Raw genomic sequence first — 60,634 nt, forward strand, 5'->3', positions numbered from 1 at the left:
TTTGTGCCTATCTCCTCTTCTTGCTTTCTCCTGTGGGAGCGGAAACCTTTTCTGTTGAGGAATGGGCCTTTAAGGACAGCCCTTATAGATGCTGTCTGAAGAAGGGTTTCTCGTCAAAACCCCATCTGTCCATTTCCCTCCACAGATGCTGCCTGACCTGCTGAGTTCATCCAGCAGTTTGTTTTTTTGCGAGAGGCCAGGCAATGGCTGCCCACACTTGCAGGAAGTCTGCAGTGCTGAAGCCTTTCCTGCAATATTTCACATATCTCAACCATCCATAGTCCAAGTATATGTCTCATTATCTGGCTAGAATGTGGTGTCTCTGAAGACTCATGGTCGATGCTTCAGAGATAGCCACATCTCTGCCTCCTTCTCCAAAGTCCTCAAACTGTCCTGAGTCATTGCCATGCTGACGTGACCAGAATTGCCAGTGGGGTCACCTCTGAGCGAGTATCAATACTCAGCCATTGAATGAGTCTATCTGCTGCTGAATGCTGCAAAACCTGTTCCCTATTCATCTGACAAAACTCTGTGAACTTTGGAAGGTGTTTCAGCGGCCTGCAGTAGGGTTTAAAACAGTCCTGTTTAGTGACTCAATGTTAGGAGATGTACAGTAAATGCTGAAAATACAGAGGTTACGTTTTAAAGCCCCAGTTTATGCTAACATTTGAGAGTGGGCTGGGCCTACCTAACAATGACATCAAGTCAACGATAGACACAAAAAGCTGGAATAACTCAGCAGGGTCAGTCAGCATCTCTGGAGAAAAGGAACAGGTGATGTTTTGGGTCTTCAGACTTCCTACACACAATGTCATCAAGTACCTGGTTTAAACCTGACAAGAGCATTTGAGATTCCCAGCCAGAGTTGATGCTCCTGGTTAGTACCCCATTGACATTAGTGCAAAGACAGCCGATATGAACAAGACCCGGCTCATCAGTTAACATTCACTGCTTTTCCTACATGTGAAGAACAGCAACTTCAAACAAGGGCAACCAGTTGCAGAAGACCTGTAGAGGAGTTGGAAGTTAAAAGTCTACCAGTTCAATGGGACTGAGAAGAGCAGTAACATTATGTTAAATCACAATCAATGAGTTTGGGTGTCCAGGTAAGAATGAGCAGCACACCAGAATACACTACATGAATAAATTTTATTTCTTTGTTTGTTGCTATTTCTAAATACTAAAAGAAGAATATGTACACTGAGTGACAGGAGAGATTATACATTTAACATCCGCTTCCATGGAACTCACTCTGGATCCTGCGCTGTGAAGCATGATAGTAAATGTAGCTCATGCTGCCTTCAAGCCACCATGGCAAGTTTATAAACTAGAAACAGCAGATAAGACACTTTCTGCAAATATATAATCTCAGTTGAGTCATATATATACACATTGTGCAATAAATAATTATAAAAACATAGGCTTTAAGAATATAAAATCAAAGGGTCAAACATCTAATTTGTACAAAACTTTGGATATAGCAACTTGCAATACAGGTTCAACTTGGAGCTAGTAATTCCAGGCTACAAGGTAGAAAAATGCTACGATAAATGCTGCAGACTGTTGGTTATTTTTAGAGCATAGGATGTCAATGCCCATTTGCTTGAAGTAACTACTCGCTCATTCAGGAAAGCTATCCATGGGGCTCAACAATGAATTCCCACCTTGCTTCTTTATCTTATCCAACATTGTTTGTTTCTTTCACAGAAAGAAGGCACATTTGTATGTAAGTAGAATTGCTCTTCAGTGGGTGGTGGATGCAAGGTCCCTTTAAGGGGAAGGCATGTCTGCATCAGCCGAACCATAAATCCACTCAAATCTCAACTTTCAATCATATGATAAAGGTGCAACTGATAGGTGAGAAATACAGGCAGTATTAATACTTAAGTCGATGTGTAGAACGTGATATAGTCACCATCCTAAAGAACTAGGCATTTTTGTAACCAGGATCTTGTCTGATATCCTTTGACTTGGGGATATAATAAATGTACAGCTGAAATATTACGCTGGTGTTACAATATTAATACCACAGCTTGTATCTTGAGCCCTGTGGGATTTTGCATTGTGCAATGCATTCTGGAGGTTGTAGTCATTCCTGCCAAGGTGACAGTATTTAAATTCAGAAACATAAAAACTGGGCCTGAACAAAACTAGAATGGAACTGCTTTAAAGACGCCCTCGATGGCACCAGCTTTCCTTTCTGGGGAACTTTATTTCAGATTAGATTAATGTTTTATCAAATATTCAAAAATAATTTCATATACAAAGCTCCTCAAAGCCGGCATTCTCGGGGACATTTTAAAATATGTATTTGTTGAAGAATTTCTATTGTAAATCCTTCGACCTGGAACATCAGAGGCTGAGGAGAGAACTGATAGAACTATATAAAGTTATGAGAGGCACAGATAGGATAGACAATCAGAATTTTTTTCACTGGGTGGAAATGTCAAACACTAGATAAGAGGGTCAAAGGAGATATAAAGCCAAGTTTTTACGTGGAAATTGGTGGGTGCCTGGAATGTGCTGCCAGATGTGTTGGAGGAGGCAGATACGATAGTGGCATTTAAGGGTATTTTAGAAAGGCACAAGGATATGCAGGGAAGGGAGGGATGTGGATGACAAGCATGCAGATGGAACCAGTTTAACTTGGCATCATGTCCAGCACAGACATTTGTGAGCCAAAGAGCCAATTCCTATGCTGTATTATTCTATGTTTTATGTACCCAAGTTCTTCCAAACTTCCCAATGGCATATCCTGAATTTAGCTCTGTGTACCTTTACTACACTATCAATGTTTTGAGTGGTGGTTCAGTTTGCTTGAGTGATGACTATTTCCAAAGAACAGCGCCCTCCTCCCCATCCCTTCACCTCTATCCCGATGACAATCTATATCCCAGAGATGATCACACAAATTGGCTTTGCATTTCTCACTTCTAAAACCACTCCATCCAAGTTATGATCATTGGCAATGAGCTATAATTCTTCCAATTATTCATTAGCATTATTAGTCATAATTACTTATCAGGTTGCTGGGATACAATAAACCAACCCATAATAGTTAAAACTATGGGATCAGTAATTATGACTAATAATGATAATGAATAAAAGTTACTGAAATTAAGTAACACAAAATGGCAGCTGCTCAAGTGTAAGAGTAGTCTGGGAAGATGGGAGCAAGATATGGTAGGGAACAAGATACAATTATTATACAGAACCCGTTTGGGGTTCAATGAAAAATGTCACCTCTTTCCTCAATCATTTTAAATTATGACCTCCTAGTATTTGAATAAAATAATAATTTTGATTAATTAGAGACTACATTCCCCAGAATTCATTTTTGACAATGTATGTGAAAACCAAATTTCACATATCCTGCTTTGCCCAACAGTGGCTGGATGGTGCCAGTGTGTGTGTGTGTGTGTGTGTGTGTGTGTGTGTGTGTGTGTGTGTGTGTGTGTGTGTGTGTGTGTGTGTGTGTGTGTGTGTGTGTGTGTGTGTGTGTGTGTGTGTGTGTGTGTGTGTGTGCATGTATGCATGCGAGTTTGTTATTGATGTTCGGGGGGATTGTGTGTCATGTTATTTGCATGTATGTACATCATATACACGAACACACTCCTGACAACTGACATAACAACACCAGTGGAATATGCAATGACACTTCTCCTTGCGTTTCTCCGTCCTGGTGTTGTGTCCACGGCCGCAGCACAGCAAGTCGCAACCGTCGATGCCGTGAGATGTGACGTTGCAGATCCTGTCCCTGGTCCCAAAAGAGCCAGTCTCGGGGTTTGGCTCGCAAAAGTTTGGCGAGTTTTCATAATAGACAAGGTCCCTCTCGGTCGGCGGTTTAAAGAGCTCGTACTTGGCACGAAGGGTTTCTACCCAGCCCCGGGACTCTCTGTGCTTCTCCACCACCATCTCAGATGCACTGTCGTATTTATCTTTCAGATAATCCCCAATCACCCGGAAATCCGGCTGGGCCCACCAGCAGGTCTTCACCTCGCAGCTCCCAGATAAACCATGGCATTTGCATTTCAGGTGCATGTGATCCAGGATTGACTGCAACAATAATTAAGTGACACAATTAGCAAACACTCTTCAGAACAGGACAACATTGTCATGATATTGTGTATCTTTCTCGTGAGAGAAGATTTTGAATTATACGTGATATTCTAATGAATGCTCAATTTGGCAGCTCTAATACTCTACTTGTTGACAAATGTTGTCATTGTAGATTCCCTTGTCTCATGTGATCATGGATCCTGCCTATGTTAACCCCACTGGTGTATTTGCAATCTCCAGCTAATGGTGACATACCATGTATCAGTGCCGTGGCCCCCACAACTGCCTGATTACTCCACCATAAGAGTTATAGAGTTATAACGCATGGAGACAGGCCCTTCAACCCAGCCTTCAATGCCGATCAAGATGCCCCAGCTACGCTAGCCCACATGCCTGCATTTTGGCCTTTTCCTCTAAAACTCTCCTATCCGCGTACCTGTCCAAATGCCTTTCAAATGCTGTTATAGTACTTGCCCTAACTATGTCCTCTGGCAGCTTGTTCCATATACGCACTACCCTCTATATGAAACAGTTGCCCTCGGGTCCCTATTAAAACTTTCTCCTCTCACCTTAAACCGATGTCCTCTAGTTCTTGATTCCCCTACTCTGGCCTTAATGCAAGATCAATTAATTAGATTAAGTAAAGCGTAGGATTTTTACGTTAAAAAGGGAGCTTAACCGTTTCTGTGTATTCTTATCCAATTGCTACCCACTATATAATTTTGCCTCCAGTTTTTAAAATTTTTACATCCACATTCTATTAGCACCAAATCAATGGTGTTAAATGTGCATTTAGCACTTCATCTGCACCCTCACACCAAACCTATTCTGTTAAAGCTCATAATGGACTTGTGACTTCCTTAAATAATCTTTGCATTCTGAAATAACCACCACCATAAGCCAGGAATATACCTCAAAATAAACACTGTGCAGTCAAAGTTATACTGCACTGAAATAACCCTTTAGGTTCAACTTGTCCATACCAACCAAAATGTCCCATCCAGTTCCATTTGCCTGCATCTGACCCATATCCCTCCAACCTTTATTATTCATGTACCTGTTCAGATTACTTTTTAATGTGTTATTGTACCTGACTCAACGATTTCATCTGGCAGCTCGTTCCATGTACCCACTACTCTCTGTGTGAAGAAGTTGTTCCTCAGGTTCCTATTAAATATTTCCCCTCTCTCCTTAACCCTATGCTTTTTAGTTCTTGATTCACTTACTCTGAAGAAAAACACTCTGTACATTCACCCTGACCATACGGTACCAGCTTCCTCGACTGGAGAACTTTGTTTCAGCTTAAATTAGGCAAGAATTACTGCCAGGTGTCATTAACATACACTTGAATTTCCAAGGCATAGAAGACTAAAGGCCAAAGGTTGGAAGATAGGATTTATGCAGATGGATATCTACTTGCTAGCACAGACATGGTTGGCCGAATGGCCTGTTTACATGCTTATATGTGTCTATGACTTTATGGAAACTAGCATTAAAGTGATATGAAAATTATTAAGTATGAACTGACCGTGTATGACAGATAAATTTGAAAGGCCAAAGATGAATCCTTGTGGACACTAGAGTGATAGTGTAGACATGGGAAGAGAAGCTATTGTAGGTAATTCCCTACCTTGGACTGGGTAGATATGGTGGAACCAGAAGTCAGTTTCACACAGCTCAATGAAAGTGGGAGTTACTGGAGAAGAGCTGGGCAGTCAATCATACCAAGGAAGCAGACAGCTCAGGAAAAATAAGGACAAAGTAGGTTGCTTTTGTCAAAACATAAGATGACATTAAAGACTTTGGTCAATGCCACCTTGATACACTAGCAGGAAGAAAGGGGCTGTGCTTTGGGAAATTCAAACAAGGAGTACCATGAAAGGTAATTTTTAGCGATGTTTTAGCCTGAGGGTTTAATGTAAGCTGCAGTGGTGATGTTCTCCAGTTTCCCCCCAACTCAGTGAGTGACTCATGGGTTCAAGTGCCACTGTAGTGCATGCTATGGTGAGTTCCACAGTGACACCAGGACAGTGGTTTGGATGGATGCAATGTTATACTGAGGCTCTGCATGCCTCCCAAAATCTTATCAGACCTAACTAAAACTAAAACCTCAACCAACATTACTGAAGAGCAGATTATCTGAGGATATCAAATTATTGCTCAAGAGCCCTTGCTTTGTGCAAATTTGGTTGCTGTGTTTCATGCATTTCAACACCATTATTGCCTCAATGGTCCAAAAAGAAATCCCCCATTGATTGTGTTTTGGGATGTCACTGGGAGACATTATCATTCTCTCTTCTTAATGAAACGGACCAAAAAGCATAATGCAAATGTCAAGTCCTTGCTAGGAATTTCTTTGCATTGATGTTTCACACATAGAAAAAGGGAAAGACATGACATCAAGTAGAATAGCTGGTCATACACCCACGTCTTTCCTTGGGGCTGCTTTGACCGTAGGACTGGAGGTTGTTGAGGAAGGGAGTTACTGCCTCATCCCCTCCAGTGACAAGTTAGTTAACAATCAGTAAACATTAATAGTTGAGATACATTTACAGAAAAAAAAACAAAGTGCCGGAGGAACTGAGCCGGTCAGGCAGCATCTATGGAGGGAAATGGACAGATGACGTATCGGTTTGGGACCTTACTTTAGAAAACCTTCAGAAAGTCTGAAACACGTCCTGACCCAAAGTGTGCAGGAAAGAACTGCAGATGCTGGTTTAAATCGAACGTAGACAAAAAATGCTGGAGTAACCCAGCGGGACAGGCAGCATCTCTGGAGGGAAGGAATGGGTGACATTTCGGGTCGAGACCCTTCTTCAGTCTGAAGGGGGGGGGGGGGTCTCGACCCGAAACGTCACCCATTCCTTCTCTCCAGAGATGCTGCCTGTCCCGTTGAGTTACTCCAGCATTTTGTGTCTACCTCCTGACCCAAAATGTTGGCTGTCCATTTCCCACCACAGATGCTGCCTGATCTGACTTCCTTCAGCAAATATTATTCTCAGGATTCCAGCATCTGCAGTCTACCTGAATCTCTGAGGTATATTTGCAATTCTCTTTTGGAAATTAGGGATAGATTTGTGGCTTCGGTATTTGAAATGGATTCTTGTTGAAATTGATGTTGAGCCAAGGAGCTCCATAATCTGCTGGAATGTGAAAGTGTGAAGTGAATTGTAGTGTTATATTTACAATAATTGAGGCTTTTATTTGACATAATAATACTAGTTCCAGCACACAAACATTGACAAGGTTGCTGATGGAAGTGCCTAATCTGTTTAGTGGCTATGTTGTGGAGGGAACTGAGGGGTACAAATTGGATGTAGGCCAAGTCTGTGATCATGATGACAAAATGTCATCTGAAAACGTAATATATAAAAAGAAAGATTCACATTGAACATGCCGTTTATCGCCTCGGGGAATCCCAATGATACAGAAGGGTTGTCAATGGTACAATATAGAAAATAAGGCACCCTGCAAGATCCCATGAACATCACTGTGATAATGCCACATACAGTAACCCAGTTTAGTGATGGGGTAAATATTTGATAGAACACTGAGGAAACCTTCGCTGTTTTTCCACCACTTAGTGCTGCACAATCTATTATGTTCTCCTGAAAAATCTAGGTAGTGCCTCATTTAATGTGGCATCCAAAATATGCCATCTCTTTCTGAACAGTTCTCCTTCGTGTATCAATCTGCCAGATAGCTTCCTCTTTGGAGCGTGTCCAACGCCCAGCATAAACACAAGGCCACCGCATGCCTCTCACTTGCCAAGAAACTTGAAGAGTTGTTGCAGATGGAGACGCTGTTGATTTACTGTCTGACGAAGACCAGAGACACACATCACTGTGGCGCAACTTCACAGCTCGCATTAATGCTATTGTAATAACTGGAAATCCCATGTCCCACCACTCGCTCAAGGAACTGATGAAATGTCAGAAATGCGCAAGAAAAATTGGTAAAGAGGAAACCATTCAGCACATGATAATTATATATCCATGAACTCACCCTTTCTAATGTAGTTTCTCCCAACTGACTGATCTGGACTGCCTTATTTTTTTTTCTTGAATCATTTTTATTAATATCAGTTTTTCACCTAAAATAATTTATGTGTTTGTACCACTGACTCAGTTTTTGTGCACGATGAGTAAAATCATGTGGTCAGCTTAATTATAGTATTAAATACATAATACATGGTCATGAAGTTATGGTTAGTACCTCCAGCTCCGACCATAACGTTTAATGCAGCCTTGATAACACTTTCATATTCATATTCCACAGAAATTGTTATCAGTTACATATTGTGGAGTCATAGCTATCAATTTTGTAATCTATGTTTTGATTTCAATTTTGTGGCTGAAATAAGCAACTGTCACCATGTCAACGACAAATTGTGTCAAGCAATTGTGTGACTCCTGGCTGAACTGTATTCTCTGCAGCTTATTCCAGTCTTTAACTAAAATCTAAAACCAACTTTGTGCAACTGTCTGATAAGTTCCTATCTTACCACCAACACAATCTGATCTCAGAATGCCCCACGGTGCTTACAGCCCATGAGAGACGTGTTGAAGAGTGGTCACTACTCCAGAGCAGTGTAGTGTAGCAGCCAATTCGCACACAGCCACCCAATCAGTGAATCCTGTTCAGTGCCATTGTCTGAAGCGAAAATAACATGCACTGCTTGCATCTTGCTTAGTCAGGAATTCTGGGGAGAAAGCCGGAAAATGGCGTTGAGGGAAAGATGGATCAGCCATGATTGAATGACGGAGTAGACTTGATGGGCCGAATGGCTTAATTCTGCTCCTATCACTTATGAACATTTCTTTGGGTGAATGCACACTTTTATCCAGGGTAATCAAGAACGGGAGGATATAGGTTTAAGGTGAGAGGGGAAAGATTCATCAGGAACCTGAGGGGCAACTTTTTCACACAGAGGATGGTGAGCACATGGAATGAACTGCCGGAGGAAGTAGTTGAGACAGCTGTTCAACAATATTTTTAAAAGACACTGGGTGCATGGATAGGAAAGGTTTAGAGGGATATGGACTAAATGTGGGCGTTTGGAACAGGCTTACTGTAAATGGTGCATCTTGATCGGCACTAACAGGTTTAGCTGAAGGGCCTGTTTCTATGCTATCTGACTATCACTCCGTGACTCTAGTGTCACAACGTTCTTCATGTCTCCAAGATGCTCAATAGCTCCTTGATTTTACCCCTCATCCAAAAAGCAACATCTCCGATATTGAAGCACTTCCTCTATATTACATTGGAATATCAATTGAGATTCAGAGTGAGACATAAACCCACGTACCTCCAACTCAAAGATTCATCTATCCTCTGAGCTATGTCTTTATGGCACAATGAGCTACAGTATGAACATTTTCAAAGACCCATTATGTTCAATGATCCACTGATCTGTGTACCTTGCACTGTGCATTAGCTCTGGTGATCAGGACCATTAGCCAGAACACTTATTAATCAAGCAGACTTAACATTACATTATACTGGGAATTCTCATAGACTAGGAGAAGGCATTATGAATACTAAACCAGGAAAATAGAGATGATCAAAAGACTGTTGAGAAGATTGGTTCTCAAAGAGGGATGAAAAAATGGAGTTAGAATCAGTCTTACAACATCTAACCGGGTCCAATCTGATCATCAAGCACCTATTTTACAGCAATTCTATTTTACCCTCCCTACATTCCCATCAACTCCCCCTAGATTCAATCACTCACCCGCAAACTAGAAGCAATTTATAGTGGATAATTAATCTACCAACTCACATACCTTGGGATGCAGGAGGAAACCAGAGCATGTGGATGAAATCCACGCTGTCAGACTGTACACAGACAATACTGGAGGTCAGGGTTGAGCTACAGTCACTGGAGTTGTGGGGCAGCAAGTCTACTGTGTCACCAATGAGATGTGATTCCAGACTGTTCGGAGAAGGCTTAATAAATGGTCATGGGACAAGGTGAAGTGTATACCTTGCTGGTGGAGGTTGTACAAAACCAAATGTTTGATGTGGTAAAAGGTTTCTGGGTGCAAATGCAAGCATTCTTAAACATAAAACGCATTAGGACAAATGAACAAAAACTTAGTCATTGGGATAGAGTCAGAGTTATGGACTCTTTCAACATGGAAACAGGTCCTTTGGCCTAACTTGCCCACACCAGCCAACATGTCCCATCTACACTAGTCCCACTTGCTTGCATTTGGCCCACATACCTCTAAGCCTGTCCTATCCATGTACCTGTCTAATTGTTTCTTAAACATTGCGATAGTACCTGCCTCAACTCCCTCCTCTGGCAGTAAACTGTGGTTCCCCCTCCCTTATGAATATACACAACTCATCCATTCGCACAAGGACTGCCCCATCTTCAACATCCTTTCCCTCCATTGTGTCCTCACCTCAGAGTCATTCTCACCCCCATTCAAGCTCCAGGTTTGTATGACTACTCAGAGCGAACTATGACTGTTAGCAAGGTACTCACTCATGTTATTCTCCTCAGCTACATTACCTCCACTGCCCTGCTGGAGACTGGCAGACAGCAAATGCAGCCCTGAGTTCAGATCAGCTGAAGCACACATGATGAAATTTCCTTTCACAGTCCTACTTCGGGAAAGCAACTAACATGAATTACTCTTTATAAGTGCCCTGTATGCCGCATACTTTTAGAGTTAAATAAACGAGCTACCTTGGTTCATACCAGTATTTGTCTGAACACGCTCAACTGTTTGAAGATTTGCTTTTCTGTTCACTCATCATTGATGAAATCCTTGCCCTGTTCATCCTTGCTCCCTCTTGGTGACATCAGCAACAGGAATGGGATTAACCCCTATTTGTCTCTGATGACACCCATTCCTCTCTCACCAATTTCTTGGCTGGGGTTTATGACTACTTCAGTCATGTCACACTCTTTCTTGGACATTAGGGCACAAATGATTCCAACAATTCAGCAAAGGAATGCCATAATGACAATCAACTCCCATCAGGGATGGTCGCATCCATGGTTTCTGCAACTTTTTGGAAATGGGCATATATCTGGTGCCGTTGAGTACTGTGCCATTGAGTATTGATGATAGACACAAAAAGCTGGAGTAACTCAGGCAGCAGCAACTCAGGCAGGCAGTTAATTGGAGAGGCAGCATCTCTGGAATGGGTGAAGGAATGGGTGATGTTTTGCGTCAAGACCCTTCTTCAGACATACCTTGATAGCCAGGAAACTGCCTATCATAACCAATGTAGGAAAGATGCATGTTGAAGAGTGGTGTACTAATATACCCTAGAACCTTAGAATATCCATTCCCCTTCTTGGCAATATTCAGTCTGGATCGGAAACCATGGATTGCCAACTCTATGGGCACTTTGAGTTCCTGTCTCTCACTTTCCATTGAAGAGAAGCAAACTCCAATCTAATTCACAATATGACAGCGCTGTTGGGTAGTGAGTTGCTGAGATGACTGCAATGGCTGCAGGGTAACAACCTCTCTCCCACACAATCCCATTGCACTCAGAGCTTGACAGGACTTGTTGAATCTGTATCAGAAGGCAGTGAATTCAGTCTCCTAGCCAGCACGTGTATGCCTGATGTGCCTTATTCCCTGTGTGGAGTACAAAGGGAATGCTGCATTGTCAGATATGCTCTCCTGAGGCTTTACTGGAGCCTCAAATGACTGGCCTGATGTAATTTAAATAACATAGCGAATATTAACCATCTTCCGTGCAAAAAATAATAATTCTCCATTAGAATGTCCAAACTAGACTACAATCTAAAATAATGAATTAGATAAACGGTGTTTCAAGCAAATCTCACATCCCATTCGATCTGATATGAGAAGAAGGCTGAGCATCAAGACCAGATCAGTTTTGTTCCTTACCGTCCGTCCAGCCTCGTTGTTATGTCGGTTCATTGCAGACCTGGCATCGGGCCTGTTCTCCCGTGCGTCAGCAAACTCCCTGGACACCAGCACGCCAAACTCGGCATCCTCGCTGCAGCCCCCCCACTTCCAGCCCTCGCCCGGCGGACCCTTGTGGTGCGAGTCGCAGCCACAGATGGTGTTGGAGCCCTCGGCGCAGGAACGTGTCACGGCAAAGGCCACTCCAGCTGAGGCAATGGCATGGACAAAGGCAGACTCCCGGGTGGCTGGAAGTTGAGACAAAAAGGAGAGAAGGGGATCAGGACATGGACAGATTTCAACACTGCCACAGAAAAGAAAGCCAATGATTCATGTTTTGTAATCTGAACTAATGACACGATGCATCTGTAAACTATTGTGAAGATGTCTGTTGTTAATGTTTGTGTTTCTTTGATCATTAGAAATGTAATTAATATATATTACATTAAATAGCAGATAATATATTGTGATTTAAAGAAAGTTTTGCCAATAGGACCTCTTCTGAGTATCTGTGGCTGAAGTGGTAATGAATTGAGGCAGTAATGACATTTTACTAACTCTGATCGCCTTCATTTTGTTTACAACCTGGCTTAGAAATAATTTTGGAAAACTCTCATATGATTTGTCACTGAACCTAAGAGTTACATTAATTTAGTTCACACAAGTGATTCTGGATTAATTGGAATGTTTATTGCCAGTTGCATAGTCTACTCCTGAAAACATTTTAAATTAAGCTGGAATGAAACGCTCCTTGAATTTTTTTTAATCTTCATTGTAAATTTGCAAGTATTTTTCATGGGGGGGGGGGGTTGCCGCTACTTTCTCTCTTATAAATCTCTTATTTGTTGGGGTATTCAGATCTACCACCCTTACTTTTTCATTTGTAAGCTATTTTACTGAGGGGGCATCACAGCCAAAACTAATCTTAGATTCTTCCTCATGTGAAAATGCGTGCATAATTTCAGCAAGGGTTAATGAATACTAATCAGGAGTGGGGCCTCTGGGTTATTTATTTCCTTCCCACTCAGAGACAATAAACGCATTCGTAGGATGGTGCATTTTTTTGCTGATGTTATTACATACTGCTGGAGAAACTCTTCAATTAAAAAGGGAAGCTGATGATGAGATTAGCTCTTTAAAAAGAAGCATTTATATTGTCAATCATCTTTGAAGGTGAAGATCTCCAAATAAAGAGGTCATTTGAGATGAAAGCTCCCTCTTTAAAGATGATGAGAGTCACTGCATAAAAATAATAACCCTCCCATATTGAGAGGGTTGTTGACAATATTTCTGTTAAAAGAGGTGCCTACGGTGAGATTCACTCGTTAAAAGTGACACATTAAGAAGAGTTATTACCAATGTACTATATAGAATTATTGTCATGCTGCAACTTCCCCGTGTAAGAGGTTTGCTGATTCCAGGCGTTTGCCTTTAAATTGGGATGTACGTGAGATTTCCCCATTAAAAAAAGCGCTGAATATTACGCACACTTCATTAATGCCTAGCTGCACCAATGGTCGCAGCTAGGCATTAAAATAAATTTCAGTGGTTTACTGATAATCTTCAGCTCTCTTTTCATGACATCAACAAACCCCAGCCATTGAGTTGCACACTGGGGACTCCTGTCAAAAGCATCCATTATTATCTTGCCAGTTGGCAGGGAGATCAAATTAGATGGAATCACATCTCATTTCTATATATTGAATTAGAAAACAGTTAAGTAATAACATGAAAACATTAATGGCACTGTATGATATTACTCTGTGCTTTTCTAGAGCGCTGGAAACCTTTTTACATTTTGGTTATTATTTCCTCAGTTGAAAAGAAAACTAGTAAAATGTAATTAGGACATGATAATGTTTTTATATTATCAGTGTTGTTCCCCCACCCATTTATATATCTATTGCTTTTGGTTGAGGGGGCCACACTGAGTTTGAATCCGGTTGATCACTTCTAATGAACAGTCCATATCCATGAGAGTGTTCACTGCTGGTTGTGTCCAATGTGAAGATGTCCAGAGTACATGAAATGGTATTTCTACATACAAGCCTTTGCTTCTCCATTTACTCATATTGGCTCCATGACCCTTTAATAATCTTACCTAACAAGATCCCAGCAACCAAATTGGATCAGCAAACCGGCGCAGCTCGGAGAATGATCCGACAACCTTACGGGCTCTCATGCTCTGTTCTCTAATGGACACATTCACTGTCTCCCTTCTAATTAGTTGCATTTCCCTATCCAGCACAGATAATGCCATCAATCATCACTGACAAGCTACTTTCTAGTTTTGTGTCAATGTGTTCCATAACATATGATTCAAACTTAGAAATCTGCTCTATGTAAACGAAAGGAAAGGCAAAAATAGAAGCAAACTAAAAAAAAGACTTACACTTATAGGATGCTTTTGTAAGATCAGGTAATCCTAACGTACCTAATGATCAATACGGTCATTTGAAATTGGAGGTATTTCATTGAAGTCAATTTGCACACAGCAAGTTTAAAGAAAGAGAAGTTTAGTTTTGTTTAGTCCATTGTCACGTGTACCAAGGTACAGTGAATATCTTTTGTTGCTTGCTAACCAGTCAGCGGAAAGAAAATACATGATTACAGTCGAGACATCCATTGTGTACAGATATATGATAAAGAGAATAATGTGAATAATGTTTAGTGCAAGATAAAGTCCAGTAGATGTAGAAAGGAGTGGGTGTAGATTGTGGCTGCAGCCACCTTCACCTTCTGGTTGACAGAATGTATGTTGCTCAAAGGATAAATGTTGGCGAGAATACAAGGATGACTACCCTGGTCTTCATCGTTTTAACCACCCGAGGGTATAGACAGTTTAACATTGTGAACAAAAGTGATATATTTTCATTCATCTGCTGCAGAGTTATGAGAGATATGAACTTACATATTATTGTACATTTAAGTTGTGAATGTAAGGTGCTGTTTGCTGGAAAGTTCATTACATGTACTTCAGAAACATAATAGAATTTTTACTCGGGGTAATCACGTTGAAATTAATTTAACAGTCATCTCCTGAATCTTTAGCATAAAGAAGCAAATCTAGCTTTATTTTCCCTGAATCTACCAATGATTTAAAAAAAAAACCAATGCATGCCATAAATACTCAATTGGGTCATGGGTGTCTCTCATAGAAAGAAACTTGCCACCTCCATCTATCCTAAAGAAACTTGATGGTGTTGTTGCCTTTGAATGTCCATGGGAAAACTGGATGTATATGATGCTTACCGATACCCTGAAAACAAACAAACAATGATATATTTCTGCTTAACCCTGGTCTTCTAAATGTCAAAAAAAAAACACGATGGGTGAAAGATAAGAGGGTTGCAATGAAAGGTCAAAGCTGAATATTTAGCGAAGTGCAGACGCCAGGAGTAGATCAAGGAGCATGGTGTTAAAGTGATTGTGAATGAGGAGCTCGCCAAAAGAGCAAGGCCAATGAACAGTGATGTAGGAGACACAATCAGTGTGTCCTGGGACAGTTTAAAGGTGTGGGATGGTCTTGGGATTAAGTATGAGAGAGTAAGTGTGAGAGTGTAAATGTCGGAGGTGTGGGAATGTCCTGTGACAGCTCAGGACAGAGGCCGACTCTCTTGCCTGGAAAATGAGTTGCATTACCTGCTGAGTGTCTGAATCTGCCTTTGTTAGCTCGGTGTCACACTGTATTATTAATACAATAGAGAGAGTTACTTCAGGCAACGTTACCCACTGCAGAGTTCTGGCATTCCCTGACAAATCGTAGCAACAGCCAACTATTCTTAATTCTAGTGTGTCCCCAATCGGGTGGGGTGGACTAGGAAATCCCTATTGAAACACTTTCATCAAAATGACTAAAGGGCGTGTGAATGGCGCAGCTATGGCCCTAATCACTAGTTCGCGCTGATATAGTTTGCCCTCTCTCGCAGTGGGGTAGAAGCTTAACTCTTTTTCTCAGTATAAGCTTATTTTGCTCTTTTTAATCCCTTTAGCTCATGAAGCATCAAAACTGGTCCTGAGCATTTCAACTCAGAAGCAAATAATGTTTTTTTTTTAAAGAAGATATGGTTTAAAAATTTAATTTAATTGGCAGTAATGGAAGAACCAGGTCGTAACATCTTGTCGGGTCTGTTGACCTGGTGCTAAGAGGGGGGGTGAGTGGAGGGGGCGTCGCGGATCAGGGTTATAGGTGTCAGCGAGTGCGACACGCACACACTCCACTCTAATCTCAATGCTCCCAACTCACCCACCCCCCCCCCCCCCCCCCCTCCCCACCTCCCCGACTTGATTGAAGGGCGAGAAATTTCGAAACCTACTGAATCTCTGAAGAGAAAGGGGAGAGGGGGTAGAACCACAGGGGCACAAATCAAAAAAACAGAGAGCAGCTAAAGTTAAAAATGAATAAACATTTAAAAGTGGATCTTCGAACACAGGGCCGGTTAAAATTCCTTACACGGAATTCACTGTTATTTTTATGATTCATTAATTTGTTCATTCAATTGTTAGGAACGAATAATTCTTTAATTCATTCGTTGATTTATATTGAAGATAGACACAAAAAGCTGGAGCAACTCAGCGGGTCAGGCAGCATCTCTGGAGAAAAGGAGTAGGCGACGTTTCGGATCGAGACCCTTCTTCAGACTGATTTAAATTGATTGCTCACTTCGTTGATTTAAAATTCACACACTGTGGACTGTAGAGAGCTGAAGTCGGCCAAATCTCAATTTAAACAAAACCCGTGAAAGCATTGTGTGCCAAGTGCGATCGGTCATCATAAACCGATCATGAGTTGACCTGGTAGAGGATATAGACCCAAAGTATGAAAGCCAACATCACATTGAGTGTGAGGGTATTTTAGTGGTCGGGTAACAATGGCTCAGAATACCACGGGATTACTTGTAAAACGCTCCCATTGTTGCAACAGAAAGAGCAGGCCAATATAACAGTAATACCAAGCCCCAAAATCTGTAAACCGTCCTGAATGGAAGATGTTTTCGTTCTAATAAAAATCTGATAGAGAATTAACCCGGTATTTTCTCCTCCCTCTCTCTGGCATTCTCGCCAAATTTTATTTCGCGGGAATCTAATACCACCAGCTGAATTCAGTGAAATAAGAATCTATTTTGAGATTTAGTTCTCAAAAACTCATCTCCTCCGGGACTTGGTGCGAATTGGTTGTGGACAGCGGGAACCGAGGCAGGGAGAGGGTTTGGTGAGGGGCAACTGGGGAGGTGCGGGAAGTTACAGAGCGCCGTGGTTTCTGTGTACCGTTCAGCATTAAAGGTTGCTGAGGGCGGAAAACTCCACTGCGTTTTCACTTCTGGAGACGTGTGCACAGAAACGGGGCTGAAGTTTCGTCGCAGTGGTTAAAATAAAGTGTAAGAAGTGTCTATCTTCGGTGTAAACCAGCATCTGCAGTTCTTCCTACATATAAAATAGTCTTAATAATGAGTCGTGCAACATCATAACAATTTCTCCAGATTAAAAATATACGAAAGCCAGAGGTGATTCGTTTTTTTCCCCTTGACTGTGAAAAGTGCCGGAGATGGCTGCACGTTGTGCTCCAGAACTCCTTCTAAGCGAAATCAAACAAGTCGTTTCGAAATGACCTAATGGGAGATGAATAATTTCACTGCACCTTCGGGTGTATGTGACGAACAAGATTGACTTTGACTTTGACTCAAGGAGCTGGGGTACAGAAGGTGCACACGAGTTTGTAGCTGGTTTACGAAGTGGCATTCCACCTTTGTGAATGGGCCGAGTGCCAGGGAATTTTAGTCTGGAGGCGTCATGCAAGTCTCAACACTTTAAGTAGAAAGTTGCTGTCGATTAGTCACAGTCAATACAATATTGTGCAGAATCATGTGAAAAGCAAATTCAGAAACCTCTCTAAATATCCCCCCTAACCTACATTAGACACTTCTGGCAAAATTTTTATGGAATCTAATATATATATATATATTAAATTCATTCAGGGAACGTGGGTGTTGCTGACCAGGTTAGGATTTATTATGTAGGAAAGGTTTGGGTTAGGGTTCGGGGCTGCAGATGCTGGTTTCCCCTGAAGACAGGCACAAAATGCTCGAGTAACTCAGAGGGCCAGGCAACATCTCTCGAGAAAAGGAATCGGTGATGTTTCGGGTGGAGACCCTTCTTCAGGATTTATTGTCATCCCTGAGAAGAGCTGGATAATAGGTTGCACTGAGAATACTCCTACAGTAGCAGGGAGCTTCAGCAATATGAATGTAGACCACAGACTGGTGGTGATCAAGGCAGAGTGCTAATCTCTTTTGAAGGAGAGAAAAGATGATGGTACAGCACATTTGCCTGCTACCCTGTTATCAGCAGCTGATTGGGAATGGTGGGGGTGTGGGGCCACAGGTGTGCGCGGGCGGGTATGTGCTTGGAGTACATGTTGCTGGAGTACATCTTGTTGATGCCGAAAAGAGTGTCAAACACCCTGCTTTGCCATGGTGGGAACTTTTATGAGTGTTGATGGAGCTGCACTGATCCAGAAGGATGGATAGTTGGGAACGTCATCTACTCACTGTGGAAAACCTATATCAAAATATGTGTCCAGTCAAACTGTTGAGCAACGGTGTCGCCTCCATGTTGTCCTATTGGTTTTGATGATGTTTACGTCATTGAATGTCTTTGGAAGGTTATTAGACTTTCTTGCGCTGGAAGTGGTTCACGCCTGTTACTTGTATTGTATGAGAGTTACTTGTTGAGTATTAGCTCAAGGCTGAATGTTGCTCCAGACTTGTACAAATCCGAGAAATTGGGAATGGACCCAGATTGCGGAATTGTCGGTGATCCTACCCACTTCTGACCTGTTGGAAGGAGGAGCAGCTGAATGTGGTTGTCCACACTGCCAGAGGAGCTCCTGGGGTGATATCTTCAGTTTGATAATTGACTACCAATCATATAATCATCCTCTAATCATGTGTAGGAGCTAACTTTAGATGAGAATTTTCCTTTGATTCCTATTGACTTCAATCTTTTGTGGATCTATTTGATGTAACCTATGGTCAAATAACACCTTCATATCAAGTGCCATTGTCTTCACCTTACATATGAAACTCAGAGACTTTGCCCCCATGTGGATTAAGTCTGAAACTATGATTCTGGTGGAACTCAAACCAAGCAATGTTGATAGATTAAGCAGTGTAAATATCTCTTGATGACACCTCCCATGATCTGCTGATGATTGAGAGTGGACAAATATAACAGCATTTGGCCAGATTAGATTTGTCCATCTTTAATAAGCAGCAAAGTTTTCCACTTGGGTACACAAAAATGCTGGAGAAACTCAGCGGGTGCAGCAGCATCTATGGAGCGAAGGAAATAGGCAACGTTTCGGGCCCCGAAACATTGCCTATTTCCTTCGCTCCGTAGATGCTGCTGCACCCGCTGAGTTTCTCCAGCATTTTTGTGCACCTTCGATTTTCCAACATCTGCAGTTCCTTCTTAAACACAGTTTTCCACTTTGGTGATTACACAAAGAAACATTCCTGTTTGCTGCCTGATTCTACGCTTCAAGGATGAATAGAATTCAGAAAATTAGTCATCTCATTAAGAATAGAAGTTTCATGTAATTTAGGAGTTCATGAACTAAATACATAAGAGAATGGATTCTTCTCCGTCGATTGTCACCTTGTCGTGGTGGAGAAGCCCGTGTGTTCCTGAGATCCTGAGAGCGAAGCCGTCTGCAGCTATGCCCCTGGTAGGGCCACCCATGGCGGTAAGGTCGAGGGGGTGTCCCTGACAAAGCACAATCCAACCAAGACCTCAACGGTGGAACAGGCGGAGGATGATGGCTGACTTTAGTGGAGCGTCACAACGGCTGGGAAGGCGGATGAAGGCTGCAGCAGAAAAGTGTCCCTGGTCGTCTTGGACTCCATGCCACTGGATCTTGACCCAGATCTGTCAAGGACCGTGTGGTGGCTGTCTGTGCACCAGTCTCCCCACTTTAAACAATGTCACGCACAGGCGTCCTCAGGAGAGGACAATCATACACGTTTTGAGTGACCGCCGATGCTGATGATGAATGGATATAGATTTTGGCAATCCGATCTACCAATACATTTCGTGCCAAGGTTAACCTGAATCACAACTTCATAATGGGAGATTGCAACCTTCACGTAGTCCGCCCTGTTTTGACGAATACAATCAACCTGGCGTGCACAATCAAGTAAGATCAAATAGAACAAGTTGTCCTATAACTTTAGGCTGTGCACGCCATACGCAAGAAGAAGAAGAACTTCATAACATTCACAGGATTCCTTCAGGATGTCAGTTTCAATCTCAATTTAGCCCATAGTACAATCTGGGGCTGGTTCCGCCCTGTGTTTGATCTCGCTTTGGAGCCCGTTTCATTGGGGTTAGAGAACACAGAAGGAGACGTTCAAAAGGGTGGTATTTCACACCCAATGCAAGGTTTGGGAGGGATTCTTTGCAATTGCTAATTTGGGGCACAGTGGTCAATAAACACCAAGCTGATAGATAACGTGTTCAGAGGTTTTGGGTGGATCTATGTTTATGGTGGGTGGTAGTCTGGCCAGAAGACATCTGAAATAGTTCTGTCCAGAGGTAAAAAGATAATGGGTGAAGTTTTTCACACCAGATAATTTGAAGCATACACAATCTAGGCAATATTTAAACAACCTATATTGGGCCATTTGTTTGCTGAATAAATATAATCTCTAGTGGAATCATCAGGTGCAAATACCATTAGACTTGAGCTGATGCCAATTCTGTTCTCTAATATACGAGGTTAAGCAGAGCAATGGACAATTATCAAAGAGACTTTCTTCCAATAAGCCCACGAATGGTAAAGTCGTCAATAATTACCAGCAACATTAAATGAAATACGCCCTTCAATGCATTATTTTTGCGGTACATACTTTTGGTTCATTTTGTATCTCCACTGGCCTTAGTCTCCCATTATTGATAGCCAGCAATGATCTAAGTTATGCTTCATTAATTTTAGCAGTTCCACACTTACTACTGGTACAAAAATTATATAATCCTGTGAATTTTCTGTGAGACCTTTGGTCAAGAGTGCCACCCCATCCAGCCAGAACCAAGTGCAGGTCATTTCCTAACCTCATATTACATACGTAACTGAAGTTCAATTTCATTTGCAGTGACTTAGATTTATTTGGCCACAAAAATAAAATGCATACTAGGAACAGATAATAAAACAATGTTCCGGTTTTGTACAAATGCATTAAAAAAAAATCTAATAACGTCATGTTTAATAATTAAGGATCAATGAGGATAAACTCCTGGTATTGAGCTTTGAATCCAGTTCAAACAAATGGGGGTGAAAATTGCTTCTATTAATGTGTGTGAACTTACTTTGCTTCAATTAATGTGTGTGAACTTACTTTGGTTTGAACTATACCCATTAGCCTCAGGCATGACACCACAGCATAAAGAACCATACTCTTCATTACAGCTGCTGTGGGATATGGAATACATTTCTCCAAGTTTAGTTGGAGTTTGGCAGATGGGAAAAATTCTAACGTACATTATCTACTCGACATGAAATCTAAAATTTGACCTGAAACGTTACCTCGGTTTCTCTTTCCACAGATACTCCTTGACCTACTGAGCTCTTTGACTACATTCTATTTTATCTCAAATTTCCAGCATCAGCAGCCTTTTGATTTTTGACTCTGTTACATAATTGTGAAAGGGAATGAATCTGTAATACATTCCCTTTCTTTTCACTGGCATAAATTGAATGTGGAGAAACAGGACTGATTTTCTTGAACTATTACTAATCTAATTTTTTCAACCAAATTCCATCAATTCAATTGCTATTTTGGCAGTAGAACAAATGGGGATTGAACAGAAACTCTGTTTCATATGTGGTTCAATATCATAAACCCACACATTAAGCAATCTATTTTTTATTGTCTGTTCCTCAATGTCATGCAGAATTGAAAGACCTGTTATCTAAGCTTTCACATCACTGCATGGGACACTAAAAGAGAAAATAATTACACATTTGCTTAGATGGCCTTCGTGATCAGTACATCATTATAGCTCTCCATCCAGCCTGCTGACTTTGACAAATCATATAAACCAACATAGACATGAGGCTGGCTTAATATTAAGACTAACAAATCACTGACTTAAAGTTAACACGTCATAGAGATGGTAGATGCACAGAGTCTCTTGCCCAGAGTAGTTGCAAGATGAGGTAGCTGAGGCTTGGACTATCCCAACATTTAAGAAACAGTTGTAGAGGCACATGGATAGTGCAGGTTTGGAGGGATGTAGACCAAGCGCAGGTAGGTGGGACTAGTGTAGCTGGGACATGTTGGCTGGTGTGGGCAAGTTGGGCCGAAGGGCCTGTTTCCACACTGTATCACTCTGTCTATGATTATGACTAGATTGCGCAGCTGAAAATTTATTAGAATTAAAGCATATTTATAGTAGAATAAAGTATATCATTCTTACTTTGCTCCTTTTGCCTTTGTGCACAATATACATTTTACACAATTTTTGTTGTTGTTGTTGATAATTTGTAGTTTCCAGAGGTATGGAAATCCAGCTATGGGAATTGCTATGGGAAGATGATTGGGAAATGCCACCTTGAACTGTTTCAGCTCTGGTGGCGATGGTAATGCCCGAGTAATATTAGGGAGGATGTAACCAAGAAGGTGTGTGGTATGAACTTCCAATGATGGTGTGTGGTAAGCAGGGATATTGACAGGCACTAGTGTTTCCTTGTGTTTAGTTTAGTGTATTATCACATGTACTAAGGTACAGGGGAAAGTTTTTGTTGCATGCTAACCAGTCAGCGGAAAGACAATATATGTGCCCCCTACTTCAGTGTTTCTAGGTGATAGAGACTGGAGTTTGGAAGGCACTGCCATGGAAGCGTTTGTGAATTGCTGCTGTGCATTTTGTAGCTGGTATGTAATAGCTGGAGTGGGCAAGTGGTGGAAGGAGTAAATATACTGAGTGTGAGGTTTGAGCCCAGTTAAATAGATTGCATTATCTGGGATTGCTCCACTGCTTGTGTATTGCTGCTTCAGCCCACATCCAAGCAACTAGAGACTTTTTCCTTCACAGTCCCGACTTGTGCTTTGTAAATGCTTTGAAAAGTCAGGAGGTTAATTATTTGTTCCAGGATCTTTCACCTCGTCTCATAGCCACATGAAAGTTAGCTGTGGTCTAGAGAAGTTTCAGATTAGTTGTAGATCATCCCAGAATGATGATTCAACAGCTAAACGATTGTAATTTTCTGTCACATATTTATTGCTAGCATCTCATATTAGTAGCAATGATCCCAGTGTAAAGGTTAGATGGAAATTAAATTCCATCTCAGAAATATAGCCTGACCACAATCAATTGAGGTAATCTACACAGTGCCAGAGTTATAATTTCCTTAAGAAGTGATCAATTTTCATTCCATTAGGTGGGGTCAGTAATTCAGTGAGAATGAGGGACCTATTTGATATCTTTCTAGAAAATTAAACATGCCTGCTCAAACATAAATTTGGAGAAACTGCAACAGCTGGCTGGCAGATACATTTTAACCCTTCATTCTAGGCTGTATTTAAACCTAGAATCTGGAAATAATGTAAGTATTCTAATCCATGATATCCCCTTGAACAATAAAAAATAATACCTGATGGCAACTTTAATTAACCTTTAAAGAAGCACATTAATACAAATGATGGCAAGCTAAAGGACTGTGTTGAGGAGCGGTGGTCAAATATTTGATCATTGATTTTAAGAAATGTTGTAAGCAGAGGTGAAAGGTCAATGAGTTTCATGCTTTATAATGTAGTATTTATCTGTTTAACAGGTCATCAACAGAAAGTTGTAAACAAACAAGACGAGAAAGAAAGTGAAAGTCACAACCTTATGGGAGCATTAACAGACAAATTATGAAACTACTAAGGTGCAATCCTTCATCAAACAGTCGCTCTTTGTGACCACATACAAAAGTAGCAAACAATTCTTTGACTAAGTGATGGTGCAGCTGCAAATGGAGGCTTGAATTTACAACAATGCTGACAGCCATGCTCTTACTTTTATCCGATGCCTTCTATTGCCTACTGCCTACTGTCAACTGTTTCCTTGGCTTCCCTGCTATACCTCCCTTCGTTTTTCCCCAATCCTCAACTGTTCATTGGCACTTTTTTAGTCACATGTGCCTAGGGGGAATGAAATTCTTTTTTTCTGCATACAATTCAGTAAAATCTTACTATACATGGGCACAATTATAACAAAGTGCAAGAGTAAGAATAGCAGACATGACTAAGGCAGTACACAAGAATCACCACTTAAGCTCATAACATAGTTTACTACAGTCCTAGTCCAGCCTGTACATCACAACAAAAAGACTTTTGAGAAAGGCCAGTTGCTCCCAGGCCTTCATGCACCCATTACCTCACAATGCTCCAAAACTCCCTTGATGTACACCAGATCCTGAATTAGATGATTTGTGTTGGGAATACCAGGAGATAATAATAACTGCGCTACAATTCATCCATAATACATTATTAGTGGTATAGTGCTGAAATAAACTGACCTGCACAATCACATTTCTCAGTCACAGGGTGTAAAGTGATTCTTGTTGTATTTTGTACTGAAAGCCGTTTGTGCTGGATATAGGAGACCTTTACACCAGAGGGTGGATGTGTGGTATTCATGTATTAACATAAAAATAGACTGAAGTAGGAGAAGGCCATTTGGCCCCTTACCTGCTCCTGTTCTCAATGAGATCACGGCTAATCATTTAACTGAGCATTACTTCCCTGTCCTAACCCCATAACCATTACTTTACTCACTATCCAAAAATCTATCAATCTCTGAATTGAATACACTCAGCAAATGTCCTTCCCCACAACCATCTTGGGCAGATCATTTCAAAGACTAACCATCTTCTGGATGAAGAAAGTGTTCGTCTAAGTCCTAATCTCCTTCTTTTGTAACTGGTTTCGGAAACCCCAGCCATGGAAACGCCATCCCAGCATCCACCCTCTTAAGTCCATAAGAATGTCTTTGTTTCAATGTCATCACCTCTCATTCTTTTAAAGTTGAGACTGCAGACGGGCTCAGTCTGCTTAAGGTTTCCTCACAGGATAATGTTCCCCACACCCTGCTTGGCTTCTCATGGGCTTGGAATGGAAAGTCCTGAAGAGTGCGTGATTAATTTTCTCATTGTAGGACAAATCTGCATTGAATCTCCATGTTACTTTCTATACTGCTATTAGCGCCATAAGTCCCAACCACAAAAGTGTTTCTGTTTCCCATCCGAGGCTCTTATAAATCCGCTGACTGAGATTTGAGGCTTTGTGTGGTGTTTTTCTGTGTGGATCTTGGGCAGTAGGTTCTGGACTTAAGAGACAGGAGAAGTCTCACCACTTCATTTATTTCTGCCATTCCTAGGTCACCAAATGAGAAACCCTAACGTTCAGCAAAATCTCAAAATCTCTTAGTTAGGTACATATCTTAAAATTTGCAGAAGCAACAGTTTCTTTCTGCAAATAAAGATGAAGGTGGCACCAGGAATAATTAAAAACATGGAAAAATATGGCATTATAATCAAGCATAAGACCACCAATTACTGAAAATAGGGGCAAACGCTTAATAAATGACAGTTGAACTAAACCATTTTGAGGAAATGCAAAAGATTGAATGGAAAGAACAGCAGAAAAACTAGGATATCGCCATGCGACTTGTGGGAAGGAAGGGCAGGTAAGCCTTGAATGTTCACCAATTTCTAATGCACAGCAAGCTGTCATCAACAAGCAATAAATGCTTGCATTGTGTTTTACATTGCTTTACAGGTAACTAGACAGATCTGGACGGATGTAGGCCAAATGCAGGCAGGTGTGACTAGTGCAGCTGAGACTTGTTGGCTGATGTGGACAAGTTGGCCCGAAGGGCCTGTTTCTACACCATATGTCTCTAAAGGGTGTCATTTCTGGCTCAATGGTAGCTCTCCTGTCTTACTAATAGCACAAGGGCAGACAAGTTTTAAATATATTGAGTGTTCAGAGGGATTGTGTTTGGAATATATTCCTTCGACTGGGAGCATAATTCACCAGGAAAATCTATTGTAACACTATGGATGAGCTTGCTATGAATTTCCATTCATCCAGTGTATATGAGGCTGCTGCATAGGCACTGGAGCTTCATGCTGAGAGAACTCAGTCAAAAAGACTAATGTTGCATGATACTACCAATTTGATCAGAGTAGAAATCCACCATACCATGCAGATTTAACAACACAAAAATGTTTAAGAAATGACATACGAATTGCATAAACTGAGATGTATTCCAAAAACTATAAAACCATTTACCAAATGCATATCACATCACATGCTGCATTGTGGGAGTTACAAAATTGTGTTCCAGATCTATGCCTCCAGTTTTGCCTTGGGCGTTAACATATTTAAAATAAAGGGATCTAAAACATTATTAAAATAGCTAAAGAAGAAACCTCATCTAAATTCTTTAAGCATTTGTAATTGGTTTCCCATGGCTTTATCTCAAAACCAACATGTTTATACACCCTACTTAGTGTAGTAATAGATAAAATTACAGTTGTATATGAATCCAAGTTTTAGACCACCATATTATAATTTTACACAATAAATCGTAATATGAAATCCAGTAATCCACCACAGCATTCTTCATTTCCTAGACTTAGAATAGGTTCTCAAATGTCCGAGACTTGATACTCAGGAGTAGCTGAATCCAAGCCAGAGCGGCACATTTAGCCCTATATCTCCCTGGCCAAGATCTGACAGGCCCTAAATATTCAGCAATTGCAATCAAACCTCAGATTTATGAAGCCAAGATGGATCAATTTTACACTTGGCAATGTAGCAGGAATGACTCTTGTTGTGGGAAAGAAAGACTTTTAATTATAAAGTGCCATTCATGTTCTTTGGAAATTTTAAACTGTATTATAGAGTTTAGAGATACAGCGTGGAAACAAGAGCCTTTGGCCCACCTAGTCCATGCCGACCAAGAATCACCCATACACTAGTTCTATCCTATACACTGGGGACAACTTACAGAAGCCAATTAACCTAGAAACCTGCACATCTTTGGGATGTGGGAGGAAATCGGAGTACCTGGAGAAATCCCATGCGCTCACAGGGAGAACATACAAAGTCAGTACAGAGAGCAACCATAGTTCAGGATTGAACCTGGGTCTCTATCCCTGCACCACTATGCCACCCTGTTAATTAAGAATGCACGGATGTATTCTTACTGCTATAACATAGGAATGCCCTGCATTCTCTTGTGGCCTGCAATGTTATAAGACGACAATCTGGGTTTTCTTGAGTAATGTGTAGGAAAGAACATCAGATGCTGGTTGAAATCAAAGGTAGACACAAAATGCTGGAGTAACTCAGAGGGACAGGCAGCATTTCTGGAGAGAAGGAATGGGTGACGTTTTGGGTCGAGACCTTTCTTCAGACTGAATATTGGGTGGGATGTTGGGAGAAATTCCAGTATTATTCTTCAGAATTCTACCATGGGATTTTGTTAGTTCATCTAAGAGGACCTGGGTCAAATGTCTGACCCATAGAGAGCTCTTCTGCAGTTCTCTACCATTAGTTGTGCCCGTGTGGGCTTTTAACCCACGACCTGAATCAACGGAGGGAAGGACAGCAACTCAATAAACCGGAACATATATATCACTTGTTGATCTGTCTGCAAGAAGTCACCAGTTCATCCCGTGCTCTCTACATATCAATTTAATCAAGAATGGCCTCAGGCGGCAGAAAATGCAGGAGATATGCAATGTGCAGAGACAGATGGAAAGCGAGATGTCATCAAGCAGAATGTTCCTACAACTGACACATATTTTGGTAGGGAGCCAAGCAATGAAAGAAATGTGGTGATAATTAGTAAACTCAACTGGGGTAGTCAGGCATGTGGAAACCAACATACTTTTAACAATATAACTGAAAAGGGCCTGCTGATATGATATTTCAGCTCATTATTACCTTAGAGATTATTTTCCTTTTGTGTAGATAGCTCACCAACTTTGGTGATAAAAGTCCTGATATAGGTCCCCACCCAAAACCTTTCACTTGCACATTCTGGCAAAGGTATGGAAATTATTTCAGCACCATATAGCTCCTTGTGTTTTGTTTTGTTTGGAACGCTATCTACAAAGAGAATCCTGCACTGATTTTCAATTTACTCTCTCCTCAGTGTTTCCAAAAATGCCTTCAACAGTTTTGTTCAAACTTATACTGTGTGCCAGTGAAGCCTTATACTTTACAACGCCACATATATTTTGTATGATTTTATTGGATAGATCTATGCAGATTCGCAGTATTTCATCCAAGTGACTTTATACTGTGATTGTGTTGATGTGCAGGTTCGTTTACTCATTCTTAACATGGCTAGTGTAACTGTTTGGAACATATCAATATTGAGGAAGTTTTGATTCGGCATAAAACAAATAAATTTTGGCATACGTAGAAACTTCACAGAATTCCAACATTAATGATTTGATTATGAAGTGAAGTCACTAACATAATATCAGAAATGGGCAGATAGTTTGCACGTGGAAATGTCCCACATAAAACAATGCAATAATAACCAGATTATGTGTGTCAGTGAAAGACACAAAATGCTGGAGTAACTCAGTGGGTCAGGCAGCATTCCGGGAGAAAATGCACAGATGGCATTTTGAGTCGGGACCCTTCTTCAGACTGAAGGGCACCTTCTTCTTCTTCAGAAACAAATATCTGGATCCTCTAGTCATCCATATCTTACTTAAAATACAACATTTCTAATATTGGATATCTCACGCGATAATATTTGGGAATAATGGATTTATTGATATACAAGTCTCTGAAAGGTAACCATGATGCTTTAATATATAGACTCAATGATAACAATGCCATTATTGGTAGATAGTTGATAGCATGACTGAATTACAAACTGAATTAGTTAAAAATGCCAAATTATTAAAATATAAATAATTGGCATTTTTTACATTATGGAATTGTATGATGTTGTTTTCAATCCAATTACTTCAGGTGATACAGCACTAAATGCCAGTTTTTGGCTGTTCATCTAGTACTACCAAAGCTACACTAGCTTTAAAGCCAGAGATTGCAATAGAGGCAACAGAGAACATGGCCAACATTACGTGTCTGGAACCCTGTTACCATACTACAATGCATCATACCATAAACAGTCATCATATACTGTGTTTACAATAAATTTGGAAGAATTTGTTATCAATCCAAACTTTGACTCACACCCTAACTGGTATTATAAACACATAAACGTACCATATGTGACTCAAACATAAAGCATCCAAATACACATGATATGAAAAGTTATACAGCATGCAAAACTGCCACCAATATATATTGCTCCATATAATCCTGTAAAACCTTAAGAACCAATACCTACATGTGAATATGTTTCACATATTTGCAATATCTATCATGCAGTTTGTTGAAGTTGAAGTGTTTTTCCAACACTACCTCATCCTCTTCCAGAATCCCAAAATGAGTCACCTGACCATCCCAGTATTTCACTTCCGACTACTGTTTATAGTTTGTGTGTCGGCAAACAACAACATTTCTATTTGATTTACCTTGTAGTATTTGCACCTATGATAATAATCCGCATTATGGAAATTGTTCCTTTGCAAAGGTTTGTTCAGTTTTAAAATAAAGGACACTAAACAAATCTCCAAGTTTCAAACTTTAACATGTTGGCAATTGCACTGGTGACCATGAAAATAAATGATGGAATTGTCTTCTTTATAGATAACCTTGTTTAAACAATTACATTAATTTAAAAAAAACTAAATTTCATTAGTCTTTAATTGCTAATTCAAAATTGAACTACATTTTTACTTACTCTATTTTATGAAACTAAATTTGATGTTTAAAAATAAATCAAAAGACATCTATTTCCATTTCAATCTCAGTTATTGTCTATCTTAAGTGCTTTTGCAAGTAGGTATAAGTAAGAATACCCTTGGGTGCAGTAGGGTGAATTTAATGTTGAAAGATAAAACAAATGGGTTTCCACTCCTCTTTACTTGAATATGTGACTTAACAAAAGGTAAATGGACTAGAATTTGGTAGCATTATCAAATTGAGTTATTCTTATCCCTTCTCAATTATAATCATGGCACCAAGTCTAAAGTAAATCTTAGACTTGTATGTGGGGGTGATTTCTGTTTATGTTGCCACAAACAAAATTATGATTCAGCCAACCATCTAACAAGGCCAAATTCAAGAACAATTTACCAGTATATGTCCCAATGAAAACTCAGCTTGACACATTAGTTTTGTTACTCGTTCGTTTAAGTACTCGTTCGTTTAAGTACTCGAGTATTGAGCATGGTGCTTAAGGTGATAAGGGAAAGATTTTAAATGGATCTGAACAGCAATGTTTTCATATAGAGGGTAGTGCATAATATGGAATGAGTGCTAGAGATTGTGGTACATGCTACATGGCTTGAAAAGGTTTGGAGGCATATGAAGCAGGTACAGGGACTATCTTGGTCAGGCAAAATGTAATAACAAGGAACTGCAGATGTTGGTGTACCAAAGAAAGTTACAAAATGCTTGAATAACTCAGGGGGTCAAGCAGCATCTCTGAAGAACATGGATAGATGTTTAGACCTTTCTTCAAATTAATTGCATGGGTAGTGGGAAAGAAAGCTGGTAGAGAGGAGGGGCTGACAAGCATGGACAGTAATAGGCGAACACAGGTGATGTGGGTGGTTGATAGGCAGAATGTTGGACAAAGGCCAGAGATTTTAAAAAAAGCAGGTACGAGCCAAAAGGGTGAAAAAAATTGCAAATTGTGAAGCCAGAGGATAGAAAAGTTGCAAATTGGGTAGTTGGTGGAAGGAATGTAGATAAAGGGGGAGAGGGAGGGGAGAAACTAGTGCAAGGTCAGCCAGGGTTCAGGGAAAGAGGGGGGAGTTTGTAGAAGTTAACTAAAATTGGAGAATTCAATGTTCATACCATTGGGTTGTAAGCTGGATCAACTGAAGCGAAGATAATGACCTAATCTTGATCAGGCAACTTGGTCGGCATGGACAAGTTAGGCCATAGGACCAGTTTCAAGCTATAACGCTCCAAGACTCCTTTCTAGTAATTTATTCCTAATTTCCAGCATCACAATGTTTTTCTTCAGTACTTGCATTTCTGTCATGTTCAATGAAGGCGCATATGGAAAAGCACCTCACGAAAGTGTAAGCAGCCAAAAATTAACATCAATGCCAAGAAACTAATGTGTAGAAAAGAACGGCAGATGTTGGTTTACACTGCAGATAGACACAGAATTAACTTAGAGGGTCAGGCAGCAACTCGAAATGACACCCATTCCTTCTCTCCAGAGATGCTGCCTGTCCTGCATTTTGTGTCTATTGCTGGAACGAGTTTCCCCTCACCTTTAAGTTAATTGATATTGCACTGCAAGATGGTCACATTTGAGCTGACAAAGGCACACTGAAGAGAACAAAATAACAGGGAACTTAATGAATTTGGCAAACTACAGTCTGCCACCAGTTAACCAGAAGGCTTCTTAGATTGAAGGAGGGAGAGGGAGACAAATGATCAAGAAGGAAACATGGTACATTAAGAGTACAATTGGCCAAATAAGATGTAAAGAGAGGGGAAGCTTAAATTAAAAGAGAACCAAGGAATTTAGTTGAAGTATTTTTTTTAGATTTATAGAAACAGACAAGTACACCTGTTTTGGGGTTCTCAGTAGCTATAAAACTATATTCTGCACTTCCAGTTGTAGGAATGGTGGGATTGCACTCATACATGGTATGAAGTGTACCTAGCTTCTTACTTTATCTCAGGACACGTGACAATGATAAGTCAATACCATTACTTGCAGGAGAAGAACTCGGTCGTTCTACTTGTTGACTTTATGGGTCTCTGAAGGTAAGTGGCAGCGCAGCCGCAACACAATCTCAATAGTGTCATCACAACGTGGTTAGAAACGTCCCAACTTTCTGAAGATGTAGCTATATGCCTCACAAACACTGCAACACCCCCCCCCCCAACCACACACACACGCATTTTTTCTTAACACATACAGTGAAGCTGACCCTGGATTTGAAGAGCACAAATCCTCCAACAATTTGTGGGAATTTACGACTCACCAGGGATCGATCCCTTTCTCATCCCCATCCCAGACAGAAAAGTTTCTTAAACTTGGATTTCCCTGGTAAATTCGGGGCTGTTGATACAGCGGCAAGGGGCAGATTGAGAAATTTGGAAATGAGGAAAACGTGGCACGGAGTTTTGCACTATACGGAATTGACGCTGACTAACACATTCCAATTCACCACCAATTCTCCATCTCAATGCAACCACGCATTAAAAACAAACTGTTCTAACCTCCAATGTGACCACTGGTTTGTCCATTGAAATTGATAACAAGAATTAGTTCTGAAGTTCCTCCATTCCAGATTAGTCATCCTCAAACTCCTGAGAATTCCAGTTTAGCATTGACTAACCTATAATTTAATTTGCAGTAAAGAGCTCTACACTATAGAGTGATTGGATGGAACACGGTTTAACATTCCCGATAACACTTGCTATTTCAAATGCATGTATTTGGATTGGTTATACAAACTTTTAATTTTGTTTTAACAGTGTAGAGTTATTCTAACGTAGACAAAAGTGCTGGAGAAACTCAGCGGGTGCAGCAGCATCTATGGAGCGAAGGAAATAGGCAACGTTTCGGCACGAAACGTTGCCTATTTCCTTCGCTCCATAGATGCTGCTGCACCCGCTGAGTTTCTCCAGCACTTTTGTCTACCTTCGATTTTCCTGCATCTGCAGTTCCTTCTTAAACACAGAGTTATTCTAACCATAACCATTTGGTTAATTTTACTTGGGGCTACTCAGTAAAAGATTGTGCGATTTCATAGTGTAAGCATTTCTCCAAATAGCAATTTCTTTTTCGGTTTTCACTCCCTCCGCCCCTCCCCCCCGAATGGAAGGTGTGTGTTAGTGTTCCGCCATTCTGATCTTGCCTGGGAGTGTCAGCTTGAAATACCTTTATCCAGAACTGGTCCGAAGATGGCCAGGTTGTCATTGACAGTCGTACAGTTCCACCTCCTGCCCCGGAACTGATGTTGGCACTCCTGGATCCCGATCTTGACTCCCTCGGCCACACTGGGCATGATCTCGATGTAGTTCCTGCAGAAGCGGAGTTGCTTTGGGACTAGACCCGGGATACTACCGCAGAGGATGGGTTGGGAACCGAGAGACGAGTACTGATGCCCCAGAGCCAGAGACCTGGACAAGATAAGAGATGGTCAAACCAATGCAAATTAAGGAATTATTTGTTTTAAATTACTCATTATTATTCAGAAACAAAGACAAAATATCGAACCAGCATTCTTAGTTCATTCTTATTACAATCGTTGACATTTATTCGTTCTCAATTAGCAGGAAAGGCAAAATTTCCTCCGGCGCTCTTCCTCGCCTGAGCGCCAGTACTTGTGAATCTTGCAATATTGACGACAAATATTCGGTTAGAATTATTCATTTTTCAATTTCTAATGCAAATACTCTCTCACTTAATTATTTTTAAGGGGTTTCGTGTACGGCAAGATGGGCGGCGGTTTTTCTTTTGTACTGAACTTTTTTTTGCACAGCGCTGATGTGCTTTTTATTGGGACGTTTCCATTTTTAATAAACATTCTGCGTGAAATAATTTTTACAAACATTACACTAACAACCATTTCCGACATTTCTGAAGTTAACGAATTTAGGGTAACATTTGCAATGAGCAGAAATATACAGAGTGCCAGGGTTACAGAGGTTTACAGACCCAGTTACCCATTGTCCAATGATTGCCAATTCTGGATATAGTCTCTAAACTCGCGGGGGGGGGGGGGGGGGGGGGGTCAAAGGTTCTTGCAGGAGCAATACATATAAAGACATTACTCCCGGCACGAGCCAAAAAATAAATAGTGAAACGTTTAAATAGTAAATATATTGATAGGTCAATTATCGCCTCATAGAAGACAAATGCAGTAGGAAAAAATAGACTTCTGACAGGAATTCGCTAGATAATCGACATTGTTAAATTAATGCAGATTAATGGCCATTAATCTACTGGCCAATGCAGATCTTTAAGCCTTAAGGCACCAAGTAGATGAGAATCATAGTTTATACCCCTGCATCTTAACACTGCATACATATCATTCCCTAAATGTCTTAAAACGTCAACAATATAAACATTCTCTCGCCCGAGATGCCATTCACAGTCTCCACCCAAATACAGACCCTCCCGGGAAGGAATCCCGCTCGCTGTAATTGTATATTTCGAACTGTTTTGCATTCCAATAAATGTCCCTGGCCGTGATATCTGGCCAGCTTCCCTGGCTGTATTCCTCGTGTTGATAAATTCCTCACTCCGGCAAAATAAAAATATTGAAAAGTTGCCAGATAATTATTACACCAAGACACAAGGACCTGCAGATGCTGGAATCTTGAGCCAAACGCAGCACTCAATTACTATAACGTTACTGATAGCCGATCAGATTCTGGCCTTGTGTCTGTAGCACCTTTTGATTTAAACAGTGCTCAGTTAAACGTGATGTTGACAGTTTGTTGAACGTGCACGTCCCAGGCCCATCTGTCAACAAACACCGACATCCAACGTCGCTGGGTACAGGAGCTGACAACGCCACAAGGTCAATCGTTGATCCAGGGATGTCAGGACTGTCTTATGAAGAAAGACTGGATAGACTTGGTTTATACTCTCTAGAATTTAGGAGATTGAGAGGGGATCTTATAGAAACTTACAAAATTCTTAAGGGGTTGGACAGGCTAGATGCAGGAAGATTGCTCCCGATGTTGGGGAAGTCCAGGACAAGGGGTCACAGCTTAAGGATAAGGGGGAAATCCTTTAAAACCGAGATGAGAAGAACTTTTTTCACACAGAGAGTGGTGAATCTCTGGAACTCTCTGCCACAGAGGGTAGTCGAGGCCAGTTCATTGGCTATATTTAAGAGGGAGTTAGATGTGGCCCTTGTGGCTAAGGGGATCAGAGGGTATGGAGAGAAGGCAGGTACGGGATACTGAGTTGGATGATCAGCCATGATCATATTGAATGGTGGTGCAGGCTCAAAGGGCCGAATGGCCTACTCCTGCACCTAATTTCTATGTTTCTATGTTTCTATGTTTCTATGTTTGGTTGATCGTACAAGGAATTCCACTTAATCTAAACAGAATCGAACTCGATGGCGTATAAGATCCCGTCATTGCCTTCCAAGTTTACTACTTGGAACGTGTTTCATAATTGTTAATCATTTTATAAATTGAAATTAATTAAATCCAATGATAAATGCACATAGTGACCAAAAACGTGTTCCCCCCACTAATCTTGTGGGCAATCTGTTTAATCAGAAGACACCTGCTTGCTAAAATATGAAACAGCAAAACTAACTTAAGGCATGTAATAGGCTGCTACACTGCCGAAATCAGAAACACCTTGTATTGTAAGCAATAAAATAACCACACTAGCATAAATGCATCCAAATCTGATCAAGAGATGGAAATACATTATCGATATTTAAACTCAGACAGTCACAAATGAGGACCTGACTAGAAGCACTGATGGCCGATGTCAAAACATTTACTCTGACCCATAAGCAAGTCGATGTAAACATATAGATCATAAATAGACTCGAGGTGACAGATGCACAATGCACTCCCTCATGGCAAAACCCGGCAGATGATGGTAATCCGAAATAAAATAACAAAATACTGGAAGTATATGTTTACTAAAATACCAGAAGCCATTCAGTCACTGATCAAAGATGAGCCGAATGTTTCAGATTCATGGCGTTTCATTGGAATAAACAGCTTTAAGATACAGCGAAAGATGGTTTTAAGTAACATCTTACAATCTTTTTGTTTTAGAAGGAACTGCAGATGCTGGAAAATCGAAGGCACACAAAAATGCTGGAGAAACTCAACGGGTGCAGCAGCATCTATGGAGCAAAGGAAATAGGCAACGTTACCTATTTCCTTCGCTCCATCTTACAATCTTTTACTTTTTCCACTTCTGATGGAAGGTGGTGGACTTCAAATGGTAACTTTTTGCTCCACAGATGCTATTTGATCTACTATTTCCAGATGTTTCGGTTTGTTTTGCAAATACCGTCCTGGTCATTCCCACACATGTAAATGCAGCCAATTGATATATTAGTACATATTTTCGAAGATAAAGTATGTAAGTGATAATTATCTATGGATAATTTGTGCATTTGATATATCCACAGATTTTGGAGAATGTAATAAAATCAAAAGATGGAAAGAGACTGTTTCCCCTTTTAATTTTTGTAACTCATTTTCAAGAAGAATTTTGATGCTGGTGGACAATCTCTTGTTGAATTGGGAGTGAGAACCTGTGGGCATTTCATTGCTGGCCCCTGTGAGACAACAAGGTAGAAGTGGCATGAAAAGCAAAAGACAGGGCACTTTACTCAACCTGACTGGTTGAAAACAAGATGCATTTCACAAAGTGTATTGATGAAAGCAGAGAGGAAGTTTTGGAACAGAGAAGAAGTGGAGTGGAGCAGAGTGTCTGTTGGGGATGGGAGTGTGGGAGAGGTCATTGTTGTTGATGGTGTGGGTGCCATAGTTCTGGAGCACTCAGCACCTGCCCTTGAGCAGAGTAGGTAACACTGTTGAGAATTATTGAAGTGAGTTTATGAGAGAGATAACAGCAGAGGAAATGAGAATGAGTTTCACTGGGTGGTTCCAGGGGCACGAGGCAGCAGAATCAATGACCACGAGATGGGACAGTGTTCCAATGGTGTAAGTGAATGGTAATTGGCACAATGTAGATTGAATTAGAATATCAGGCAGGGAGGTCCCACTGTGTTGACAAACTCTGGGAGCTACATCTTCCATAGACTTTAGAATTTTAGACATACATCATGGAAACAGGCCCTTCGGCCCACCGAGTCTACGCCGACCAGTACACTAGTGCTGTCCTACACGCCTACAAACCTGTAGGTCTTTGGAATGCAGGAGGAAACTGGAGTACCCAGGGAAAACCCACGTGGTCACAGGGAGAACGTACAAACTCCATACCGACAGTGCCCATAGTCAGTATCGAACCCGGGTCTCTGATACTGTAAGGGAGCAACTCTACCGCTGCACCACTCTGCCACTCATGGAGTGACTTTAACAGTGAGGTGACAGCTGAGCAAATCTTCCTTCAAGAGCCACCTGAAGGTGCAGCAATTAGTAGATCAGTCCCCCGTCATAATGCTGTACAACATCAACCTCCGCCCTGAAAGGAAAAGCAAATAAGAACTAGAGAAACAGATCAAATGGTATTTGTAGGGGGAACGTAAAAGGCAAAGAGTAGGATATAAAAAGAAGAGGAGAAAACAGCAGCACGCAGGGCAGAGAGTGAAGTAACAGACAATATTCTTTGTGTAGCCTTCCACGTATGATGTCAGGAGATTTGTGGGCAGATATGGAAATATATAAATTCACACATACTCTGAATGAACACATACATTTCCACATGTGCAGGTATAAGATGCACACATCTAACTACAAATACAGAGAGAGAGCTATGCGCATTGATCGCATACATTTCCTGTCAATGTGCTCTTCTAATGTTCATTTTGTTGGCTCTGCACTCCTGCATTTTTAAACGATCTTAATATTTAAAATATCAAGAAGTTTAGATCACTTGAATAGTTTCACAAAACAAATCCCATCAAATTTACTAGGTAGCATTTTTATAATCATCGTGAATTCAAATATCCAAAGGTGATAGGGAATTTTTTTAAAAGCTCATATATTTTTCTTATACCATAACAAAGCAGAAGTGGAGAAGTTGATGTTGGATGCCAGGGGAGAGGGGGAGTGGAGAGAAACAGATTTAGTAAGAGCAGAACTAGCAATGGAAAAGGTTTGATGATTCCCTTTATTTCAATGGACAGGAGACTGAATGTTTCTGTGACAGAATAGCAAGTTTGAAGTATTTTACATTTTTTAATCAATTATATTAACAAATATATTTAAATGTGTTCTGTTATTTTATGAGATTATGCCAAATTTTAATATCAATTGTGAAATATGTTTAAAGTTTTTAACAGTATAACATCTTTAACAGTATGATTAAAACCAGACCCGATAGAAGTGCATAAAATTAGATGAAGCATAGATGGGGTGGACAGTCGGAACCTTTTTCCCTGGATAGAAATGTCAAAGAGCATAGCTTTAAGATGAGAGAGGCGAAGTTTTTTATTTATTTTTTTTGTTTTTTTTTAATTTATTTATTAGAAGTAGACATATTATAAAATGTAGTTACATATTATAGTAAAAAAAACTTTTCATATACATCAGTCATACATTATTAAAATTTTCCATTATTGATTACTTCTGCTTCTAGTGTTTTTATTTTTTATAGAAAGAGGGAAAAAGAGAGGGTAGAAAGTTACAAATAAAAAAGAAAGCAAAAAAAAAACACAACAGAAAAACAAGGGAGGTGGAATGGGTTACCAGTAATACATCAATGGAGATAGGTTCGTAGGTTATAAAGTATAGCTTTTCATCTATTCCTGAGTTCAAGTTTCAGTTGGGTCCTCGTGCTGTGCCAATCTATCCCTTCAGATAGTTAATGAATGGAGCCCAAATTTTATGGAAAAGATCTTGTTTGTCCATTAAGACAAGTCTAATTCTTTCTAAGTATAGGGTCTCCGACATTTCCGTAATCCACATTTTAATTGTGGGGGTTGTAGGGCCTTTCCAAAATTTTAATATTAATTTTTTTCCGGTTATTATACTGTAGTTGAGGAAATTTCTTTGGTTTGTTGTGAGTGTTAAGCTTTGTTCTGATATTCCAAGTATTATTAATTTTGTGTCTGGGTCCAGTTTTGTATTAATAACTTCTGAAGTTATTTCAAAAATATCAGTCCAGAAATGTTTAAGTTTTATACAGTTTGCAAACGTATGTGTTAAATTAGCCTCTAAATGTAGACATTTATCACAAATAGGAGAGATTTGTGGGAAGATTCTATTTAGTTTTATTTTAGTTTAATGGAGATGTACGGGGCAAGTATTTCACAGAGTGTGGTGGGCGCCTGGAATGCAGATACAATAGTGACATTTCAGAGACTTTTGAATTGGCGCAAGGATATGCAGAGAAAGGATGGATATCGATCCTGTGCAGGCAAACGAGATTAGTTTATCTCGGCACAGTGTTCAGCACAGATATTGTCGGCCAAATGGCCCATTTCTGTGCTGTACTGTTCTATGTTCTATAATTTATGTTCAATTAATTTGTAATAGATCAGATTAGTAGGAACTTTGCAAATATTTGACGTTCTGATAGCTAATTTCACCTGCGGCATGTCTTATCTGATTGTCGAACCTCTGCTGGCCCTTGATCAAATTTCACGAACTTGTTGGTATTCTTGAGCTGTATTTGTTCATCATGAACATCACTGTCAGCAAATGGCAGCCACACTGGCACTTCACCCACCCTGACGGGTGCTGTATGTACTGGTGGGTTTAGGAGTGCACTGGGTCTCCAGCTCTGTGTCCATTGAGGCAGGACCAGTAGAGCTGTGCAGTAGACTCTATGTTGTGCAGTACTGGACTTTGAAGAGGTTTGACTGCATGCTTTGGACTGAGGGATGGTAGAAATCGAGGAGGAGAACAGCTGAGAGCTGTTTTATCCAAAGGCCCGAGTGTAAAACGTGATGAACAATATTAATGGCTTGTTGTCGGCCTACCACAGTATGAAAAAATGTTCACTAGAGGAGAGAGGGAGGAAGAAAAACCACTAGAGAACATGGAACATAAGTTAAAGGGAGAACAAGAAGGAGAGGAAATTAATATGAAGGTGACCAAGGACAATTCGACAAAAGACAGTAATATGAATGTTGGAAATCCGAAATATATATATGCATATCAAATATAATTCATAACCCCCTGCAAAATATATAGATGTTATGGACAAATAGACATAGCTTTCATACCTTATGTATTATATACCACATTTATAGATAGTGGTAATAGGCTTTCTAATATGTTGCTTTGATTATAAACATTAGCCACATACTTGTGAAGTAGTTGCAGATTTTTGCTCGACCAGCTCAGATTCAACATTAAACAATAGAATATCCTGAGTGTCTGCCATCAATCATTAAAACTTTAGATTTAAGAAATACATTCTGAATTATTAGGGACAAGAACAATGCAATGGGAAATTAAGGATGGGATTCTGGGGCCACAGCAAACAATTAAAGCTGTTGGCAAAATTGCTGAAATAATTCTTAAAGTTATGTTTAAGCAACAATAGTACAATTGCTTGTTATTATGATGTGCCGCGGATGAATTTCCTAGTACATGTCCTTGCTAAAATGGTTATTTGTGCAGATTCTGAAATGGGGAATGGCTCTGGTAAAATAGAAGAGGGCAGAATGGGACATTGCGATTGAGTTAATCGGAAGGCTGAGCTCAGTTACACATAGACTAGGGCAGTATCCTGTCTTTTCCCGAGTACACAGTTCAGGGACAGTTGACAAACACCTTCCACTTTAGAGCTTTCTTGATTAGTATTTGGGCAGTTTGACTCCATTATCAGCGAAGACTATTGTCTTTAATGATTCACATAATAAGTAAATTTTCCCATGAATTAAAATGGCCCCGAATAGTGAAGTCCTCAACATTTAAAATTCTCTTTTGAGTTGATGCCCTGTTTATATTAAAAATTATAATCCCAGAGATGTATCAAACCGAAGTTTGAAGACCAGAAAGCCACGCTGATCAGCAACCGAGTGACTAGATCTGTGTCAGGCCAAAAGTGTGACCTATTGCTATTAGATTAGATAGATTGTGAGGGTCAATATCCACCTGTAACACCTCTACAATAACCACTCGTTACTTCCAAAGGAAATAATGATGGTAGTGTGCTGAGGAGCGAATTCCACACAATTCAGCGCACTTTGTATCTGCCTGGTTTAGGTGTGAGAGGGAATAGGGGAATCGGGCCGCCACTGTAAGAGTCATAGAGTCAAATAGTGATACAGGGTGGAAACAGGCCCCTCGGCCCAACTTGCCCACACCGGCCAACATGTCACAGCTACACTCATCCCACCTGCCACCGTTTGGTCCATATCGCTCCAAACCTGTCCTACCCATGTACCTGTCCAACTGTTTCTTAAATGTTGGTATAGTCCCTGCCTCAACTACCTCCTCTGGCAGCTTGTTCCCTACATCCACCACCCTTTGTGTGAAAAACATTTGTTAGACTGACAGATTGTTAAAAGAAAATTGTCTAAATTGATAACAACATAATTTTACAACCATTGTTATTTTAAAATAGTTCTGGGAATTAAAGTAAACAGAGTATGCCCATGGATTATTCCGTTTCTACGCAGGTGAAGCAGACCACAGGCTGCCTGTCGCCTTCATTCACTTCGCTGTCAAGATTTCCCCCCTCACTCAACATTCACTGTTCCAGCGGCTTTCGCTCTCGGCCATGGCGCTCGGCTATAGATCTTGATTTTGACATTTAAAGCAACTTTAAAAAAAATCAGGTCAATTGTCATCGTTTTTATACGGTTGCAAAATGCTGCGAGGGGCCTTAGTATTAAACCAATAACTGAGACAGGTACAATAACAACATTAAAAAAACCAGGTACATAGGAAAGGTTTAGAGCGATGTGGAAAATATCTCCAGAGGTGCTGCCTGACCTGCTGAGTTACTCCAGCTTTCTGCGCATATCTTTGAAAAATATAAAGATTCACAGTGATGTGGCCAAATGCAGGCAACTGCGATTAGGTTAGATACGGCATCTTTCTCGCCGTGGGCTGAAGGGCCTGTTTCTATGCTGCATGACTCTATGACTCGCTGTATGACTCTAACGCAGGGGATTGAACAGCAGGGCTGTTGGTTTGGTTGATGTTTAGGGGCGATACCTGGCAGACAGTACATTTTAGTTTGGGACAGGAATGGGCACCGTTGTGGAACAGTGTTTGCACTGCAACTGGGATTGATCCCAATACTCAACGTGAGCCCCTGATCTTTCCTCCCGCCGCGACCTCACCCACGACGCAATACGTCGCCTATTCCTATTTTCCAAAGATGCTGCCTGACCCGCTGAACTACTCCAGAATTTTGTATCTATCTTCGGTGGAAGCCAGCATCTGCAGTTCCTTCCTACACATACCCGTGATAACTCCTCGATTCTAAGTAACGCGAGGACCGGGAGAGCCACTGATAAATTTCCAATTACCTCGTATAATCCCAATGGGACGGATAGATGGCAGATCCCACCTTGGAGTCAAAGCTGAAAATGATTTTGCTTTTACTATTAAGGGTGAAACTGCTGGTAATTAGATGCACACCAATATAATGAGCATTTGTGTGCCGCCACGATCCGTCGTCCAAATGTCAACCGATGGAGTGGAGTGAGAGCGAGCAATAGTTTAGAAGTTACAGATAAACAATGCAAACTGTATCATCGACCAAATTCAGACTTCATGGGCTTTCAGACCCACCGTGTAACCCGAGCCGTCTTTAACAGGTGAGACTCGAATTATACTCTGAGCGCACGTGGCAAGAAGCAGGGTCGCGCTTGGATAACCTTTACCAGGATGTTTAAACATTATTGTTTACGTTTCGATTTCAATTTGTTGGCCTTGGATTATATTTGGCTGCAATGTTACACATGACAAGGTGTTTCAATGAGGGACTGATAATTCTCATTAATGGAGGCTATTTGATAATGATTTCTCTTCTAATCCGTCTAGGAATCCGTTCAGACGTCCTACATGTTCTGTGAGGTTAGTCTCGATTCCTTTGGGCACACTCTCTGAAGCTATTAACAGCCAAGCATAAATCACGTTGCTCTCCCTCCGGCTCTATATCAGGCTCCGGTTCACTTTTCTCATTCTCTCCCTTGTAATATGACAACATGTTTCAAGTCTTTGCTTGATACAACATTGCTGAGCTTCACAGTCTGTCGTGGCTACTGAATAGATTATTTGGGACATGTCTGAGAGTATAGAGTGTGTTACAGCCACGCATCTGATTTCTTACATACACGTGTAAAATTGTTACTACAGAATTGCTTCTTTTAATATATCATATATATATATATATATATATATATATATATATATATATATATATATATATATATAAAGAAGCAGTTCTCTTTTAACAATTATATGTGTGTGTATGTGTGTGTTTTCTGTGTGTGTTGGGTGTGTTGTGTTGTGTGTGAGTGTGTGTTTCTGTGTTGTGTGAGTGTGTGTGTGTGTGTGTGTGTGTGTGTGTGTGTGTGTTTTCTGTGTGTGTGTGTGTGTATGTGTGTGTGTGTTGTGTGAGTGTGTGTTTCTGTGTTGTGTGAGTGTGTGTGTGTGTGTGTGTTTTTTGTGTGTGCGTGTGAGTGTGTGTGTGTGTGTGTGTGAGTGTGTTTCTGTGTTGTGTGTGTGTGTGTGCGTGCGTGTGTTTTCTGTGTCTGTGTATTTTCTGTGTGTGTGTGTGTGTGTGTGTGTTTTTTCTGTGTGTGCGTGTGAGTGTGTGTGTGTGTGTGTGTGTGTGTGAGTGTGTTTCTGTGTTGTGTGTGTGTGTGTGTGTGTGTGTGTGTGCGTGTGTTTTCTGTGTCTGTGTATTTTCTGTGTGTGTGTGTGTGTTGTGTGTGTGTGTGTGTGTGTGTGTGTGTGTGTGTGTGTGTGTGTGTGTGTGTGTGCGTGCGTGTGTTTTCTGTGTTTGTGTATTTTCTGTGTTTGTGTATTTTCTGTGTGTGTGTGTGTGTGTGTGTGTGTGTGTGTGTGTGTGTGTGTGTGTGTGTGTGTGTGTGTGTGTGTGTGTGTGTTTTCTGTTGTGGGTGGAGGGTGTGGGGTGGTTTATGAGTATTTCCAGCAATATTATTAGATTAACGAATAGGTAGGAAACTGAGTGCTGGAGCAAATCGTTATATAACTAGAAACACGAATGTGTGAATACTCAGGGAGGTAAGTGATGTGTTACATTGGCAGACCTACTAAACAGATCATAAGTACATGAACATTTGGACACACGCAAATAGCCAAGCAAAAACAGACGATGGAGTATACTGCGTATGTGCAATATATGCTTGTTTTTAGGTAGGGCAATACTCTATTGGACTGTACGTAAGAAAAGAATGAAGTGGACATAGTTATTTGTTGCCGATATTACCTATCCAGTGGCGCTGAGCCCCCCCCCCCCCCCCCCCCCCCCCCCCACACCTCTCCGCCCCCGAGCCAGCAGTGAGGTGACAAAGATGGGAGATGCTTGGTGTGACAATCATATATTTAACTCTGCTCTTCACACACAAAGCCCCACTGATGCCAATGCCTTCATCGTGTCTTCTTCTAACGAGCATAAGTCTGGAGCGACTATAATTAGGGGGAATCGCGTCCTCGTTTTCATTCCTCCTCACACCTCCCCAACAAGAAAAAAAAAGTCTGAGTTCATAAAATCCACATTAATGACGTGTGGAAAATAGAACTGCAGGAACCTGAAAGAGCAGCTGCCTGAAAGAGCTTCTGGGTGACAGCTTCGAGAACTGCCCGAGATGATTTACATTACACTGAGCAATGTTATACAGCTTTTAACTGGCACGTTTGCTATGTTGATGGAGCGCTGTCGCTTCTGGTCTTTTCTCTCTATTTACTTTATTTTCTTTCTCCCCATTTCTCCCCTCTATCTCGCTATTCCTACAAGTGAGTTCGTTTTCAACCGAAGCTCGGCTCTCTGTCCCAATATCAATTAGTAACGAGCGCTACAATCTCCTCCCCTGGAGTTCTGTGCCCCGCAGTCAGAAATGTTTTGGACTCTCAGTAAAGTCGAATTCCATTCCATTTCCATTCCATCGAGGACATGTTGGCATTTTTCACATTTCCTGAAAAACATCTGCAAAGGTCTCTTTACCTGGGATATCTTGCAAAAAAAAGGGACAGATAACCCTATATTACAACAATGTAGTTATTCGTTTAATTTAAATATATTGTTTCCTGCTAAATTGTCATTGATGGGTCCGTCTATCTTTGCTGTAAAAAAAGACACAAAGTGATGGAGTAACATACCGGGCCAGGCAGCATATCTGGAGAACGTGAATATGAGTTATTCCAGCAGTAGGTGTCTTTGTTTGTAAACCAGCATCTGCAGTTCCTTGTTTCTTCGTATTTCTGATATGTCATTTGTTATGTTAAAACATATCACTACAATTGCTATCGATCTCTATTCGGTTTAATTGCACTCTGACTCGAGTTAATGATTCACCCTCGCGAAGGCGTGCACAAGTGCTTATGCATGTATGCACATTGAATTAGCAGGGGCGCGGAGAATGGTGGGATAGGATGGGACTGCGCCACTCCGTTGGAGGATTAATTAACCAACTAATATTATTTCTCACCCAGGGCGATTGTGTCACGGTCCGCTGGGCAGTGATATATGTTACCTAAATAGGGGACCCTTGGGTGTTATATCCTAATAACTAACAAGGGATATCTGCCGATTATCCCCACACAGTTTCTCTTCCTCCACTCCCTAATGATATTGCACTGATCTCGGATCACATTGAACTTGCAGAAATTACTCATTGTTTCTACGTTAAGATAGAAATTGAAACGGGACAAATCACAGAATGCCGGAGGAACTCAGCGGTCAGGCGGATCTGCGGAGGGAATGGGCGGATAACGATTCGGGTCAGGACCCTTCAAGTGGAGATGGTGTTACAAACACTTTCTTTTATCCAATTCATTTTGACTTGCAGCCATCCAAATTTGTACTGATTACCAAAATGCAATAAAATGCTTTACATTTCAAAGGCAATGCTGGCACATAAAAATGCCTTTTATGTGCATGAAATAAATCTTGCCTCTCAACACAACTATCTGGTGTATATAGAATATCTTATGCCATTGTTGTTTTCTAAAGACACCTTAGAGGGAATCTTCTTAACCCCGTGAATCGATCGGTTAGTATCATTAAAAAAAAAGGCCACTGCATAAATGCATCACAAAGTGAAAGGATTTTGTAATAAGATCGAAACAACGGCATAGTGGTCCGAATACGGGTCGCGTTTCCTAAACCTCGTCTATCCATTCCCTATGCAGATGTTTGCCTAACCCGCTGAGTTCCTCCAGCACTTTGTGTTTTGTGCAAAATTCCAACATGTGCAGTTCCTTGTGTTGCTATGTTGAAACGAAGTTTATTTCCCGCTAGAATAGGATTTACGGAAGCTAGAAACGAGTTACAATAAAATTAACTAACTTTCATTCCTAACTTAAATTCCTAGTGCTTCTCCGGAAGTCTTGTTCTGATAACCCAGTCTCACAGCGATCGTTACTCTATCTTTCCCAATGTTGCCTGTTTTAGATTTTACGACTAACACTTACTATTTTAATAGTTGTAACTTCACACAGGACAAGCAAGTTCATGAAGGTTGGTGGCGGAGTAGCGGAAGGGCGTGACTTGGGGTAATTCCTCTACTGCAAAATATGTCTGCAAGGATGCCTCTGGCATTTGGTGAGCTGGCACCGGCCTCCAAAGACCATCAGGACTGCAAGGACACAGAGTTAAATTAGTTTGATCCCCTCCGTTATCTGTTTGGTACAACAAATAGTTAATAACGAATTGTTTACAATCCGCTTTCTTATGCGCATTGCGTGGAATAAATCATCAGGATCTCGCATCTGCCATGGTAATAGCACCATAGTATTGGCTATTAGTACCAAAAGGATTTCATAATAGTCAAATCAGGAATCTATTAAATCGACATTTAGGTTCCATATTCGCACATTTTTTAATTATTAATATCTACTTCCACAGTGTTTGACTAAGTAATATAGAACACTTTATCCTGACAATGAGCAACCATAATGTTATTTAACAAATCTTGTCTTGAAACTGTTTAAACTCATCGAGTTTATTGTGTGTACGTCAACGTTAACATGTAGACAGCACACGGGCAAACAGGGGATTATTGAGCGATGATTTATCACAATTTGCACAGTTCAAATGTCCTTCTGCAGTTCATTGTATCTCCCCTACCAATACAGTTTATGTTACATAAATTGCCATTCTGATGTGATTAGTACTTTAATTAATTGAATAATTATTTTATCGTAAAATTACTTTAAATATTTAAGTGAGCTTTTGTTTTGTTTCAGGAAGACGCAATTGGGTTGGCGTTAATCTTGTTTTTGCAATCTTCTTTCTTCTTTAATGCCTTGCATAATTTTACGTGTAAATTATGTGTACGTGTGTTTATCTGCGTCTATGTGCCTGTGATGCTGCTGCAAGTAAGATTTGTATTGGACCTCTACCTCACTGTCCTTGTGCGTATGGCAATAAACTCAACTTGATTTGATGCAGTTCATCATTGGGGGGGGGGGGGGGGGGGGGGGGTGGCGTTGGTGGTGGAGGAGGGGGTTAGTGGGGAGGCGAGGGCTCTAGATATCTTCTACCCTTTACGCCAACCAGTGGTTCCAGATAATCGTCTTTGTCTCATTTTAGGAACTCTACCACCAGGATAAATACTCATCAACCTGTCTACCCTGCCTTAACATTCTGTTTGGGGAACTCAAGTCTAGTCCATACTGAAGATAGGCGCTAAATGCTGGAGTAACTCAGCGGGTCAGGCAGCAGCATCTCTGGAGAAAATGAATAGGTAACGTTTTGGCCAAGACCCTTCTTCAGACAGCATCCATTTCCAAAATATTCCAACATTTTGTGTTTATATTCGGTGTAAACCAGCATCTGCAGTTCCTTCCTGCACATCCAGTCTACACTGTCCCTGTTCTTTATCCATGGCCCTAGACCCCTTTGGTCTTGACTCTCTTTATCTGAATACTTTTAGACGGGTGGATCTGAGGCATTTAGAACTATTCGAATGTTTGTCATCCTAACCCGTAACTAATTCTCAGGGAAAGCATATTTTGCTCAGTGGTCACCGTGTGTATTCCACGTTACTAATACCAGTCGTTTGCTTCTTCAGCAAATAAACGACGTGGCTTGAATTTAGGATTGCCACCTATGGAATTTTGCACATTTTATTTTTGAAACGGAACAAGTCCAGATGACGACAGTCCTTGCACAGAACAGAAAACTTCCAACATCGATGAAGGGCATCGATCTTTTTACATTTTTTTTAAAGGAATAAAAATACAGCATCTTACGAACGACTTAAATATCCATGGCACAATCTCAGTCAATTCAAAGATATTTGGTGCCTGGCACAATGCCACCTTTACAGAATTTATTTATTTTTTTGTTGAAAAAACGAGTTTGGCACCTCTGTGGAAAGACAGCGAAAAGACAATATTTTAGGTATAAACGCTTGCAACGAAACTTGTTTCTCTCTCTCCACAGATGTTGCCTTACACGCTGCGTACTTTCACCATTTCCTGTTGATATTTGTCATATTTGTTAGAAAGTTGGAAATATTTTAATTAGTATTTCAGTGATTTGCTGCGCCCAACCACGGTCACTGGCAAAATGTGTAGGAAAGAACTGCAGGTGCTGGTTTAAATCGAAGGTAGACACGAAATGCTGGAGTAACTCAGCGGGACAGGCAGCATCTCTGGAGAGAAGGAATGGGTGACGTTTCGAGCCGAGACCCTTCTTCAGACGAAGGGTCTCGACCCGAAACGTCACCGAAACGTCCATCTCTCCAGAGATGCTGCCTGTCCCGCAGAGTTACTCCAGCATTTTGTGTCTACCTACGGTCACAGGCAGTTGGATTTGATCACCTACCCGGATCCCCACTTTTATATGACTTGTCCACTTGTCAGTTGTGAGGCATTTGTCACACGTGCCCAATGGGTATCTTGCTGACAAAGCAATGGGCTGTATTGAATCCTGTATGGTTGAAACTGCCTGCCAAACACAGACTGTGTTCCGCACATACGTGTATCTGATAGTGGTGGTGGTAGAAGGAGAGGGGGCGGAGGGGGGGGGGGGGGGGATCGTGGAAATAAATGAGTACGAACATGGAGTTAGACTAGGGTGGGGAGCAATATGGAGTGTAGAATAAAGTTGCATTGTTGTTGCGCCGATAGGCCCACTTGTGTGATAATATTCACCTATTATAGAATAACTGGTCAGAATGGTTGCACGTTCCGTGCTTGCCTTGATGCTGGGAAGCTCACAACAACGTCCGATAAAATATAACGCTTATTTAATGTAATTAAAGTTAGTGGCCATGTCGTTTTTTGAGGGGTGGTATGCGTCTGTGTGGAGGGTGGGTGAAGAAGTACGAATACTGAAGGGACTTGTAGGGGATGTGATTATGTGATTAGTCGCCAGATTGAGATTTGGTTGTAATTTCATGTAATCATTTTGAGGTCATTTTTGAAAATAATAATAATCTGACGCGGAAGGGAGGAAACGTCGTCATATCCTAGGTACATTCCAGACCACAAACCATTTGTCGTTTTATTTAACATGGTGCAGGTCGGGGAGTTAGTGCTGCTGGATCACTGGGCCAACTCGACGCCTCTTCAAATGGTGCCTTGTTAGATAAGGCAGAGTCATCTCCTCGTGTGAAAGGCAATGGCCTGGACCACTCAGTTCTCCATGACTTCTGAAGTGGAGAAGGTTGAAAGAATAACTCCAACGGGACAAAATGACGAGGAGAAGGGTGGAGCTGCGGGGAGGGAGTGGACTGAGCGTGCAAAGGACTTGATGAAAGAAAATAAAGGGCCCTGATCACTAATAGGAGATAGAAGAAGATTTTAATGTTTATTTTTTAATAAATTCAATAGGTATCTGAGGGGTAACTTTTCCCACACACAGGGTGGTGGGTGTACGGAACGAGCTGCCGGAGGAGGTAATTGAGGCGGGGACTATCCCAACGTTTAAGAAACAGTTAGACAAGTACATGGGTAGGATAGGTCTGGAGAGATGTGGGTCAAACGTGGGTCGGGAACTAGTGTAGACGGGACATGTTGGCGGGTGTGGGTAAGTTGGGCCGAAGTTGGGCTACGACTCTAAGAAATTGGGAGCCAAGTTAGGAAGGGCATAAAGGCACGTCGATATTTTAAACCTTTTCTTCCTGCGTAGCCGCTACATGTACATTTTGACATCCTACGAAACCTCGCCATGCATTGTACAGAAAGGGTTTAACTTTCGTCGCATGTATCCGGTGTTCAGGGAATCCCACAGACATTCACAACAATGAAGGTTCAGGTTTAGTTTAGCCACAGTTCAGGCAAAGTGGCAGCCAATTTGCTAACGGAACAGCTTGCCAAGGAACCACTTACCAAACACCTGTGTCCTAGTAGTCGCGTGTAAACACATACATGGTGGAGTTGGATTGGTAGAGTATCCAACCTGTGTCAAATAGGTTGCGTAGAAAAGGATACAACGAATGTTGTCCAAAACAGTGTGTAACCTGAATATAATGTAATATGACACCTATAGCCAACAAGCCATAATGATATGACAACTTTAAGTGCCTCACATTATCGTGAGGCGCAGGAACCTATGGAGCAAAGCATAAATGTAACACGTGTTACATTTTCTATCGATAACCTTCAGCAGGTACCTTATACACTCCACATTTAACTGCCTTTCCCCTCCCCACGACAATATATGGTGATCGGAGTGAACTTGTTTTCTCCATTTCCCGTCCATCTCAATGCTACATCCATTCATTTACCCAGCCCCCCAGGTTCCACAGCCTCCATTACCTGACCCAGCACATTCTGACACTCTCACCCTTAAATATCTCACAGTGCGAAGCATCCTTTGCTCAGTATCTTTATTCTGTTAATTCCTCTGCACTGATGTTACTCAGCCACTTCCCAATCTGTGCAGAAAGAAACCGCAGATGCTAGTTTATACCGAAGGTAGACACAAAGTGCTGGAGTAACTCAGCGGGTCTCGCAGCATCTCTGGAGAAAAGGGATGGGTGACGTTTCGGGTCGAGACCCTTCTTCAGACGTTTGACCCGAAACGTCAACCATCATTTTTCTCCAGAGATGTTGCGTGTCCTGCTGAGTTACTCCAGCACTGTGTGTCCATTTCCTTAAACTGTCTGCCTTGGAATAAGCATCATTTGTTCAGTATCTTTATTCTGCTAATTCCTCTGCATTGATGTTACTCTACCATTTCCTTAAACTGTGTAGGAAGACACCGCAGATGCTGGTTTATACCGAAGAATGACACAAAGTGCCACGGTAACTCATACACAGGCACCACCATGCATCAATGAACACATACATGAATATGTGCAAAGGCAAGACATACACACGGAGACGTGCACCACAAGCGCACGATGCACGCAATGCAAATGTAGGCGGACATGCATAATCTATGTAAACATAGACAAAACACATACATATCCAATGGCACGTGTTTGCAGGCACGCTTATCGCACAAAGAATGATTGTTTTTTTAAACAGATGACAATATAAACATTTGTGTTACTGCGCCGCAAAGAACGTATCAAATTGTGATGAATGCGCATGTCAGTGATGCACAGGGACTTCCAGCATCGCTGACCGGATGATATATCTTGATGCCCATTGGGTGAAGATGCCCATTAACATTTGCCAATTTCCCGAATGAGTCACCTAACACAATTCCTAGCATGTAACAGGCTGACGACTAATCGGAAATTCCCCCCAAATGATGAACGTTAACAAGTAATAGGAATGGCAGGTGGCTTCCAGATGCAGCCACCTTCGCTCAGCCCGTGTGAACCAACACGATCTCCCGGTTGCTGGGCACTCCTTCTCCTTCCCATTCCTACACAGACCTTTCTGTCCTAGGTCTCCTCCATTGTCAGAGAGAGGCTAAACGCAAATTGGAGGAACAGCATCTCATATTTTGCTTGGGCAGTGGTATGAATATTGATTTCCCTCACTTCAGGTGGCCCCGGCATTCCCTCTCTCTCTCCATCGCTCTCGCTTCTAATTTTCGCCCTACAGACAGCTTACAATGACCTGTTTCCTTTATCATCGTTACTTTTTTGCATATCTTTCATTCATTGTTCTTTATCTCTCCACATCACCGTCTATATCTCTCGTTTCCCATATCCCTAACCAATCTGAAGAGAGGTCTCGACCCGAAATGTCACCCATTCCTTCTCTCCAGAGATGCTGCCTGTCCCGCTGAATTACTCCAGCTTTGTGTGTCTATCTCTGGCTATTCTACTACACTCCCTTACCTGCACATGCTCACGAAATTAGTCAGATGGTGGTGAATCTGTGGAATTCGTTGCCACAGAAGGCTATGGAGACCAAGTTAATGGATATACTTAGGACAGAGATAGATAGATTCTTGATTAGTACGGGTGTCAGAGGTTATGGGAAGTGGCAGAAGAATTGGGTTAAGAGGGAGATATAGATCAGTTATGATTGAATGACGGAGTAGACTTGATGGGCTGAATGGCCTAATTCTGCTCCTATCATTTATGATCTTATGATCTTATGAAATGTTAGTTTAGTTACACTTCGCATGCTCGTAATATATATATTAAAATCCGACATTTGGAAATGCTTGCCGTTTTTCTTAAACATAACTCAGCAATGTTCCTACAGGAATGTATTTATTTGTAAGTGGTTTCACTTAATCGAACTGAGTGAAGCAAGATCTTGAACGGTAACTGATTTCTTACAGCAATCGCCTAGCGGGAGGTAAATGGTGTGTGTCACGTCTACCACGCCCCAGGAAACCATCCCAAACAGATTCCAAGAAAACACATTCCTTGGGAACGATTCTCGCAAAAGTAACTTCGCGCTGGCTTTCTGTTACATCTTCTTAGAGCAGGAAAAGATAACTGAATGGCCAACATTTCTTTCTTACAAAACACGTTGCTGAAATAACGTGAACATATGTAACAGACCGTGTATTACACAGACGGTACACACGCGTGCCAATGTCCAAAGAGGACATCGAGAACTCAGCGCATGTAGAGTCATAAAGTGTGGAAAAAGACCGCAACTTGCCCACACCGGCCAACATGTCCCAGCTACTCTAGTCCCATCTGCCTGCGCTTGGTCCATATCCCTCCAAACCTGTCCTATCTGTCAAATGATTAACTAACGAGTTGTATGTCCATTCAACTCTCTCGATCTACTTATCTCCACGTCTATCTACCCCCCCCCCCCCCCCCCCCCCGCTCCCGCATCTATCTATCCCCCATCTATCTACTCCTCCAAGGTACACAAAATTGCTGGAGAAACTCAGCGGGTGCAGCAGCATCTATGGAGCGAAGGAAATAGGCGACGTTTCGGGCCGAAACCCTTCTTCAGACTGATGGGGGGTGGGGGGGAGAATGCTGCTGCACCCGCTGAGTTTCTCCAGCAATTTTGAGTACCTTCGATCTTCCAGCATCTGCAGTTCCTTCTTGAACACTTTATCTATTCCTCCATCTATCTACCTCCACGCCTATCTACCTCCACATTTATCTACCTTCACATATATCTGCCCCTGCTTATATATACCACTCTATCTGAATACCCCTCTGTCTGTCTGTGTATCTATCTATCCATCCGCCCCCCCCCCCCCCGCCTACCCGTCTGTCCGTCTGTCTGTCTATCTAACTATTTACTACAGATGCTTGAATTTTGAGGAAAAAAACACAAAATGCGGAAGAACTAACGGGGTCGGACAGCATCTCTGCAGGGAAACGAACATTTATTCAGCCTTCTGCCTGATGAAGAGTCCAGACCGGAAACGTCTCCTGTCCATTCCCTCCACAGATGCTGCCTGACCCACTGAGTGCCACCAGCACTTTGCGATTTGTATCTATGGTGTATGTATTTATCTACCATCTCCATCTACCTCCATCTTTCTCTGTCTCTCTCTCTCTCTCTGTCTATCTCTCATTATTCTACATCGCTATCACGTAGATCATTCTATGTATCTATTACCATGTCTATTAGCTCCTGTTTCTCCCCATGCCTCTGCTTACTCGGAACATCGTTCTCTATCTACCTCTGCCTAAGGCTCTCAGGTTGTCCCTCATCTCCTTCGACAAAGTCATGAGCCTGAAGTCATTCACATTGTTAGTAATTTTATTCATGTGTACACACGCTCATACGCCCACGTGCGACCAGGAATGTCTCCCGTAGACCTCCGCCACTCACTGCAAGCTGCTTCGTCGAGTTAAACATAAAAACATAGAAAATATGTGCAGGAATGTGCCATTCGGCCCTTCGATCCTGCACCGCCATTCAATATGATCATGGCTGATCATCCAAACTCAGTACTCCGTTCCTGCTTTCTCACCATATCCCTTGATTCCGTTAGCCCCAAGAGCTATATCTAACTCTCTCTTGAATATATCCAGTGAATTGGCCTCCACTGCCTTCTGTGGCAGAGAATTTCACAGATTTACAAATCTCTGTGTGAAAAAGTTTTTCGTCATCTCAGTCTTAATTGGCCTACCCCTTTTTCGTAAACTGTGACCCCTGGTTCTGGACCCCCCCCCCCCAACATCGGGAACATGTTTCCTGCATCTAGCCTTCAATTTCTATAAGATAGCCCCTCATCCTTCAAAATTCGGTTGGAGTTGACGGAGTTTTCGGAATTCCCCTCTCAGAAACTGCAAGTCTTTGCCAGTACTTTCCATAATTGTTTAACATATACACCTTCCCATCGTCAGACCTTGCTCGAGTTAAATTGTCCGCCGATGACGGACGCATATGAAATGAGATGACATCGGTTCCTTGGGACAGAACTCGAGGCCTCATCAAAAGGAGAGCATCTTCTCCCAAATTTTACATATCAGTTAAGATTTTTTTTTAAATTGGAATCATAATCTTGAAGGTCACGCCCCTTAGTGCTTCTATTTGGGTCTTTGAAGGAAATTAATATCACTGCAGCCACATTCTCTTGCAGTTTTCCCTATAATTCGGCATTTGTCCCTCCTTTGAGTACAAATCCAATTCACTTTCAAATAAATTGTTGAATTTATTCTCACCAACATCCAGCTAGGAAATTCCAGATCCTCGCAATGTTCCCTCTCATCCTTACATCAACTCACCTCTACCTCTCCCTAAGTGAAAATATTCCCTTTTCACTCTTTTCGAAACTGCCCATGGGTCTTAAACCCCGGCAATAAATCTCCTCTTAACCTTCTCTGTTCCAGAAATATTATTTCTTCGAGGTAACGATTTTCACAGCATTTAAAAGGTGTCTGGACCAGTACTTTGGATCACCAGGTCATAGCAGGCTGTGGGCGTAGCGCTGGTAATTGGGATTAGTATAGAAAAGTATGGACATGGTGGGCCGAAGGGCCACTTTCTGTGCTGAGGGGTATGACTTTGTCTAAAAGTCTTTAGACATACATAAACATTATCAAACCTTATGCCGAACACTAACCAAACACTGAATGGTCTCTTTAAGATTGATTTATTTAAAACGGGTTTGAAATACTGTAAATAATAGTGGGGCGGGTCAGGGTGAGTGGATAGCGGAGTGAAATATGCCTCCTGCGCCTGGATGGGCAAGAACTGGCGCCCGTCATCGCTGTTGAGAAGACATATTCCATCACTGTCCGTGGACAGGACAGCCGGTGACAAGCCACTTCCTCCATTCATCATATTCGTTGGCAGTGACTCACCAGCGGGCTGCAGGGTGCGAACCTCGCGTCTGACTGAGCCCTAACACCCGGGTTTGACAATGTCACAGACAACAGTGAGAGGCTGAAGAAATGTGTCATGATGTCGCGTGGGATCTCTCAAGAGAGGCGCAAACAATATCAGACTAAACACAATAAGCCACAAAACTTTAAATATTTTAAATTTAAACGCCAAGAAAGTCAGTGAAGTGGATTGGGCGGAACATCAGGGCAGTCTGAATGGTGCGATCTAAATTTAGTTTAAATTTGATCCCTTGGTTTTTCTATGAAGGAAAAAAAAGACGTTTTAATGTTTCTGAAAACTTAAAAGCGTTTAAACGTAGACTCGCATAGACACTGGCGTGCAAATACCCTGTCAAACTGAACGTGTTGGGAGGGATGTGTTGATACTTTCCAAAGCATTTCGCTTTATTTTGCGCAGAATTCGCCCCTTCCCCCCTTTTTAAAAATGTGTTGGCTGAAGTCATATCAGAGCCGGCCAGTCTGCGCCGAGTTGGGAGCTTTGAACTGTCTTGGGTTAATCTCCAGGTGAGAGTTCATGACCTGACATGCCGCAGGTAGAGCCCCGGGTCGATGGGGAGAGAGGGAGAGGGAGAGGGAGGTCAGGACCCGGATCTCACCCCTCGTTGGCGTGAGCAATCATTACGAAATAAATACTCGTAACTGCGCCCTCGGTTTGTGCACTTCCACTTTCTGAAATTAGCTCATTGGCTAAAGAAGATAATTAATTTTAGATATGAACAAATTGCCACTTACAGTGTAAACATTACAAATCACACTTATCTGCATACCCACGAAACCTGAACACGAGTCGCTTTGAATTTGGAGGCTCGGGTTTGTATCCCTTGTTAACCTGAATCAACATTGGTACCATAGAATCGCACAGCACAAGAGACAAGTTATCCCACCCAACCTGCGCCGCACCATTTGAGACTTTTCCCCTTCCAATTTTCCACTGTGATGTTCGTTCCCCGCACCCACCCCCCACCCACCTCTATCAAAGTACAGTATCTTCATCTCTCGTTTGATAGTGTAGGAAGAAACCGCAGATGCTGGTTTACACCGAAGATAGACACAAGATGCTGGAGTAACTCGGCAGGACAGGCAGCATCTCTGGAGAGAAGGAATGGGTGACGTTTCGGGTCAGTCTGAGAAAGGGTCTCGACCCGACACGTCACCCATTCCTTCTCTCCAGAGATGCTGCTTGTCCCGCTGAGGCACTCCAGCATTTTGTATCTACCCCCTGGCATTATTCGTTGTAGCCGCGGTTGTTTAGATGAAGTGACAAATTTTGTTTAAATTGAAATATATTAAAGAGGGAGAGAAGGAATGGGTGACTTCCGGGTCGAAAGGTTTCTTCTCGACACGACACGTCATCCATTCCTTCTCTCCAGAGATGCTGCCTGTCTCACTGAGTTACTCCAACATGTTGTGTCTCTCGTCAGTTTAAACCAGCATCTGCAGTTCCTTCCTACACATGTCACCTAAGGACCCCATTAATTGGGCCCGTCACCCATACAATAGTATGGAGTCCATACCCAGTAAAACGGGAGCCGTTCCTTCCATCGGTTCAAGCCGCGTTAACCCAATGTTAGGTCTGTGGAGACTGAGGGTCAGGTTTGGCTGAGGGATGATGAAGATGTCGGAGGGAGGGACGAGGCAGGGAAGATAAAACATTTATCGTCCGACAAGCGATAAATGGGAGTGATTTCAGGGTGCGGGCGGACGGCTGCGGGGGGAAGGAGTCATTCTGAATCTATTGCCTCTCCTTGGCGAAGTCACGCCCTCAATCTGCCATTGAATAGAAAGGAACAAAAATGGATTTTAACTCTCTTTCATCATATTACATGTCCCTCGCATCTCTTTGTGTCCCTGCCCTTTGCTTATATCTCCCCATTTGTCTGTCACATGCAGTCGTGTGTCTGTTCCTTTTCCACACTGATTGCGGAGTAATATTTCACCCTTCTATACTGAAAACGTCTACGCATCTCTTTCTATATGGCGATCATTGATAAAATATACACACAGGTTCTCACCAAAGCGCATACGCATTGAACACATCCTCAAACACCAGGGACGTGGTGCTTTTGCTCTTTGTTTCTACGCCGGAATTAATATTAAATGTATAAAGGTTTCCTATACTAGTAACTTCTAGTGAGTCACGTTGAATGGTACTCCGTAATGTGTCACATCCAGCAACTCGCTGATATTGTTAAAACAGGGTGGAATATAGCTTTCTGTAAAATAAAAGTGACCTAATGTAGAAATTAACTGATAACGGAGATGGCTTGGTGTGGCCAAGAGAGCGGACTGAGAGGCCGACAGAGGCGTGGTGCTGAGTTAGATTCTTACTCCCACAGCCTGTACGCGGCAATACACCTGGGCAGGAATAGGTAGGCGGTGGGTGCGGCGCAGCCAGGGCACGTACCTGTCTTGGGTGGTGTGTGAACAGTGAAATGCTCCCCCGCCGCATTCGGCCACATATAATTAAATCAAAGCCCGGTAAGCAGGAGAAGAGAGGGAAGGGGATATGAATATTCCGGATTATCATTCAATCAGCTTTTTCCCCCAAAACGTGCTCATGTTCAGGGTAGATAGACACAAAATGCTGGAGTAACTCAGCGGGCCAGGCAGCACCTCTGGGTAGAGGGAATGGGTGACATTTCTGGTCGAGACCCTTCTTCAGACTGGGAGTTGGAGATTGATGTGCGCAAATTGGCAGCGGTGATTTCAACATTACAACAGCGACTAGTCAGTCTTCAAACCTCTGCAAAGCACATCGGGATAATTTTTTAAACGGACGTGACATGCACTATGTAAAAAGAGTATTTTCTTCAAAAAACTGAAAAGCCCCTTGCGGTGACAGGAACCCGAGCCAAAGCTGCAGTCTGGATTCCAACAACAACTCCGATGTCTAATGGGTGCTGGAATAAAACAATGTTTGAATTCCAATCTTTCTTTGGCTCAGTCTGCGCTTGTCCCTGTCCTAAGGTGATCTCACTTCAACAGCGTATCTGCTGAAAAAAAATCCCTAAATCATCTGTTACAATTAGAAACGAGATAACGCTCATGAAAACTAAATGCGGCTCTAATCTCCGAGGAGTTTATCCACGCTCTCACCAGTTCAAAACATTTTAGAAGTTTATTTGATCGGAATAGTGCTTTACAATTAATACATTGGTTGGCCAGACTTTCCTTCACACCTTGCCCAATCGCTTGTGGGTAGATCTGATAACGACTAACATGGTTTGTTTTAAATATATATTACATTTAAACACATTATTTCAAGCTTTTGTTTCGCGAAAGGAGATGTTGAGGGAGCGCTTGAGCCAGCGGGGAGAGAGGGGGTAGCTGACAGCTTTAAGTTTCAACACGCATCCGACAGTTTTCCCGAGTCTGTTTCAAAGTCCGGCGAGGTTACAAGTCCATGGTACTGTGGTATATTTCAGGTGAAGTTTTACCCAGTTCAGTTTTACCCAGCCGCGGAGACGCCCTTGCCGCGGCTAGCAGACGGGGCGAGTCGGCAGGCTTACCTGACACTCTTTCTGCATTCTGCATTCCTCTTTTCCGCCAGCCCCGTCTATCTCCTCGCCTCCTGTCTCAATATTATTCTCACTTTCTCTCCCCAGTTTTCACTCCTAAGCCCATCTCCGTATACTCCGGATTTCTCCCTTTGATTTTCCTTTACCATTAAGCATCTAATCTTTTGTTTTATCTCTACCGCTCCCCTATTCTCCCCCTTCGTTCAACCCTGTTCGGCGTGGGTTTCGTCTAATTTCTTCCTTTCTTTCTGGCTCGGGTCTCGGATTGCCAGTCCTGTAACAGGATCAATCAGTCGGTGTATGTGATACAGCAGGCATCAGATAACACAGTTTGTTGATCAGATCAGATACTTCCCCAAGTGCACGCGTAAACCTCCTTGACCGCCTTTTCAAATGAGCTGGAACGAGTTTATTCACAGCCAATTCACTGCGTACAGTCGCGAATAAAAAGCAAAGCAAAGCAAACCACACACACACACACACACACACACACACACACACACACACACACACACACACACACACACACACACACACACACACACACACACACACACACACACACACACACACACACACACACACACACACACACACACGCGAGTCAGCAAAGAGGAGTACTTACCACCAGATCGGATAGCCAGCCAGACCGCGGGTCGAATTCAACAGAAGCGACAGCACAAATCCAAACAGGTACAAATCCATGAGTGTGGCAGGGTGTAAGTGGCAGAGAGAGAGGTTTGATACCGAGGGGGGGAAAAGTTTTTTTTCCCCCAAAAAAATAAAGTTGGAAGGCAGCAATCTCGGGGTCAACACTTCACCATAAGGACGGGAGCGTCCTCACATTATACAGATAGATGCTAATATAAAAGTAAAGGGGTTCAAATGCACGTCGGGACCCAATCCGATCTCACCGCCTTAGGACACAGATGATTATATAGTTCGGCGCTGTCAATCATGCCTTACCACCCCAATATCCAGCTAATTGCACAAGGTAGTGTTTTGATGCTCGTTAGTTTGTCGGCTCTGTAATGATAAAATTGTTGAGAGGAGGGCACTTTGAATAGGAAGGATGGGAGAATGAGCTCCTGCCGGGATGGTCGCCATGGTAACACTTGGAGAGTTATAACCAGGCTTGGCCTTTTCACAGCCCCTAAAGAAAGGAGGGAATGTAAGAATGATAATGGTCGACATGTGTTAACCTTCTCTTCAACACAAAACAGCATGATGAATATGGGCACAGCAAGAGGGACGGCAAATAAATTCAGGATTATATGTGTCTCTCTGGGGCATTTTAAAAAGACAGTAGCCCTTTGACAGTCTGACATAGTCTATATTTAATAATTCTTAAGTATCGCACTGACAGAAAATCTTTTCACACTTGTCTAACTTTTTAATTATGAAATGTCCACGGTGACAGCGCAATAAACGAATCAGTCACTTCGAATTTTACATGTCTTGTGGGAAAAATCGGATCGAATTTGTTTGGGATTAAAGAACCGAAATTATTTGTAACT

At 41.7% G+C, this 60,634-nt stretch overlaps 1 protein-coding gene across 1 annotated transcript; it reads right to left on the reverse strand.

Annotated features, from left to right (window-relative positions):
- Positions 1–1,130: 1,130 nt before the first annotated feature.
- wnt3 (Wnt family member 3) lies at positions 1,131–60,216 on the reverse strand. The gene is made up of 4 exons (XM_033035100.1): positions 59,743–60,216; positions 33,015–33,256; positions 11,940–12,205; positions 1,131–4,056 (listed from the first exon to the last, which is right to left on the reverse strand). Exons 1-4 carry the CDS (start codon positions 59,820–59,822, stop codon positions 3,577–3,579), a joined length of 1,068 nt encoding a protein of 355 aa, XP_032890991.1. The 5' UTR covers positions 59,823–60,216; the 3' UTR covers positions 1,131–3,576.
- Between the last annotated feature and the right edge of the window lie 418 nt (positions 60,217–60,634).

The sequence above is a fragment of the Amblyraja radiata genome, chromosome 16, assembly GCF_010909765.2.
Source record: "Amblyraja radiata isolate CabotCenter1 chromosome 16, sAmbRad1.1.pri, whole genome shotgun sequence".
NCBI lineage: Eukaryota > Metazoa > Chordata > Chondrichthyes > Rajiformes > Rajidae > Amblyraja > Amblyraja radiata.

Bases quoted from the DNA above. Each gene is read 5' to 3' on its own strand.
- wnt3 (XM_033035100.1), bottom strand. From the start codon at position 59,822: ATGGATTTGTACCTGTTTGGATTTGTGCTGTCGCTTCTGTTGAATTCG. The intron at 33,257-59,742 runs GTAAGTACTCCT...TATCTTGTCCAG, and splicing joins GCTGGCTATCCGATCTGGTG to GTCTCTGGCTCTGGGGCATC. The intron at 12,206-33,014 runs GTATTTCAAGCT...CTCAACTTCCAG, and splicing joins CGGACCAGTTCTGGATAAAG to CCACCCGGGAGTCTGCCTTT.